This window comes from Phragmites australis, chromosome 3 (genome assembly GCF_958298935.1).
Source record: "Phragmites australis chromosome 3, lpPhrAust1.1, whole genome shotgun sequence".
Classification (NCBI taxonomy): domain Eukaryota; kingdom Viridiplantae; phylum Streptophyta; class Magnoliopsida; order Poales; family Poaceae; genus Phragmites; species Phragmites australis.
In genome coordinates this window covers 34,574,960-34,647,048 of record NC_084923.1, presented here as the reverse complement: position 1 = coordinate 34,647,048, position 72,089 = coordinate 34,574,960, and the positions used below count along the sequence as shown (strand labels likewise).

The window sequence follows — 72,089 nt, the reverse complement described above, 5'->3', positions numbered from 1 at the left end:
TGTTGGCAAAGTTTCTCGTCCCCGTGCCTATTTGTACCGCCAGTGAACTTCCCTGTTCTCCGGATATCGATTGGTTCATATATATACATGTATATTATTTTATTCGAGGAATATATACCTTTTCTTTTGGAAGGTAGGAATATATACCTTTCGTTTCTTGTACCATGGGTAAAGCAGAGAACTTCAGTTCTAAACTTCATCATTAACTTTCACAGCCTTTGTTTCTTACAAAATTTCTATATATGTGTATGATCCTAATGTAACATTGTACATAGTGCGCCCATCATGTGAGCATAAAGATGGTAGAGTGAATAACCGCATCTCAAACTACTCCCAATCCAGGGCCTAACAATTAATAGGATCATAGGAATGAAGGCCGCTTGGAACACGGTAATTTCATTAGACTAGTAACTGCACATATGTTCCATATATATGGAATCAATTCAGAATACAGTAATTCGAAGAAGTAAATAAAATGTAGTATAACAAAAGAGAGATTTGTATATACGAAATTCACAATATAATCATGTAATTTCAGTAGGGAGAAAAATGATGAGTACTTAGATAGGAGCATAGAGGAGACCATATCGTTCAGAGTTGGTTATCCGTAGCAACGTTATGAGAAGGGTCAAGACGGTAACCGATTTGTGAAGGGATGAAAATAATTCTTATATAATACCTTAGTGTAAAGGTAGTACACTTGAGGCAACATATGTTGTAGATAGCGGTGGAGGCAACGTGCACGTGGCGGCGCACACTCTCCAGAAAGCCAGCATCGTAGGCGAAGTGCGGGAGACGATGTACCCTCTGGAGAAATCCGGCTCTATAGGTGAAGTGCAGGAGGCAGCGTACTCTCTGGAGAAACCCAACGGTGAATATATGGAAGAAAAATATTGTACGTCTAAGTATAGAAAGCAAATAATAAGAGATTTACGTATTTTTGGAATATATGAAAGACAAATATTAGATGTCTAAATATGTAAGGTAAATAATGAGAGATTAAATATATTTTTGAAGGAGAAACATGGTCTAACTTTATACAACGACTGTTTGATAAACTCGGATGGACCGTGGAGATCGATCAGATCAGTCACAACTCGTGTATTTTATTTTAAGTATAGATATAGATTTTTACCGAAATTGAACCGTTTCTTATCATGTTCTTGAGAATTTGTTTTTCCAAACAGGCCCAAGATTAAATTTCACCGAGAAATCATTTCATGAAGACGTAAAACGACCTGCCCTTTCTCCGTCTGGTAAACTGAGTTTGGTCCTCAAATTTCATCATATTTGAATTTTCGCCCTACATGCCGGCTTTGCTAGACTACGGATGAAACAAATAGTTGTAACCGTCTGGTTACGGCCAGTAACAACTGATTTCATTCATATAATCTTGCTGCTATTGACTACAAAAGAACAAAAAAGGTATAATACATTGAGAAAAAGTGTGTAAAACGAGAACTGCAATAAAAGGAAAACAAAGCGGTAAATTTTAAAATCTAGCTTCTAAACCCTCAGGCTAGGGGCCGTTTGATTGACAACTCATTTTGTCACAGCTACATTATGCAAAATGTGATGAACAAAATTACAACCACACTTGTAGCAAAATTTAGCAAAGAAATAAGTCTATGACATATGAGCCATGGGCTAAGAAAATATAACAAAACAACAGTCTAATTAAAAAATTATGGCATAACTAAACCGTGGCTTGTGGCAGCAAATCAAATATATCCTAAACACTGATTAAAAAAACATGTCCTAAACACGGACGGTTCTGGCATCCCCTGGTCCAGACACATCCAATTATCGAGGTCCCACCACCCAGCACTAATATTTTTGTGGCGTAAGGAGTTGGTGAGACATAAAAACGCACGTACATACCTCTGCATCTGTACTACCGTGCTCGTTCTGGATCCAGATAAACTGTTCATAGGACACTGTAGTGATGAATCATGTTCACTTATTTATGATCCAATAGTTCAGTATAGCATTCAAGATGTCGATATGTAACTTTGAACACTACATTCATATGAAAATAATAATAAAACAATATAAATTATTGTACTATATATGAAAATATTCTTTACAAAAAATCAAGTGGTATTATTTCTATATGACCAGTGTGAAAGGTTCTTCTCAAATTGATGGTCAGAGTTACGATAGTTTGCCGAAGCTTCCCAGGACGTGCTATATTTACCAATAGAGGGGGTAAATATAAATCTCACATCAAGGTGCTGAAAGAAACATGCATCGCTTAACAGGAATGTTGTATCGGTCGGAAAGGAATCAACAACCCGCGCATCTACATATGCGTGACGGAGCCTGTGTGCGATTGGAACAGGTCCAAGAGTCTAGTCTTTATCAAATCTACTATCTTCAGAGAGGGGCTATCCAGACTATATATACTAGAGGAGACATTCTATTATAACATGAATTATATATTGGAATAAAGCAAATAAATTTCCATCATATATTGTGCATTTTTCTTGTCTACTACTTTGGATTGTTTGCGGTGTGTTGCAAAGTCGGAGAGGGAGATGTCCTAACCGCCGATAACATTATTCAACACATTATCAGCATGCTCTACCCGCCATCGCCATTGACTACATCATCTGCACACTCATCGTCGATCTCGCCGACATCTGAGTTGTTCACATGATCAGATCATCTTCCTGCTTCTAATCTACACGGCATTGAGCTTCTACCTTGCGATCAACCGGCAACACGCCATGATGTATGTGGAATTGTGTCTCGCAGATAGCTTGTCTGAGAACTGGCCATAGAGCCGGATTTTTTCCCTAGTTTTCATATATGAACAATACATATATATGAATACATATACGAGCACACGATGGGGACTGCAACCACCACTGGCGATGAGTTCATCGCCGCTGGCAAGGAAGCCTGCAACAATACCTCTCTGCACAAGAATAACACGGAGGCTCGAAGGCCACCGCCAAAAGAACTCTCACACACACCCGCCGCAAGAAGCCGCCTCCGCCACAATTCCCCTCGATGTTGGAAGCATGCAATCAATGTTGCCGAGTTCACTGCCCTACTCCACATCCAGGAGCCATCACCGCACGACGAGTTCCCTTCTTCCTGATCTCAATGGATCAGATCAGATCCACCATCCTTCGAGTCGCACAGTGGTTACCAACTCGCCGCAACCTTCCTCGTCATCCTAGGCCACTGAACAGTCAAGATCACCTCCACACATGACCTCCACCACACAGAGCTGTGCCGCACCTATTCCCGATGGTATCGCATTCACCGACTAGCCGCCTTCTCCACCCAAATGCGATTGCACCTCGATTCAAGGTAGATCCAGTGAGATCTGCCCTGATCTGCCTTGGACGCCTCAGCACTAAAGCCGAGCGCCATCTGCTTCCCCCGTGACAGTGAAGAACATTGTCACCTCGTCAATGTGCGGACTTGCACGCTCTGCCGCATCTATCCTTGACCCGATGCAAGGCCCCACAAGCCCCCGTGTCACCGCCTCCTAGTATTGACGACCGGTCATCGTCGTGACCATCACTGCATGATCGACCACCCGATGGCATCCTCCACTCGCACACACACAAGAGCAACAGGGGCGGTGGCTAGGGTTAGGATTTTGAAAACCCTAGCCGCCGGTTTAACCTAGGTCGAATAGGCCCTGGGCCGAGAGGAAATGGGCCAAGCCAACCCATAAGGCTAGTCTATTAAAGAAATTGGGCTGCCAATTAAAAAAATTAGGAAATGAAAGAAGAATCTGGCTAGGCAGAATCGAATTAGGCCAAAAGAATTCTGAAAATTCATGAAAAATTGAGAGAAAATCTAAAATTAAAAAAAAATGTGAAATTTTGCGAAAAGTCACTCTGGGATAGAAAATCATGAATAGGATTCATATTTTTGCAGAATACATCTTGTAGTCCTTAGCTATTTTCAAATTGGCCCCTCTTTTTCTAAAAAAACTACATACTCAATTTTTGCATATTGGACCTTATACCTTCTAAAATTTTTTGCGGAGCATGTATTTTAGCATATTAACCCTTGGATAATAAAAAAAGTTCCCGGATTAAAGGGATTTTACAGAATAAACCCTCAAGAATAAGAATTTTGTGGCTGAATTGTGTGTATATGGCATACTTGAATAAGAATACCATATTTCTTTGTCTTACGCCTTAATTGAATATTGTTGATATAATGCTCTTTTCAATGCATTTGATTATCACATAATATGAATCATGCTATGTAATCTCTAGAATAAAATATTGAATGATTACATTAGAAACATGGTTTAAGGTGTATGAACTCTCTTAATCCTATAGACATTAGACTTAGTTCCTCATAGAGCCTCATATTACGGTTTTTTTTGTGGCATTGTGTGAATTTTGGAATGAATGAATAATGGGTATTAATTCAGAAAATTATTAATGTACCTTAATTAAATCCTAAAAAAAATGCTAGGATGCTTCTGAGAATTTTTAGATAATCATCCACTACTTTTTGGACCCTATTACTTGTTTACATTTGGTAAACATATATGCACATTTATTTAAATTATGTAGATATGTCTAACTTTGTGAAGAAGGAATGTCCTGAACTCACCCTGAATGGCATGAATTACCCAGGATGGTCTGTTGATACTAAATTATTTATAAAAACAAAAAATCTCTTGAAGATGATTGAACCCAAGCAGGGTGAACCACTGGCTACTCCTGAAGAACAATTTGTGGCAGTACACTATATTTGGTATCATTTAAGCTCAATACTAATGACTAAGTATTTGAATGAAAATAATCCTAAAGTCTTATGTGACTCACTGAATGAGAGATTTAAGAACATAACCCAAATACTGACACTAGAAGTTCAGTATGCTTGGAACAATTTGAAGTTTCAAGATTACCATAATTTTAAAGACTATGATGCTCCTCTATATAAAATTGTAGCTAGCATGAAGCTATCTTGTCTTACTGTCACAAAAGATGACATGACAAATAAGACCCTCTCTATGATCAATCCTGTAGAAGATATCATGAATTAGAGGATCATGACAAATGAATACAAGAAGTATTCTAAACTATCAAGAGCATTTATTTTTTATCACGCAGAGACCGAAATAGAGTTTTTAAGCCATGTCACTACATACAACCCAGGCTATCTCCAATGTGTTAAGTGCGGAATACTTGGCCATTGGTCTCACATTTGTCGAACCCCTGGCAGACTTGTGAATGCATATCACAACTACACTCAAAAGCATGAAGCTATCAAGACAAGATTATTAGACATGGATCCTGAAGAAGAAAACATCTACTATGACAATATTGAAGGATATCATTGATGAAGATGATGAAATAATTAAGATATCTGATGATGAAGTTATTGAGATCTCAGATGATGAATGATAATGATCTTCTTGGACAAGAACTTGAAGACGTGCATGGGAACTCAATCTAGTGGTCTTATTGACATAAGAGATGTCATTTATAGTCTATCTCTTTCTATATATGGAAAGTCAAGAAATTCTCATCGAAACATCGAGAAATTGTGCATGATTTCTTTTTGAAGATTAAGAAAGAGCCAAAATAGCTTGAAATAAATAATAATTGTTCCGATGGAACCTTCTACACTAACCTCTTTTACTTATCAAAATAAAAGTTAAAATATTAAAATACAAATTCTAAAATAACACAGATTGCAAAATTATACATATAAGGAAGGTAAGACATATTGAATAAAGAAAAAGGAATATGTGATTCGAATGATAAACAAAGAGGGATTAGGGATCTTTCTTTCGAGCTAGTACTGGTGGATAAGGCAGGAAAGAGAAAAAAATATTACTTTTTTTGGCCAGCTGGAAGAGAGTGACGGAGTACGTTCGCAAGAATGAAACTCAAAGGAATTGATGGGGGTCCACACAAGCGGTGGAGCATGTGGTTTAATTCGATGCAAAGTAGTCTGTTCTATTCGTCCTGAACCGAATTTGCGTTGGGTTGTTTATAAGTAAATAGTACACCATGGAGCTCGAGAGGACAAAATTTCTTTTTTATCAAGGGAACGAATCTAGGGTTAGTGAAAACTAATAAATTAGCTACGCTGGTTCAAATCTAGCTCGGCCCAAAAATCTAGGGCTTCGTGAATATGAACTAAATCATTTTTTTTTCCATAAAAAAATATATGACTCATAGAAATAGAGGATAAATAGAAAAGAGATTTTTTTTTCTAATCCACATCTCTCTGATTCCTGCATTGAATTAAGTGGATTATGTAAGCTCTTTTAAGAGCAAACAGTTATATTAATATTATTAGCTTGAAGACTGAATTGAAGCATGTTATATTCTCAATTGCAATGAATCTTTTCATACATATAGTATATATGTTAATCTTGTGTGGAATAAATATGAACCATATGCTGAACATTATAAATAATTTCCTTGCGTAATAGAAATAACTGCCTTGCCTCAATCAACCAAGTAGGTTATTTAATAGTTCTTTGTGTACTACTACCAAGTAGGTAGAAGGGAAATTGAATTTTCTAGCAGCACATGAACAAATGGAATATACTGGCATTATAATTAATTTTAGAAGAACCAATTTAGCCATGAAAGAAAAAGTATAATCCTTAAAAACAAGTATTGTATACTTAAGCCCTGAAACTTGAAGTGTATATTATTCTTTTTTTATAGAAAAACAGTAGGGGAGTCCCCTACAGTTGTATATTAACCATAAACGGAGGAAGAACAAAAATGTACAAGGTAGAGGATAATATACAAAAGCTAAAGCTATTGTACAGAGTTAAGCCATGAATAAAGATCAGCTTGATTAGCTTTCGTCATCCTGAAGCCATGCAGGAGGACATCATTTTTTATAGAAGTTTTCCATAAATTGATATTAGGTTGTTGTCTTTCAAAGATTTTCGCATTCCTTTGTTTCCATATGTGCCAGATAGCTATGATTTATGATCTCTGTGAAGTATAAATTGTTGAAGTCTCTCTTTGCCTGATTGAGCATGTTGAAGAATTGTACTTAAAAGTACCAATGCATTCCAATAGTATTCCAACACTGTTGGTTGAACGTGCAATGAAAGAAGAGGTGGATTGTTGTGTCTTTAATGTCCTGTTGGCATAGAACACAACTATAGTTATTGTCTTAAGTCTTGTGATTTTTTCCTTTGTAGAATATTCCTTGTATTTAATTGGTCCAAAAGAAGTAGCCATGCGAAGACTTTCAGCTTAATTGTACATTTGCTTTTCCATATCCATTTTTCCTCCGTAGAATATTGGAAGTAGCCATGTTGGAATGCCATCATGTAGAATTTTTTTGAGGTATATGTTCTATTGCCCCATATATAGGATCAAATGTCCCATGAGTCCTGCTACACATTTATGAATTGTATAACTGCTTGCAGTTGGATATATTCATCACGAGCTTGTGCTGATAAGGGAAGGTTGAATAAGTCCCCAATTTCATCTGTCGCTAGGAAGTTTGCAATTGAGATTTGCTTGTTCTTTGCAAAGGAATGCAGTCTGGGAGATTCTCCAGCCACATAATTATTATCCCATACATCATACCAAAAAAAAAGGGCAGTATACCCATTACCAATTTTGCAGCATGCAATGGCATGATATTGATCTGGATATTTCATAATTTCATGCTACCAAAAAGACCCAACCTCTTTTGATCCATGCGGTATGTTACCATCAGAGTAATATGCTTCATGTATGAGGTGTACCCATGGTAAATCCAGATGATTATAAAACTTGTGTAAGTGTTTCATGAGAAGGGCAGCATTATGATTTCTCAGATTAATGATTCCTAGACATCCTTTCTCTTTGGGTTAGCAAACCAGCCTCCATGTAGCCAGCGATTTACCTTTTACACCTAGTGCATTACCCCTCCACAGAACATCTTATCTTGATCTATCAATATTTTCAATGACTCCTGCTGTGAGTTATAGAGAGCACATAAAGTATGTTGGCAAAGAGGAGAATACTGAATTTAATTGTTGTAATCTGCCACCATAATTTAGTAAAGAAGATGTTGCTGTTAGCCTTCTTTTTATCCTATCCATGAGAGGTGCATAGTATATGATTCTGAGCTTAGTTGTACCCAATGGTAATCCCAAATAGGTGAAGGGAAGAGTGCCCAGTTTGCAGCCAAAAATACCAATCAGGTTTTGTATTTTCTCATTTGGGACATTTATCGGTACCAACCAAGATTTGCTATAATTTACTGTCAAACCTGTTGATTGTGTACATATTTCTAGTAGACCCTTTAAGCAGAAAAGATCTTTTGGAGTTGCTTTCATGATAAGTAAGGTGTTATCTGCGTATTGAACAACGGGGGAGTCTTGAGAGTGACCTCCATTAAAAGGTAGTTGAATGAGACCCCTTGCATTAGCTTGATTGACAATGGCTTGTAGGAGATCTACTGCTAGGACAAATAATAGAGGAGAAAGGGGATCTCCTTGTTTAACGCCTCTCTTGCAATGAAATTTTTTTCTAGGTGTACCATTTAGCAATATAGAAGATTTTCCTGAATCCAGAATGCTTTGTATCCACATTCTCCATTTGTCATCAAAACCCATAGCTTCTAGCATGGCCAAGATTGTACTATGTTCCACAGTGCCAAATGCTTTCTCAAAGTCTAGCTTGAGGATTATGATTTTCTCTTTAGATTGATGGCATTGGTGAATATATTCGAAGGCCCAACCAATACAATCTTGAATGGTTCTAGTCTTTATGAACCCATATTGATTTATATGTAAGAGAGAGATGATGCGGGCTTGCAATCTCTTGGCCAACAGTTTTGTGAGGATTTTGAAAGCAGTATTGAGCAAGGAAATTGGACAATAGTCATTCACCCCTTCTGGACAATTCTTTTTGGGTGTCAATGTTATATGAAAATTGTTGATGCATGAAAGGTTAGCTGTACCATTATAGAACTCCTCACATAGCGCATATATGTTTCTCTAATAATATACCAGCATCACTTGAAGAATAGCCTATTGAAGCCGTCAGGTCCTGGTGCCTTTTCACACGGCATGTTTCTCACTACATTGTCGATTTCATCTCTAGTGAAAGGAATTGAGAGAAGATCCAAATGATCATGCTTGGTAATGAGCTCTTCAAGATTAAAATGCATGGTGGGATTCATTGTTGTGCCCATTCTATCCTTACATGTGTCCCAAAGGATAGCTAATTTCTCGTCATGTTCAATGGTGATCCTACCATCTGGTGTAGTTAATTGGGTGATAGTATTCTTCCTATATATATCGGTTATTGCTGCTTGAAAAAATTGAGTGTTCTCATCCCCAAATCAAACTTATCGAATTGTGCATCGTTTCCTCCAATACTCACTTGTACTGGGTGAGCTTGAGAATGTGTTGCTTTAGAATGTCCCTAAAATTTTGCTCTTGCCTTGCAAGTGATCTTCTCTCTTCTATAGTATCCAAAATTTGTAAGGTGTCACTGCGAACTTTGATAAGGCAGTTTATCTTGGAAATAGATTTGCTCCAGTGCTTCAGAACCCTTCTTAGTCATTTTGATTTGAATGAAATGGGAGCAACTGCATTAGTAATGTGACAAGGAGCCTGCAAAGATTGTTCCACTGGAATGTAAAAACCTAGGATATCAGCCCAGAAGTTTTCAAACCGAAACACATGAGCTTTGGGAATGCTAGTTCCAATTCTGACCACGAAAGGTAAATGGTTTGAAATTTCTTTTGCAAGTGGGTGCGCCATGGTGTTTGGAAAGATGGATGTCCAGTTGGTAGAAGGGAAACACCAGTCAAATTGCTCAAAGAGTGGATCATCCTGCATGTTGCTCCATGTATATTTTCTCCTCTTTATTGGAATCTCCAAAAGTGATAGGTTGCTAATGATTTAATTGAACATGAATATATCTTGCATATTTGCGCCATCTTTATTTCTATTCTCAGGTGATCTATAGAAATTAAAGTCTCCCATGAAAGGCCATAGTTCTTCATCATCAATTTCAAGATTGTTTAACCAATTGACAAAAATTTCTCATTGTAGACCTTGACATTCCAATTTCTAAGATTCGGATTCATGGATAACAAATTCTAAATAATAGGGTGCCCCATCCTGATCCCAGATCAGGATATTCCATAAAACAATGCCATGAGAACAGGAAGCCCAAGAAATTAGAGAAGTAATGAAGCAAACATATGACCAGATCCACCATGTATGTAGATTGTAGACTGCCAACAGATAGAAACTGATTTTGCTGACACATTGCAAAGAAAATGACACCACTTGTCTGCGGTACACACAGGTAGCAGGAGAGAAACCAGGAAGGGAAATAAGAGTAGGTTCTATTACACTGCTAAACAGGCTATAGGCCGCAAAAGACTTTTATTGTACTACCCATCAAAAGGTTGTAGAGGATTGGATGAGCTGCCTGCGCTATCCTTCACCCTCTCTTCCAAGAGCAACTCTTCAGTCATCTCCTCAGGAAGCAACTGACATTGTTGGGTTGCCACCTTCTGAATTTCAGGTATAGAAAGAACAGGTGGTACCAAGGATATGTGTTAGCAAGATCATGTAAGGAAGGGAAACCTAACCCAGGTGAGTTATAATCATGATCAATAGAAATATTCTCACCAACATACTGAGAAGAAGGATCCTTTTTGTAGTATCAGCCTCTAGGCTTCCCCGTAGTTGGTAGTTCTTCATGCTGATATCCATATGTAGTTTCATTCAATCTGCTGCTGCGTCTGAGCCCTTTGGTGGAGACTGGTGTTTTAGCTCTACGTGTCCTCTTCTTCTGTATAGTGGTAATTGGGCCCTCTGAGATGAGTAGTAAAGGATCAGATTGATCTTTGTTCAGATCAACTATGTTTGTGTCAACTAGCTTAACTATTTTGCTTGTGTCATTCAGTTGTGCCGGTTTTAGAGAAAGAGTTCTTGTTTCATTTGTAACATTGATGGATGAGGAGCCTGCAATCTAATCAGGGATAATCTTTCATGCAACACGACGCCCATAAACTTTGAGGGGCATTGGCTGCACTAGAATTGTGTCATTTTCCTTCAGTACTCTGTCAAGTTATTAGGCACATCAGAGAGAAGCATCATTTTCTTGCCTTTGTTGAGGATATTTTCTATAGGAGTAGCCTTGTTAACAACCAGATTGATACGGATGGAAATTGAGTTTTCTGCTACACTCACAGGGGCATGTTCCATTATCTGTCTGTGAATGCTTGCCAGGTCCATTGTAACTGACTGAGGAATTTGATCTGGGAGGTGAAACTGGAGTTTTAGCAGCTTTGATGAGGCATTAGGCTCATGAGATGGCTTATCTAAGTTGAAGATGCTGTCAGCTTGCTGTGTTTCAATCAGAGCTTCATGACCCTAACCTTGAAAAAGAAATTCATTAGCCATGGATGGCACACCAGAACCTTGTGAGCTAGCCACTGACATGGAAGATTGTTGGTCTTGTGGTTCATCGTTTAGGTTACCCTGCCCTTGTTCCATATTCAAATCATCAAAGTGTTCCACGAATTCAGGCTCTCCTGGTAAAACAGGTCCCTCAAACGGATGTGGATTGCCATTATGGGGTGGAGGGAGCTCTTCGCCAGGTGGCAAGTGATCCGGGAAATGACTATTTAACATGCACACTGGTACAGTCCAAAATCTCCCTAACCTATAAAATTGATTACCCGATTTGATCGCCAGGCTTTTAGGTACATTGAGGGGGTCATCAATCAACACTTTCACGAAAACACGAGCCTTATTTGGAGTGTTATTGTGCCAATGAACTAGCTTCCCAAAGGTAGAGCAAGATCGATCTATGAAAGCTAGTTGCATATATGGCATGTTTGGTTGGACTGAGGCTTTTGGCTTTTCTGGTCTCTAACTTCTAGCTGATGGTTTTTTGCTATTGACTTTTGCAATAATTTTTTAGTTTCTCAGCATACCAAAAGCTAAAAAAGCTCATCTCAACCAGCTTCTCAGATTTTAGTTCATTTCCTCATAAGCCAGCTTTTCAGCTTTCCAAAAGCTAGCTCATAGTTGGACTGTTTGGTTCGGTTTCTAGCTTCTGAGAAGCAGAAGCCCAAAAAAGCCAAACCAAATAGGCTCATAGTCTAGCAGATAGCCAAGAAGGCATATATTATTCTACTCTGACCACACTATTGTACACTGAATAGTATAGTAAATATGTAGGTTTCACACCACAATCAACTTATACCAGAAGTGCAATTGAAATCTATGAAGCATCCAAAATGATTCGTAGGTAATGCATGAAGCATACTATCACTTGAAGTGTAATGATTTCATCAAAAGGGGGAGAAATTTAGGCCATTACAGGCATAAGAAAATATGGAAAAAGAATATCTAATAGGCATAGGCTTCCTAAAACCTCTCCTTAGCATGCGTATGATGGCTTGAAGTCCCAACTGCGTCCCCATCCAGCCGAGTCTGCATCTCTACGTGTCACTATTATTGCATGCAAGCTCGTAGCTCCACATGTTACTTTTATCTGCCACGTTGGATTGAACACCAACATTCCACCTTACGCATGCACATGTATCACTATGTCACACTCTCGCTGTGCCCGCAACCTTCTCAGCTCCTGCATGGCTATTAGCTTAGAAACTATCTGTATGTACTTACTTCTGCTAATGCGCTGACCTACACGCCTATGCGCCGCCCCCATAATCATGTTTGTTGGCTAGCACTCATAGTTAGTACTTTTTTTTCTTATGCACCACATGCACAGGCAATTGATTGGTCTTGGGCCAAGTAGCCTAAGATTATGGGGAGTGGACTGATATGAAATCGGCCCAATAGAGAACCGATCCAAATGAAATGGGCTGGATTTTAGTGGCAATAGAAACAAAAAGCCATGTTAGGCATTTTGTGGATAAACACTTGTACTTTAGAGTATTTGTAAGGGTTCATGATTTTTGCAAAAAGGAACTTGGGGGACAAGGAATTAATGGCAATTAAATATTCTAGTAGAAATTCCATGCAGTTTTTGTAATTATGAACATAAAGTTTCATGATACAAATTAATTTGAAGTATATGGTATGAGTAATTGGATTAAATTGGGCAAAGAATAAATGAAGATTGACAGTATAGCAGTTCAGTAGACTTAACGACCCTTGATCTAGGGCACTTAGAATCTCTATATATCAAATAGAGCAATGCAATTTTCATGCCGCTGCATTAATAAAGTTTAGCTCATTGCATATAATGAATAACCCTGGAATTTGAATAAGTGCGTGAATATTTCCCATATAATTTTACCACCTTAGCATACATGAATGGGCCTCCACTTGAAGCTAGGGATATACAGATCTGAATTTCTATTAATTGAATGCCTATGATAGAGGATATCTTTCGAAGTATGCTATTGAAAAAGATCTAATATCGACATTAGGGGAAGAGAAAGCCCAGAATTAAATGCCTTATATTATTTCCAACAGGAAAATGATCTATTATTAAGAAAGAATATAATCATGCACTAAACCTTGTGAAGCATGAAGTTTGAAATGAAAGCTAGATATTTTTTAAATTAAAGTAAAGAGAAGTAACTTGAAGTTATAAACTAGAAGTTGAGTTTACTTTCAGTGAATTTAATGCCGAGTGTGGTCTATCCCAGGGACGTTTGTGGGTACATCACCAAGGTAGACATGTAGATGGTTGATCTAAACTTTGTGGGGACACTTGCAGGTTTTAGATCAAGACACACTTGTCAAAGAAATCATGAATAAACTCCTCAAAATCTTATGAAGAGAACACCGTGAAGGTGAAACACATCACGAAGAGGCTCATCATGAAGATGAAAAAACCAGCACATAGAGTGCACATCCTTTGTGTCGAGAATGGAGAATAACCTAGTATCTTTCGTTTAGGAAAATGACGAAGGTATGGTTGAGAATTGCATAATGTTGAATTATGAAGATATTGGAGAAAATAATAGTTATCGACAACACTACAAATATTATTGCTAATGTTTCTCTTATGACAACCCGAATCTAGTAACAAAGTCCATGGCAAAATCACTTGTAACGCTAATATTGGATCAATGAAGAAAGCAATTGAGGATGAACCGCAAAAGAAAGTCCTGAAAACTAGAAGTACATACTAAATGAGGTTATGAAATGGTGAAAAGCAATGGTTCATAGGTCTTTGAAAAGACTTGAATTCTCCTACTACGAGTGAATAAATGTTATGCTACACCTTTAGCAAATGACATGAATGAATGAATAAAAATATACAGTTAATCAGTGGATTCTAAAAATCCATATGAAGAGATCCTTGAAGGACTCACTAGTTCAAGGAATTAAAATCATCACATATAGAAATTAAATCTCATACCAAGTATTAAGAACTCTAAGATAGAATATATTCTTGGAGGAATATTAAAAGTCTCAAGAAAGGATATCATAGAAGCAAATATATCTCTAAGAAAAGAAGATTCATATCAATGAACAATGAGTATATCCTCGAACGAATAAAGTCAATAAATAAGTGTTGGTCAATTCTTGAATAACACCATTAATCCCATAAGTGAGCATAGACCCGAATAAAAGAATAAGTAATCATAAGACCATGAAAGCGCAATATAAGCACGTCGAAAGTGCATATTTACTAGCTAGCAATAGAATAGTGATATCCTCTATTACCATAGAAGGTATAATAATATTGGTAATAGTTGACAACTAAGTTATCCCCTAAGTGCCAAATCAAGACTGGTTTATGAATTAGTCTATAGTGGTCTAAATCAAATCCTAAAGATCTATAGACAAGATTAATTGGTTGTAACCTTGAAGATCCACTAAGAGAGAGTTACAAGCATTCAATCTCCAGTATTTACAATTGATATGTTGTATTCAGTAGATGCGCATCATTGCAACTTATTTACCCCCATTATCTATGTTTGAATTAATCCTATATAAGGATAAATTTTGTTTCTATTGCACAACTAATTATATAAATGATCATATGTGCATGAAGTACATTGCTCCAATTACTCTTATCACAATCCATAGAAGAATTGTAAATTAAGTCTACGAAAGACTAAGCATTATGGTAATTGCATACCGTTGCTTTTGCGCATTTATGAAAAATGTGATAAGACATTTTGAACAATTAAGTTCAAAGGATGTCGATACGAGGAGAGCATATATGCTGAACTTTGATCATCATATTTTGGATTTGAAATCCTTATATTGTTTTATCTAGAAGGTATCAACTTAATGATTCATAAGTGAATTTATCTTGATGATATATCACTTAAGTATCAAGATCAAGTAGATCATTATTGTACGATCACAAAGATTGATAACTATTCATGAAGAGTATAAATTCTAGAAGAATGTACGACCAAGAAGGTTTATTGTTGTACTCTTTTTCCCCTTGTGAGTTTTTACATAAAGGTTTCTCAAATGAGGTATTTAAGGAGGCAACCAGTGCAATGTAGCTTGCATAAACATTGTATTCTTTTTCCTTGTGAGGTTTTACCTAAAAGTTTCTCATGCAAAGTTTTTAATAAGGCAATGTGTGCAATATAATAATAGTAATAAACACTCATTTCTTCATTTTTTTTCCACTAGTTTTTTAATAAGGAGTTTTTAATGAGCCATATGTATCGTGGTAAAATGCCCAAAAGGGAGTGTTAAATTCCTATTGGAATAGGATTAGAAGTCCTAATGGGCTACTTTACCAAATCCTACTCCCTCTAGGAGACAGGGCTATTCGGACTATATATATACAAGAGGAGACACCCCATTATAACATGAATTACATATTAAAATAAAGCAAAAAAGTTTCTACCATACATTATTTTTTGAAGGAAACTGGCAGAATCTCTGCTTTTCCATTTTAGAAGGAAAAGAGTTCATAAAGAGTACAAATTGGTTTATGAAAGGCAGCTCAAAACTGCCCAGAGGAAGTTACATGAGAAACCTAAAGGGTAGCGAAAGACAACATGACGTTGTATTCGAAACAAACCATTAGTTCTCCTGTTCGTCACCCGTCGTTGCCATGCGCCAACTGGTAATGTCTTCCTTGGCTCTGAACGCCACCTTCTTGAAGTCTTTCTCGCATCCTTTGAACACACATCTATTTCATTCCTTCCAAGTGTTCCACCAAGCGTACATGATTTTTCCCAGTTTTTACGTTACACTCCCTGCTTGTTCCTTGCGTCAGCGCCCTATGCAACCACTCCGTGAGAGTGTGCTGCAACTCAGGTGGCTCAAAGTTTCCTGCAATGTGGCACCAAAGCTATACCTAGGAGGTCACAAGCCTGGCGTAGGAGCACTGGAGGAGCAAATGTATAGCTGTATCTGGTTCCTGGTGGCACAAAGCGCAAAAAATTCCATTCCCCATGCCTCTCGACTGTAAGACATCAGCCATGAGAAATCTCCCATGCATGGTCGTCCATGTGAAAGAACGCACCTTGGGCTCTGTATTCGCCTTCCGGATGAAGAGTGTATCCTTGAAAGGCAGACTTGCACCCCTTGAATTGTATCTCATAAGCAAATTTGACCGTGTAAGTTTTGGTGGAAGTCCACTTCCAGGATACCGCATCCTGCACCCTGGGTTTTAAGGCCACCCCTTGCAATAGTGTCCAGACCTCGATAAACTCCCTCAATTGTTGACTGTTGTGCAAATGCTTAATATTTGTGATCCATCTTTAGTTGGTTAGCTCTTGAGCTACTGTCCTGTTCTTTTGTAACTACCACAAACACAAAACACAGCCATTATCTCATCAGCTGCAAACTTGACCTTGCAGCAGCCATGTTCTCCGTGCTGATGCGTGTGCTGGTGAGGTATGTGGAAGATTGTGTCACGGACGGGGCACTTGCCATTAGTTTTCCTTGCTGGATAAGTGGTCTGGCTCATGGCCCAACCAAATAGAAACAAGAGGAATTGTTTCCTTGGAGCACATAGGTCTTCACAATCTTGGCCCTTGAAAGCAGAGAGAAAACTCCGTAAGAAATATCATATCACAGAGACCCTAAATATTAGTTACATAGTGAAGATGTTGATTAAAAACTGTGCAGTCCATTATTGTGATATATTATTGTTTCAAGAGCACATAGGAGTAAGACTCTCCGAATAACGGGTCGGGATGGAGGACGACTACGCCGCGGGCCTCCTCGATGCAGGGGGTTACCAGAGGAGAAGAATCGACCATTGCACATAAACACTAGAAAATTTGCAAAAATATCATTTCAAAGGTAATGGGAGAGAACTTTTTCCGTGTACTAGCAGAAGGCCAGACAGCCATGGCCAAACCATATGTCTGTCCAGAACAAGGCTTTGTTCCCATCTCCAATTTGAATAGAAGTTGATGCCATAAAAATCTCGTTATCGTTGGTGTCCAGCTGCACTGAGAAAGTGTTCCATGGTCTGTCAGGTTCAGACCAGGAAAACCATAGCCACCTCATTCTAAGCGTTCTACAAAAATGATTAAGGTCTAGAAGACCAGCTCCACCAAGTTTTTTCAGCCTACACATTACCTCCCAGTTAACAAGGTTGCAACTACTGCCCTCACCCACTTCTGCTCTGGACCAAATGAAATTCTTTCAAATTTTTTCAATCGTTTTTATTAGCCATTTAGGGAGCTTGAACATTGTGGCGTGATATACGACAGTGGATGTTAGCACCAATTTCGTCAATTCAATCCTTCCCGCCTTTGTTTGGTGCCTACCCTGCCAACCAGGTATCCTTCCTGCTAGCTTGTCAATCAGTGGTTGGTAATCGACCTTTCGAAGTTTATAAAGGTGCAAAGGTAGTCCCAAATATTTGCAAGGGAAGCGCTTTACTTTTACTGGGAAAGCCTGCAAAATATCATCAATGTCCAACCCATCACATCTAATCGGATATAGCTCTGTCTTATCTAGGTTTGTTTGTAGTCCCATTGCATTACCAAAAAGCTTTAGGAGTTGTTTGATTGCCAAAACCTCCTGCATGTCTGGATTAATCACAAGCGCCGCATCATTTGCATACAAAGCAGTTTGAAACCCCTTTGCTTTTGGGAGGATCGAACCAATGAGCTTCTTTTCTTTTGCTAAGCACAAAATTCTATGAAGGGGTTTGATAGCTATAACGAATAACATAGGATATAGTGGATCCCCTTGCCGAATGCCTCTTTTGTATTGAATCCGTTTACCTAGGGCGTCATTGAGAAGAACCTTTGAGGAGCTAGAGGCCAAGAGAAAGTAGATCCACTCCCTCCACCTTTGTCCAAAACCAACCTGCTGCATGATCTCAATGAGATAAGGCCAAAGAATGGAATCAAAAGCCTTACTTATATCCAGCATGAGGAACAGCGTCGGCTTTTTTTTCTTGTGTAATTCCTTTATGAAACACTGCATGTGAAGGAATCTATCATGTATGCTCCTCCCACAGACAAAAGCACTCTGACAGTTTGAGACAATCTTATGCAAATGTGGACCTAATCGGTTGGCCAAGATTTTTGAGAAAATCTTTGCAAAACTGTGAATCAGGCTAATAGGTCTAAAATCTGTGATAGACTCCGACTGTTCTTTTTCGGCAATAACACAATATTTGCTGAATTTAGCAAGTTCATCCGGTCTTCTCTGAGGTTAATTAGTTACTTGATTGACTTCACCAAGTCACTATTGATGATATTCTAGCAGCTAGCATAAAAGCACCCCATAAAGCTGTCTGGTCCCAACGCTTTCTCCTTTGGTAAGCCCATTACCGCGTTCTTGATCTCCTCCTCGTCAATGTCACTTTCTAAGTCAGAAAGGTTGTGCCGCTGCAAACCAATGGTACTCCAAAAGATAGTCTGGTCACGCCTTGGAGAGGAGCCCAGGATGGTGCTGAAATGAGTACGGATTTCCTCCTTTTCTTCATGCGTGACAGCAACCCCTTGGCTTGTTCGCAAAATATGAATGTGATTTTTCCTTTTCCTTCCGTTAGCATACAGGTAGAAAAGCTTGGTACTTGTGTCCATAGTTTTAATACGCTTCATTCTTGTACTTGCCTAACCTTGATCCTCTGGATGGCACCAACCCTAAGAAATTGCTTTTGATCCTTGTTCTGAACTCTGTCTCCATAGATGTAAGGCCTCTGGTTTCCTATGCAACATCCATGAAATTCAACACACACTTTGCGATCTCCATCTGCAGCTTAATATTACCGATGTTGGTCCTATTCCATTTCTGTAATTCCTTTGTAGTACACGATAGTTTGATGTGGAAGGCTCTCATGGCATCCGCAGATAAAACCGGATTGCTCCAAGCGTCCTGCGCAACCTCATGGAAGTCCGGCATGGCAAGCCAGAAAGACTCAAATCTAAAACCACGGTGCTTCTTGTACCCTGGGTTACCATGCAGAACAAGCGGGCAGTGATCCAACAAGGTGGAGGCAGTAGCAATTAGAGTGGCTGTGGGGAAGAGCAGATTCCAATCGGTAGAGCAGAACATTCTATCAATCTGAGTCATTGTAGAGTTAGCTTGCCCATTTGTCCAAGTATATTTGCACCCAAGCAGCTCTAGTTCTTTCCAGCTAAGCTCATCTATGGTGGTTTTGAACATGTTCATGAGCCCTCTGTTTAGCCTAGAATTATTCTTATCTGTTGCCTTGTAGTTTAAAATGAAATCTCTCGCAACAAGCCATCTTGTGCCTGCTGTCCTGCTAATCACCTTGAGCTCTTCCATAAACCTCACTTTATCTGCAACTCCTTGCAGACCGTACACGGTTGTTAGCCTCCACTCCGTGCCATCATCAAAATGTCTTACCGTCACAGACAATGTGTTGTCTGACCTGATGGATGATGATATTAACTGTAGACTTGCCTCATCCACCGCAATCAGCACCCTTCCTCTAGTCTCCTCCGCTGGAGCGTAAGAGTAGTTCGCAGCGAATCTCCTTCCCAAGGTTTGTACCACAATATCCTCCTCAATTTGTTCTAGCTTGGTCTCCTGCAAGCATACAACTGAAGCCCGAACTGCACTGACCATTTCATGGACGGCATCCCTTCTTATGCATGCGTTCAATCCTCGTACATTCCAACACAAAACTTTGATATCAAACGCTGTCATGAGCAGGGTTGGGCTTCATATAACACAAGACATACCATGCTGGCCACAGAGCAGGTAACATGTAGGTATGAACCAAACAATCACACATTTGAACAAACAGACAGGATAAGGGGGCGAGCATGCCTGGCACAATGGCGGCGAGCACACAAACTGCCGCAGACCACACTATGAAGGCGTTGTTGCCGTAGTATATCCAACACGGCGGCTAGAGCTAGACTCAAGGAACAACAGACCCGCTGACCTCCTCTCCCACCGTAGGAGCAGCGGATCCACGCCCAGCTTAGCGACATTTATTGACCTAAAGACGAAGCCCCCTAACAAAGAAACACAAGACGTAAGGCAACACATAACAGAACTACACATGACAGCCTTCAAACTCCAATGAAACATGTTAACTGACTGTTGCGGAAGCATCACTCCCGCATCCCAGTCTTCTTCTTGCGGTCCCCCTTCGGCAGTTTGACCATATCAATATCCATCGCCTTGATCAGGCGCTCAATCGCCTCGATAGCTGCCACTGGTAATGGGCCCTCGAACATCTTGATCAACCTTTCCCTTGCCTGAGTGTTGTTGTTGCCTTTTCCCGGTGATAGAGCACCGAGCTTCTTTGCAAGTACTTCAATTGCCATCTCCTCAGAGGACCTGACCCATCACCCTTTTCTTGTCTGCGAGCCTGCCGCTATGGCGTACAACATCCACCTTAGCAAGCTCTAAATCTTGGCTCGTTGTCTTCTCAGGGGTGGTGAGGAGCCCCCCGTCTGTTTTTGTTGCAATATCCGCAATGAAGCGCTCCATGCAACATGTCGCATAAGTCGTCAGCGTTACAGTGTAAACCGAACGACCTTGTGCAACACCATCTCTGCCATTGCAGCAGACAAAAGCGAAACTTTGTGCGCCATTGCGCCATCCGCAATGGACACCTCCAAAGACATCGGATCATCCAGCAGGGTGCCACCCTGCAAGCACACAGGATCTACCGGAGCTAGCAGCCCTCCCTCCTGCAGTAAGGGATCAGCCCCTGATGACGTTGGCAGGTTCTAAGAGTCGGCGGTGACCAAAGCGTCCTGTGTCTGGCTGTGTTTACCATACATTATACCTTGTTCTTGTCTACTATTATGAGTTGTTTGGGCTGTGATAGAGTCGGACAGAGATGTCCGGCGATAACATTATTGAACATGGTGCACGCATCGGTTAACCAACGCGTTGACCCACGGAACTAATTGACGACCAGGGACGCGTGTCTGCACCGACAAAATCACCGCGCATATGGGCGTGTGCGTCGTATGGCTCGTGGCTATGCATATGTACGGAGGAGGGGTTCGGCTTGTCATTCGGCACACAGCATCTGCACAGCTACCTGCTGCTGCTGCTGCCTCGTCGAGGAGCCTCGCCACCACCTGCCTCCTCGCCCTGCTCCTCGCCGGCTGCCTGGCCGCCACCCTTCCTGCGGCCGACGCGCGGCGTCTGCTCGTCGATCACGGCCATGCCTCCTACGCTGTCAGCGTCCTCGGCGATGTCACCGACCGGCGCCTGAGTCGGGCACCGACCATGCGGACCGGGTGCTTTTCGAGGGCCGTGGGCTGCTGGACGGCGGCCTTCGACTCGCGGGGAGGCTGTTTCTTGGCCTCGGACTCTGATCAGGTCCGATCGAGCGCGCCGTGCTCGACTGCGTGGACTTCACGATGGGTCTTTGGATTCGATGCTGTCACGATGGGTTGCATGTTTGTTCCTTTTTTAAATTTTCTTTCGACCTCACCGTTGAATTTTATTGTGTTATTGAAGTATAGTTGATCTTCATTTGCAAAGTCTAATTGGCTGCCGGCCTTGTATATTTGAAAATTACACCTTCCGTTTCTTGTACTGTGGGCAAAGCATAGACTGTACCTTGATCAGTTCTCAACAGTGACACTAGTTTTCCATTGAAATCTTTGTTCCTTATCAAATTGCTATGCGTAGGTATAGTATTATGATCTTATAATGTACCTTTGTATGACTCTACAAAACGTGCCCTCCAGCGTTAAAATAGGGTAAAGTATGCCCCAGTTCCCTACGCTTGTTACCTGCGTTGTGGAATTCTTGTGATATTACTTGTGCGTTAGTTCATGGGCTTGCGCTGCGCCGAGCCAAATTATTCCGATAGGATTTTGGCATCCAATATGCTTTGGGGGATAAATTTTAACAATCAATACCTAAATATTGAGCAAACCTCGGGCTGTCAAATTGACGACCCCATCTTTATTAGCATGCTGTAATTTTGGCCTAGTCGGGGGGGGGGGGGGGGGCTGCCCAGCGTCTCTGCTGAAATTTTTATTTATATATTTTGTTCTTTAATAATTTCAAGAATATACGTCTGTTTCAAAAAAAAAACTTATATCTAACCTACCGTCGCCCGTTCAACGGGCGAGAACAACGTCTCGCCCGTTCTCAACGTGTGAGATGTTGTGGGCCAGGCGTCTGCGGCTTTTATGCGAATTAATTAATCGGAGAGAGGTAGATCTCGCCCGTTCACTGGGTAAGATGAAGTTCTCGCTCGCTGAATGGGCGAGATCTTGATCTCACCCAGTAAACGGGCGACATTTTGTACTCGCCCACTAAATGAGTGATATGTGCATATATATATAGGAAATTTTATTTGTAATCTCTATATATGTGCATATAAATTTGTTTAGACAAAAATTTGAAAATTAGTGCATATTTAGCATAGAACCCGGCACGAAGGTAACATACGCTGATAAACATTTTATGGGACATGGAGTTTATTGCGACAACAAACATTGGCTTGTACGGTACGCCTGAAGACTAACCTAATAGCGTGCCGCTACTATACCTAACATGTCTTAGGGAATGAAAATAGGCCGGTTACAGTAGATGCTCTCTATTGAGTGCACCTAGGATATTTTCCCTTTCTCAAGGCATCAGGGCCCTGCTCCTTAGCCCGACAAGTTCTCTCCCGCCTCCTTTCCCTCTCTGCTTCGCGTACTTCAGCCTTGACATGCTTCACCGCTGCCTGTCTCATGCGCCCCTCCTCCTGACGTTTTAGCCGGAGTTCCTCCTGTTGTTGCTCGTACTCCCGGCGTTCATACGCTTCCCTCCTCCAGCGCATACTCATGTCGACCCACCGTTTCTGGTGCTCATCTTGCTCCATGTCTAGCCATTCCATGAAGTCACAGATAGGTGGAGGCGACATGACAAAGAAAAAAAGATGAGAGATTAGTAAGGCATTGCAAAATCATTAGTATTTATTCTACTTTCATCCAGGTTGAACTTGGAGTCATCCTTGACTTGTCAAGCCATGTTCTGATGCATGGTTAGTGGTTACTACACATTCCTTTCGACCTTTATGGATCCTGTCATGAGGTGCGGTTGCCATCTATCCCTAATATCAAACAAACACTTACTATACCATCTAAGCACTCTGCCTATCTGGCATACTGGCTATTTTCTTAACTTTTGCAAGGTCTTGGGTCGAATCCTTGACACCAAGGGGCAAATATAAATGAAAACAGTATCTTGAAGCTTTCTGTTCCGATAAATTATGTTACCATCACCTATTTTGTTTAAAGAATGTTGATTTCCATGTGTTCCTCCCTAAAAAGAATTGAGAAGGTTTACCATGTCATAGAGTCGATATCCCAAAATATCTTCCCATGAGACATGTGTCAGTCGATGTCCCAAAATTGGTTACTATTTAGAAAGCAAAAGTTTTTGACACGAATGTCATAGAGTCATTAAACTTTGATGAAATATTCAAAGCATTTTTCCATTGCGATGTCCACTTTGGCTAAGATCTCACAAATTGCTCTTTGTTATTGCCTTAATTATTTCTTTGTGCCCATTTAATACCTGACCATGAATAGGATCATGTAATATTTGCGAGTTAAGTTCCCCTTTTCTTTTGGCTATTTCACTTTTACCTAGCTGGCATTGATGTTTGCACATGTAATATTTCACTTGGTGGCCATTTAGTTTGTTTTAGACAAGGCAAGGGGGGAGACCCCTTCTGGTTCCTAATATTACAAAGTTTAGGCTTCCCCAGCCAGATGATCATGTCAAGTGTTCCACTGCCATAAAATAAAGCGTTTGTGATGTTGTACTTGGGGGCGATGAATATGTAACGAGGGGAAATGCTTATTCTTTGCTACTACCTTCATCAGTTTACTTGAATTTTTTTTTTTTTTACCTATGTTGGTTAAACTGAAATATCATATTTGACTGGACCTTGCAGATTGTGAATGAATTGAAGTTCACTGTCAACCATGTGGTGGAACCAATCAATGAAAAGCTACACATGATATCCCAAAACATAAAACATGAGAAGGAAAAGAAGAAAACAAATGATGATAGCTGCATTAAGTCGCCACCATCCTTGAACAAGGTAATCAGCGGGATTGATGACCCGCTCCTAAATGGGAGCTTGAGTGACAACAATGGTCCCAAGAAAGCATGGAGGCATCACAAGAAATCAGGGTATGCAAGCGTAGAGTGGTGGAGAGAGCAGTGATCACAACTTGGGTGAGTACAAGATCTGAGGACATAGATGGATTACCAGGGAGTAACAACAAATTCTCAATCTGGTACATGAAATTCTTGCAAAGTTGGTTGGCTCTTTCTTGCAAAGTGGGTTCAGATTTGACTCCTGAGCATATTTTTGGCATTAGAGCCTGTTCAACTCTGTTGTTTTGCTGGAAAAAAAGCCTAGAACTCTTTAATTTAACTGATATTCACACACAACATAATTCGATGGTGAAGCATGCAAAGCTAACGAACTTTCTCATCCTGTGTGTCATCAGGGCTCATGCACGGTTTGGAGGGAGAAGGGAGCTTGTCTTCAAAGTTTGAGCACGCTATACTGAAGATGTTGCAGGAAATTTGGAAGTGTTAAGGGAAGGCGAACAAGGAACTTGAGCATTGTTTGTTGTACAAGGATGATATATTTCTGTACTAGGTTAAACTTGCGTATACGATCTATCTGTGTTTGAATTACTATGTCATCAGGCACCGCACCTGGGTGGTTGCAACAAGGAGTTGGAGTTATGATAATTTTGATTAAGTTGGTTGGTTGTCTGCTTGGCCTGCTCTCTGAGAGGCAAGTATTTTGCCACAAGTTGAAATGCTACCGCTATGCTCTTGGTTTACTTAGACTAATGGGATCAAACTGTTGCTTTATATAGTAGAGATTTGTTGCACTGCTGAAGATGGTAGATCAATAAGTTTTGGCCATTCATTTTAGCCCTTGGAGATGTCCTCATGTTGGGTGTAAAAAATTTAGAAACCGTTGCAATGTATGGGCACCTTAATAGATCACTGTTCAGAATTGTAATGGGATCTTCGATGGCTGCGCGTCCAATTAGATCAATCTCGATCAGAGGCTTGACTTTGAGCGGGATTTGAGAGATCGCATCAACAATTTAACATTGACAACATCTATGAACATGAGCTATCAACTAACAAACAATGCAGCCTTGGTAGTACAATCAAATGGCTACAATAGTTGGTAAAAAGGATCCAGAGCAGGGCGAAGTAGTCAAGCTGAAAATTTCAGCTACAACTAAAAATGTGCGAAAGAACGCGGAAAATCCTAAGCCATCGAATTAAATATACTACCAGATTTCAACGTGCACCGCAGAGATATTATTTTTAGTGGAACATATATAAATTTGTACCAAACTCCAACCTCCGATATGTTTCTATAATATAATATTATCTAAAACTTGAACTTATGATAAGATAGGATTCACAAACAAAAAATTATCTCTCATACTTAAAACATTTGTAATTTTCCTTCCGTTGTGCATCTGGTGCGTGTTCTGCCTCCTCATGCGTCTCGTCTGCTCTCCTGCATCTCCTCTGCTCCTCTTGTTTGGCTTCTTCTCTCCTGTCAATTTTTTCCCATGAAAATCCCGTGAAGATCGGCTCCCAAATTCACACACGCAATCCAGCACAGATCGTCCGCAAGCACTGCACCGACCCTTGTTCGTAATGTTCTGACGAGACAAGACCAGCTCACACATTTTTTAAGCTCGTTGCAACACACGTGCAGATAACTAGTTAAGATAAAAGGTTCGATACAACACATATGAGCTGAATAAAAATAGTTTCCCAAGCAATACTACTCATGAACAAAGATAAGTTTGAATACTAAACAAATTCTAAACCCATGCAAGCATGCAATACAACACATAAAATTGAATACTAAACAAATTCATCTTCATTTTGCAATGGTTAAGATAAAAGGTTCGATACAACACATATGAGCTGAATAAAAATAGTTTCCCAAGCAATACTACTCATGAACAAAGATAAAATTCAATACTAAACAAATTCTAAACCCATGCAAGCATGCAATACAACACATAAATTTCAATACTAAACAAATTCATCTTCATTTTGCAATGGTGCAAACCTAATTTTTTTGGCTTCTGATATTCTTGAAAAGACATGGACAAGTTATTCTATGTAAAAAATATATAGTGAGCATGGCATAACAAAACCTAAAAGATTGCATACCTTAATCTTTTCTTCCCACCACTCATTAGATGTAGCAATTGTACTAATTTTAGGATCTCATCCTGACCTGGATGCATGAATGTTCAATGTTTTCCATATTACATACTCATCCTTTAAGGATTCCCACTTATTCTTCATTTGAGTACGTGTGCAATATCTGCCTGTGCCTTCTTTGAACTTGATCATTAGGTTAGCATAGCCTTTACTCCCTTCGTTCAGAAATAGTAGGCGTATTTTTTTTTTTGCTCAGTCTTTGAAGTTGGATCTTGACTAAGATTTTCTCACAAAATATATCATTTATAGTTACAAAACCTATATAGTGTGAAATTATTTTGAATTATGAACCTAACTGTATAATTTTTATACACTATAAATTCTTATAATTTGATTAAATATTAGTTAAAATATGCAAAGTTTGATTTTTTTAAAAATATAAAATATGCCTACTATTCCTGAAGGGAGGGAGTATTGTTCAAGCGACCATATGGTCCATTTTTTGTTAGCACTTCTTCTACACATATTTAAATGAAAACTCTAGTGGCAAAAGCATTCCATTTCGCAACTGTTATCTATACGAGAGTACAGAACAAATCATTTTCATGACAGAAAAATCAACTACTATAATTCATGGGTTATTGTGATCCATGGAAACAAACATGTCATTCTCAGAATTACTAACCAAATCCATGGAAACTACTGTTTGTGTTCAGAATTCAGACATATAGAAACAGTTTGCTGGAGGGATGTACTTGTCTATGTTTTTTAGACACATTCTCAAAATTTGGAGCATTGTTTGTTGACACATTCTCAGAATTCAGAATTAAGACACCATGTGCAGAAACAGAATCAAAAGAGTACAAAATTTAGACATACAAAAAGAGGACTGAACAAAAACTTGTGTAACACCCTGATTTTTAGATTTCTCAAATTTCTAAAAGTTTCCAAGATTATTGAATAGCTTCACCGGCAGTATAGGTTTAAAACCTATTTTCTTAATCAATCATTCAATATAGGTTATTATTTTGTGAGCATTGCATGCTGAGTTTTGCTAGGAGCCAGGTAAATGCATTAGAGTTCTTTTTTCTTTTATTTCTCTTTGGTGTTTTGGGTGAAAAAATTTTGAAAATATTTTTACAACACTCAGTAGTGAATAAGTTAAGGATCTTAATGGTTGGAATTCAAAATCCTTGAATTCATCATCTATTCAATCCTTGATCATACCTGATCCTTTTCTAGTTCAATTCAAATCTTCTCCAAATCCTTGTTTAAAACCAATCTCTCATCTTTCTCAAATTCTACCCAAATCCAAATTCAAATTCCTTATCTACTCCTATTCTTGTTCAACCTCATCTTTTTTTGTTTCTCTAAATTCACTCCAAGTTAAATTAGAATTCAAACCCTATTCAAAATTCTATGCAAAAATTTCTTTTCTAAACCCTAGATATACCTAAAGTGTCTTTGGGCTCAATCTTGCTCAAGTCCAAACCCTTAGCCAAGTCTTCTAGATGGCCCAATTTGGAGTCCGGACGATGGAGATATCATCCTCGAAATAGAGAGCTGCGAAAAAGGAAACCGTAACGTCTCGAACTTGAATCCGATTCGTGTTCGGTTTGGACTCCACCTCAACCAGCCGCCCCTAACCCTATAAATATGAGTTGCACCCCCTCTACTACCCCTATTCCATGCCCCTAAGCCCTAGAAGCCGCTATTGCCATGCCCGTGCGTCGCCGGAGCGCCGTCGTTCGCTGGAGCCGCTGCCGCCCGTGATGCGCTACGTCGTCTTCTCCGTGAACCCTCCTTCCTTGACCATCAAAGCAAGGTGAGGACCCCTTATTCTCCTCCCTTACTACTGTTTTATCATCATACTAAGTCCCTAGCCAAGCTCTAGCCCTGGCTAAAGCCCGATCTACGCCGCCACGGTCATCGTCGTTGTGGACAGCCGCAGGACAGACGCGCTGTAGCCAATTGGCATCGATATTCCCAACCGACTAGAGGTCAAATCACCAAGCCCTTTCACCGGTGCATGTCCCATGATGTTCCCCACGCCCTCACCAACCAGGTCGGCTAGTAGAGCAGCCAAACCACCACAATCAAGGTCGACATACCCACTGTCCAGTTTCTGGACGTGTTCTACGTGCGCACCGGATTTGCATTCGCGTTCCAATCCAAAAGCCGTATGGATGCACCAACCACGTCACGTCATGTCCTATGGAGTCTTCTACGTGACCCTAGGAGCCCATCCCCGTTTGTGCAGCGACACGACCAGGACGTCATTGCCAACCACAGCATGTCGCAGCCATCACCCGTCTCATCTCCGTTGATCGTTCTTCCTCTCAGTGGATGATCTACCCAAAACTATACCATAGCATTGTGTTCCCGGAATATATGAACATCTTTGTTCAAATTGTTTCATAAATTTCATAGCCAATCTCTGGGAATACGAGCGTCTTCGTTCCTGCATCTGTTCGCAGTCACCACTAAACCTAGCAACAGTCATCGTTGTTTTTCCGCTACCTTGGATAACTACTTCCAAAACCAACCATACCACTGAGTTAGTCTTTCCGCGATCTACGCCATGCTTCCCTCGTTTCACTTAAACACCACTGAAGCCGACATCGATGTTTGTGGCCACGTGCCCGATCGTCATCTCCGATGAAACCCAAACCACCACCGCTACATAGAGTGACCAGTAGTATCCTTAACCTAGAAGCGCAACCTTTGGCCTTTTTAATCCATCATGGGTTCTAGAGACTAGACCTTAGCATATCCTTTTTTTAATCCAAGATGGTACTTGCATAGCATGCCAAGTCAGCACCACATCATTCTCCTTAGCCTAGTCAGCAAAGTCTGGTCTGCCCTACACTTCTTAAATCTTGCGCAATGATGTTGTCAAGCCTGACACAGTGATTGTGATATAAACTCTTTTTTCATAGGAAGATAACTCCAGTAAACTAGTCTTTCTTTTCAGTCTAATCCATTTCTCGAAAGCTATTCTCTTTTCATCTTAACTCTAATTTAGGTTATTCTTGCGTCTAAATGTTCCTAAAATTATCTCTATCCAACCATAGTATTTTTAAAGTGTGTTGATGATGTTTGGTATGTTGTTCTTAGTGTTTGCTTTGTGTTGTTTGTCGGTAGTTCTCATGATTAGTCAATAACGTTCTGGAGCAGTTCGAGGGACTTCAAGACCAAAATTTTGACAACACTGAGCAGCATTGGGTAAAAGGTAAGTATCCTTGATCATCTTGAACCTATGTTTTTAAATGTTTTATTTTACAAAATTGCATGCAGTGTCAATATGATGGGTAGTCACCTATGTTAGGGTTTTTCTAGATTTTCCCTTATCATCCCTTGGAACCTAAATAGCTTATGGTTAGGTATCTTTTATGGGTAGATTACTTAGCCATGCTTTTGGGATATTGATAAGTGTCATAATCTTGACTAATGAACATATGCAACAACGGTTGTTAATGTGTTAATGGTTTAGCAACATGGAACCTTAGGCCTTGAGCAAAGTGGTTTTGATGGTTATCATGGTTATGATGCTGGTTTAGTGTTTGCTCAAGTAACCTAAGTAAGGACCGGTTCGTGGAGCGATAACCCAAGAAGCAACGTACCAACAACGAGGCTGATATGGGTAATGTGTGACATACTAATTAGAGTCTATACAGTGTGTGTTGTGTCAACGCAAAAGGGGGCTTCTGGGTAGGAGTTGAACTCGCGTAAAGCCTGGCGGTGAAACCTAGTGGGCAGACACATACTGGATTAGTCTCTGGTTAGTGGCAAATGTCATTGAGTGATTCTTGGCGGCACACCACTAGCATGTGTTAAGTGTTTCGTGAACACGGCAACATGAAATTTACTGACTTGTGGGGAAAGCTGGACAACCTCTGCAGAGTGTAAAACTGTTATAATAGTCGTGCTCATGGTTATGAGAGACTTGGATCCTCACATGATTAGTGGGTTGTAGTTATGTGGTTATGAGTTTGGTTGTGGTTATGGTTCTGGTACAGGGAGTACTAAATGGTTGTGGTTATGGTTCTGGTACAGGGAGTACTAGATGGTTGTGGTAATGGTTCTGGTACAGGGAGTACTAGATGGTTGTGGTTTTGGTTATAGTACAGGGAGTACTAGACGGTTATAGTATGCAAGGTGGGGAGCCTTGTATGCTGGGTGTTGGACTGTAAGGGTTACATTCACTTAATAATTGTTTAATGCTTTTTGAGTCCAAATATTTTTTTATTACTCACATTTATGCAAATATACCATGTGTTAGCCTATTCTTGATATAAGTCTGCATATCATTATTTTTTTCACACTTGCTGAACGCGTTATGTGCTCACACTTGCTATTTTCTCTACACCATGCGACATGTATACTGCTGCTCAGTGAGTGAAGATATTGAAGACTATCAAGACGAGATTGTGACGTTCTAGGCGCATGTCTCCCGGTCGGTTGTCTGCGGTGTTGTTAGGCACCAGTGCTTCTGTTCCACTGCTAATATCTTCATAGAAGACAATATATGTCAATTGCTGTAAGAGTTTAACGTTTATTCTATATAAGTATTGCTTTTGTTACTTCATCTATGATTTTCTTATGTGTGTTGAACATCCTAGGCACATATAAGCCGTATCTGGTTTTGTCCGTTAAAACCGGGTGTGACAACTTGACACATTCAAACATACAGAATTGACAGTCCACATCTTCTATAATCTGGAATAAGACCAGCAAGCTTTTCTCTAGCTAGTGAAAGGCTATATGTGCTATATGAAACTACGAACTTGGCATATGTTTTGTAATGCACGAAAGCTATACATGTGCATAGATTCAACTGAATAATCATACTTTGAATTTGCTAATAAGGACTGAACACCAAAACTTATTTCTACAGAAGTGCTATTACTTAACACCAAAAGTTCACCGATTAATTATTGTTGCCACCATGCATTGTTGTAGTATCTAGATCCATAGGTAAGTGATAAGTGTTTTGGTAATTAATGATAATCTTATCATTGTGACTAACAAGTTTGTTTTGAAGGGTATTAAAAATTTAGATCACAATGATGATTATGTATTCTTGGTCCCTAAGTTGATTCTATGGATGATCAAAGGATATGAGCATCAAGAGTAAAGATCTTCTAGTTCTAAGTGTCACAAGAAGATGAAAGGCATTTAGAGTAGTATAGATCTCTTTTCTTAGTCTTTTAACTGTATTATAAAGAAGTACTATAAAGAAGGGTTAAGAGTAGTAACTTGACCTAGTTAATTCTAGAATTAGTTAAATATACACATGTAAATTTCTAGCACTAGGTAGCTCAGAGAAGCTCATGATTGAGATGTCGAGAATTTAGAGCTCAAGAAAGTTTGAATTAGACAAGCTAAAAAAAATTGTTCTCACCGGATAGTCTAACGTTCAATGAGTTAAACTCACCGAAACATTCTTTACTCAAGCCAGATAAATGATAAGTAAACCAGATGGTCTGGTGATCAATAAGTTACTCTCACCGAAGCATTTTTAGCTAGAAAAAGAACAAGTCAACACCAGATGGTCTGGTGTCAGAGTGAAGAGAACGCTGGAGTATTTTACAGGACTTGTGAAAATTCTTAGAAGATAGAGTTGAATACACCGGATGGTCTAGTGTTCAACAAGATGCAACATCGGAGCATTTTCTAGGAGAATTGTGTTTAGCGCAGTGGAGATGCTACTGACCGGATGGTCTGGTGTGCAGACAGCAAGAGCGCCAGAGCATTTCTCAGCAGCAATGGCTAATGACAGTTGGCAGTGTGAGCTTTGAAAATTTTACACACCGGATGGTCTGATGTTTGTGACATGGTGTACGTTGGATCATCTGGTTTTCACAGGAAATGTGGGTGGTTAGGCAACGGCTAGATTTGGACCTATAGCATATAAATACCCTCTCATTTCGTCTCACTAAGTACCCTTGTAAATCCAGAGGAGCCTATACACTATGTGTCAACAAGAAACAAGAGAGTGCACTAGAGTGATTTGCAAAGTTCTTAATTGAAGATTAAGGATATCATAAGTGTATAGAGAGTAGCAAGTGTGTATCTAGCTGTAGTCTAGGATTGATGTTGGTCAAGTGAAACTATTGACTTGTTACTCTTGGTGGTTGACAACACCTAGCCGGTCTTTGGTGATTAAAGGTGTCTTGGTAAGCTCTTGGAGTTTTTGTCAGAGCTCCGATAAGAGCAATGTACTTAGTTTGATGCCCGACAATTCGGAGATGAAGATGTGGCAATCATGAGGGAGCACTTGAGTCTTAGTGGCTCAAGAGGGAGCAATATCCTTAATGAATGCTCCAACAAGTACTATGGGGAGTGCTAACTCCTCGATACATCAGGAAAAAAATTGGTGGCTTCCTATCCATCTCTTTACTTTCCCATATTTAATTTGAGCATTTAAATTCTTGCAAGTTTTTAATTCATCATTTACTTTGTGTTCTAGCTTGCTTGATTACTTGCTTGTTTGTGTAGTTAGATTTCTTTCTATCTAGACTAAAGTTGATACTTATTTTAGAATTAGGTAGAATTAGTTTTTAATTAGAGCCCAATTTACCCCCCCCCCCCATCATGGGCCATTTACTGCTTTCAATTGGTATCAGCTTCGTTCTCGTGATAGGCTTAACATCTTAGAGCAATGGCTCCCAGTAATGGCAGTAGTGTGCCAAAGTTCAAGAAAAAGAACTTCACCTTTTGGAAAGTTCGCATGGCAAGATATCTTGAGACTATTTCCCCTAAAGTTTGGCTAGCCACCTCCATTGGGTTTGATCAACCTTTTACCGAACAACTTAGATAGAATGCTAAGGCTAAATATGCTATTTTTGAGGGAATTAGTGAAGAGATTTTCTCTAGAGTAAGAAGCAAGGAGTTAGCTCATAATATTTGGATCGGTCTACGTGAAATTCATGAAGGTTCTAGGAAAATTTGGGAGGAAAGATATCATATACTAATAAACAATCTTAATCAATTTAAGATGCTTCTCAATGAGTTATGCAATGATATATATTCTCTCATGAACATGCTTGTTGAGAAAATCAATTCTCTTGAACTTACTCAATTGTCTCGTGGAGACGTTATTCGTAAGATCTTGATGGTGCTACCTAAGCCGCAATACAACATTGCCATCTCTCTTCTTTATGGAAGAGATATCAACAGCATGACCATCACCGATGCTGTTAGGGGGATTTGTGCTCATGAGATGTTCTTGTTTGGAGATCAAGGTAAAATTCCTTCATCCAAGAAGAATCTTGCTCTCAAGGCCAAGATGGTTGACAAGAAGAAGAAGATGATGAACCTTTCATCATCAAGTGAAAGTGATGAAGATGATAATGATGATGATGATGACCACTCCGACACCAAGCTTGCCCTCCTCATGAGAAGAACCACATGGATGATATCCAAGTTGTACAAGAAGGGCTACAACTATAATCTCAAGAAGAATAAATTTCGCTCAAAGAAATTTAACAAGCCCGATAGAGGAGACAAGAAGAAGTGCTACAATTGTGGTGACTATGGCCACATGTCATATGATTGTCCTCATCCTGACAAGAGAAGCAAGAACAAGAGCAAGCCAAATGATGCAAGTGATGATGAGGACAAGAACAAGAAGAAGGGTCAATACAAAAAGAAGGAGAAGAAGCTCTTCAACAAGAAGGGTGGAGGCCGCAAGGCTTACATTGTTGGTAAATGGGTCTCTAGTGAGAGCTCAAGTGATGATTCAAGCGATGATTAAGACAACAACTTTGCAGGCCTCGCCATCACTAATGATCCATCACTTCCTCCACCACCTATGTGCCTCCTCATGGCAAAAGGTAACAACAAGGTGAACAGCAAGGAGGATGATAGTAGTAGTGATGATGATGGTCTTTCTTCTAATGATCTATCTAAGCTTATGGATGACTATTCTACTATTATCAAGAAGCTAAAAGCTAAAATCAAGTCTCTTGAAAATGTTAATGCTAAGCTTAGCTCTAGTTATGATGAGTTACTTGCTAAATATAACAATATGTTTAAAAAAAATATGATGAAGTAGTTGCATCGAGCAAGTTCCTTGAAGAGGGCAACAAGAAGCTAAAACTTGAGCATGTAGACTTGTAATGCAAATATCAAGAACTTGAGCTAGCTTATGATGCCATTGATCCTAGCATTAATGAATTGCCTACTATTGATATTGTTAATGTCAATGCATCTACTTTTTGTGATGATATTCTTGATATACCTTGCTCATTTTCATGTGATACTATATCTTTTTCTAAGACTAACCATGCAAGGAAGCAAAAGCTCAAAGATGAGATTGCAGGTCTCAATTTGTGTGTGGCCTGGTTGAGTAAGGGGGAGTACAAGCACAAGAAAATTCTCATGAAAAATACAATGTACTACAGCAAGATATGTCTTGGGTACTTCCCCAACATAGTGGAGAAGATCACCAAGTGACCAGAAATCAAGAGTTGCTTCATCAAAGAAGTTGGTTCATATTGCCAACATTGTGAAGTCACCGACCACCACACAAAGGAGTGTCCAATTCCTACCAAACCCCTCCTACTTTGCCTTCTAAATATAAGTCCACTTTTAATGATCATCATTTCGTATTGCATAAGCTTAAAAATGGAAAAATTATGGCTAAATTTATTGGAACTCAACTAAGGGCAATCTTCGTAAGCAACTTTGTTTGGGTACCTAAACAACAAGCTTGATCTCTTATGTGTGGGTGAACTACAAAGTCGGTGGTAAGCATTGGGTGCTTGATAGTAGATGTACACAACATATAACTAGTTATTGGAACTCAAGCAGAGAAGAGAGAATAGAGGAGAGGAGATGGTGGGCTGGGCTAGATCAGTGAGAAAGAGAGGAGAAAAGAGATGGGCCTGGTGGTCGAGTTGGGCTGGGCCAAAACAGAGAGAAAGAGAAGAGAGGAGAGATGGGTTTCAGCCTATTTTAATCTAAAAGCTTTTCTATTTCTTCTCTATTTTCTCGCATGTATATACACATGTATATTTATATATACAACGTATATACCACATATATATTATATATTGGCTCATAAAATCAATCAAGCAAACGAATAAATACATACACACCCTTAGGATCATTTAGTTTTGCAAACTCTTTATTTTTTTTGGAAAAAGTTTTTAAAAATTTCTTGGTTTCGAGAATTTGAGCTATTACAATACCTTCCTAGGTCTTTCAGCTCTGTTCATAAACATGAACAGATATGTTGAGGAGTGGGTCAAAGTGTTCTATACCAATGTGTGGATTGAACCAGAAAGAGACTACATTCAGTTTATGTTCCAGGGTAAGCAGGTCAGACTATACAGGAACAACATTCTTGAGGCTTTGAGGATTCAAGAGAGTTCCAGGTATCTACACAAGATCGTTCATCCGAACGCCAACCCCCTCGCCGTCCTCTGGTTGGTAGTGTTTGCCCTATAGATGATGAGATCCGACCTCTGTTCAGACAGCCTTTTGCTCAAGGTTCACCGAGACTACCAGATATGTTGACACCTGACGCGAAGGCTATCCACATGGCCATGAGATGCAGCTTGTTGCCAAGAGTTGGATATGCAGAGGCCATCACTAGTTTACAGCAGTGGATGATTCTCTCCATCCTCACTCACTAGCAGTTGGATATCGTGGATTTGATTCTGTGTGAGATAGAGGATGTGATATCTAATGGGGTGATGATGGCCAGACAGTAGCCCTATGCACATCTGATTTCATATATGCTAGCACTCAGTCAGGTTCCTTGAGTATCTTCAGACCTACGAGCTATCAACGACATACTTTAGGTAGTACTCACCTACTGCACCTTCAGACAAATGTCTTGGTCAGCGTACTATGTTCTATGCTCAGGAGCAGATTCCAGTTGATGAGCGACAAAGGGTAGCTATTGAGGACCAAACACTAGTTGAGGCCGAGGTAGAGCTACCACATGCCATCTTTGACATTGACAATGACAGTGACTCGGACTCTGACGATGTTGAGTACTTTCCTCTGGTCGCCAGGTCACACAACGCTGAGGCAGGAGGTTCCACTCAAGATGCACCACAGACTTCAGTGCCCTCCTCTTCAGCACCTGAGATAGCACCCCCATGACTCCTGCTGCCCAACCGTCCGAGCTCACTCTCATCCTTCAACAGATGTAGCAGCAGCAGGCAGTCCAGGAAGATATGTAGGCGAAGCTTCAGGCATATATTATTTGCCAGTAGGAGCAGCAGTTAGTGCTTATGCAGTCACTCCAGCAGCAACAGCAGGCTATGTTTGCAGCACTTCAAGCCAACAGAAAGAATAATGACAGGATGTTCAACTTCATCTCATGTTGTTTGGGCTCTCTATTTCAAGCTTCAGGTCTTCAGTTACCAACTACACCTCGAGCACCTACTCCAGCCCCAAATCCTCTTTCAGGCAGTGTCAATGGTCTTTGGGGTACTCCGATGTTAGGGTTTCTGCTCTCACCACTCTTCTCTGCCGGAGTCTTCTCGCAACCTGTTGAGACTACGTAGAGTCCAGTATTTACTCCATTGATGACACCTTTGACTACTGGACCTCTCAGTTTTGAGGACTCTCCACAGCCGTCATCCCTATTCAGCAGCCGTCAGTTCAGCCTACTCCAGTTGTGCAGTCAGCATTTGATGAGCTCGATGTCACACTTCAGGAGTTGGCCACCCAAGGTCACGATTCTTCTAGTTTCGTCCCTTGTCCAGACGCAATTTCGTCAGAGGTTCCTGCTCTATCCATTTCTATCGAGCCTTCAGTAGGATCTCTCTCACCTGTCATCAATGCCGCTGCCGCCGAGATAGCTTCTTCCACGTCCGGCCCAGACTCCAATTTTAGCTCTCAGTTCGTAGTGCGCTCTTCTTCGGCAATGTTGGATCCTTCGTCTCCTCTAGCCTTGGGTGTTTAGATGTGTTCTCTTTTTGGTGCTTAGATGCCAAAAGGAGAGAGAGTCTAGTGTTAAGGGGAGTCGAGAGAGAGAGAGCTAGCTTGAGCGTATAGATAGTTTCTTAGTTTCAGTGGGAGCTTAGCTTAGGAGCTTGGGTGGTTAGGTTCGTCCTGTTGGATCTTATTGGATTTTAATGTAATGACAGGCTATTTGGCTCTCTCGCTATTTATTTGTTTCGCTTGTCATCACATTGTATTTCTTTTAATGCTCAGTTTATTTCTTATTCTACTAGAATGATAAGTTGTTCTAGTGCTAGGCTTTCTCTTACTTAATTGCTTTATGCTGTCAATTGTCTAGTTTGATAGGGTGTACTTCAATTCATATGTTAATCTTCTAATTTGTGTTGTCATCAATTACCAAAAAGGGGGAGATTGTAGCATCTAGGTCCCTAGGTAAGTCGTAAGTGTTTTAGTGATTAATGACAATTGTATCATTGTGACTACAAGTTAGTTTTGAAGGGTATCAAAAACTTAGTTTACAATGATGATTGGGTATTCTTGGTCCCCAAGTTGATTCTATGGACGATCAAAGGAAATGAGCATCAAGATTAAGTATCTTCTAGTTATAAGTGTCACAAGAACATGAATAACACTTAGAGTAGTATAGATCTCTTTTCTAAGTCTTTTGATCGTACTACAAAGATGTGCTAAGAGTAGTAGCTTGACCTAGTTGAGTCTAGACTTAGTTAGATACGCACTTGTGAATTTCTAGCACTAGATAACTTAGAGAAGCCTATGGTTGAGATGTCAAAAAGTTAGAGCTCAAGAAAGTTTGAATTGGACGCGCTAAGAAAAATTTGTTCTCACCGGATGGTCCAGCGTTCAATGAGTTAGACTCACTAGAGCATTCTTGACTCAGGTCAGCTAAATGATAAGTACACTGGATGACCCGATGATCAACAAATTACTCTCACCGGAGCATTTTTGGCTAGAAAAAGAACAAGTCAACACCAGATGGTCTTGTGTTAGAGTGAAGAGAAGGCCAGAGTATTTTACAGAACTTGTGAAAATTATCAGAAGATGGATTTGAATACACCGGATGTCCAGTGTTCAATATGATGCAACACCGGAGCATTTTCTAGGAGAATTGCATTCGGCACAGTGGAGATACTACTCACCGAATGGTCTAGTGTGTAGATAGCAGGAGAGCCAGATCATTTCTCAGCAGTAACAGCTAATGATAGCTGATACTATAAGCTTTGAAAATTGTACACACCGGATGGTCCGGTGTTTGTGAGATGGTGTACACCGGATCATCTGGTGTTCACAGGAAATGTGGATGGTTGGGAAACAGCTAGATTTAGACCTCCAACATATAAATACCCCCTCATTTTGTCTCACTAAGTACCCTTGCAAACCCAGAGGAGCCTATACATTGTGTGTCATTAAGAAGTAAGAGAGTGCACTAGAGTGATTTGTAAAGTTCTTAATTGAAGATTGAGTATATCATTAGTGCATAGAGAGTAGCAAGTGTGTATCTAGCTGTAGTTTAGAATTGATCTTGGTCAAGTGAAGCTATTGGTTTGTTACTCTTGGTGGTTGGCAACATCTAGCCGCTCTTTGGTGATTTGAGGTGTCTTGGTAAGCTCTTGAAGTTCTTATAGGAGCCCCGAGAAGAGTGATATACTTGGTTTGATGCCTGCCAATCTGGAGATGGAGAGGTGGCAATCGTGATGAAGTACTTGAGTCTTGATAGCTTAATAGGGAACGATATCCTTAGTGGATGCTCCAATGAGGACTAGGGGGAATGACAACTCCTCGATATATCGGGAAAAATTGGTGGTTTCTTTTCTATCTCATTACTTTCCCATATTTACTTTAAACATTTACATTCTTGCAAACTTTTTATTCCGCATTTACTTTGTGTTCTAGCTTGCTTGATTATTTGCTTGTTCGTATAGTTACATTTCTTTTCATCTAGGCTAAGATTGCTACTTGTTTTAGAATTATGTAGAATTAGTTTTTAATTAGAACCCAATTCACTCCCTTCCCCTCTTAGATTATTCGATCATTTCAATTCCCAGTAGAGATTAGGGTGATAACAACATATGAACCTACCCAATTACTTGTGAACATCGCCAATAGTCCATAATGCTGAAATAATAGAGGGGAATGCCGCAATGAACTAATTTTGGGCTACTAGTGGAGATGTCACCATCAGGGAAAGAGAATGAACTAGCTAATGGGTGTTGATGCATGGTGGGGGTGCGTGGAACACACATGCAGCACTTTTGGAATTATTGGAGTAATACCGATAGATTTGATAGCACAGTAGCAATGATCTGATAGATTTGAATGAATAACGATTCTAATTACTTCTAGAGGGGTGGACTCTTCGGTTATAAACTGTTGTGTGAATCTGAAGTATGAAAACTAAATGTAGTTATTTAGCAAAAACCAGATCAAGTTATTATCCTACTCATTATGTAAACCTAAAGAGAAAATCTGATCAAATCATTATAACTAACTTGATGCGAATTCTACATGTTAACTAGTTGAAAAGCAATTACTAGGGTTTTCTATGTGTATGTGTGTGCAGGATTGTCGGTATACTTCTAAGTGCCAGAGCGCGTACATGTACAAGCTCCTGTATGTACAAGCATGTATGGTGGGTACTATGTTGTGGACCTGATTCACTGTTTGGTGGACTGGGTCAGTGGTTCCGTGTATGGTCAACCATAGACTGGCTTCAGTGGACTAGTCTGAGGTGGCAGTGCTGACTAGGCACTGGCAAGGCTAGCATGCTGTGTGGCACTAACATGACAATGGCCTTAGCTGACTCAGTGATGGCGGGGCCCATTCGTCAACTAGAAATAGAGAGATAGAAAGAGAGAGGAAGGGAGACAGAGAGAGACGGAGGGTGCCGGCACAGCATTACCGACAGTGGTGTGCTAACCAGAGGCACACCAGAATGGCGAAAACATAGTGCGCCTTGTTGGGACTTAGGACCATGAGTTCATTGTTCGAACTTGGGACCCATGTTATCGAAAACTGGCTAGAGAAGCGCGTGCGATGAGCATACAGCGGTGGTGGAGTGAAGCAGAGAAACGCATGCGCGTGCGATGAGCATACAGCGGTGGTGGAGTGAAGCAGAGAAACGCGCATGCGCCAGCGATGAGCATACAGCGAGGGAGTATCTATGCAGGGTGAAGAACTCCGTAGTGGGCTTAGCCAGCTGGGAGAGAGAGGAAAGACAGCATGGGCGGTGGCGGGTATTTGAGTGGGGTTTGCGGGTCGCCGGTTAAAAAGGCGACGTGGGCGACGGGACGGGACAAGCGAGCCTCCCGGGCTTTGTGGCAACGCAGTGATGTGGTCTTTGCAATGACAGGACACATCAATGGGAGATCGGAAGATGGATAGAGAAGGGGAGACAGGGAGATCCGTTTGACAAAGTTATTCTTGCAGTCTAAGCATAAAACGCATATAAGACCTATAGGTTTTAGATATTTATATGATTAGTTTTAATATAAGTGGAAGATTATTGGTGATATGTCCTAAGATAATTATAGAGATAATTGTATTATATCTATGTTTACATACTTTTTAAATAATATGTTATTTGATTTCTTAGATACCTACATTTACATTGGTTAGAAAGTATGTGATTTATTCGTGAACCTCTTTGTCTAATTGTGATGCTATTCTAAATGATTCCTAATATTATATTATTATGTGGGACAATAATGATTCATAGACTAGAACATGTATTGATTAATAATCATGTTTCATAAATCATAGATATAAAGTTATCAAATCAATAATATGAACACATGTTAGAGAACATGGTGTTGAATAGACCTACCTTGAGATACTGCTGTGATTGTTATATGATGTGCTATTAGTTGTAATCTCAAATGGTATACTTGCAGGATCTTTAGACCTGAGATCGTTATTGATTCCTAGAATTTGTAATGGCATACTTAGGAGCTATCAAATTCTATTCAACAAACCGGTTAATCATAAAGGTATGTTTCGAGTTTACTATGAAATATATCGTAGGGTGTAAGTGTTCAAAATGGAATTTTCTCTTCATATATAACGGGAGAGATATCTCTGGGCCCCTCAATATGGTCGGATTAGAGAGTGCATTGTCATGTCAATGTGATTAAGTGTTAATCACAAGTTGAGTAATCCGCTACAAGATTGAGTGAATAGTTAAGCTATCACAAAGATGCCACATGTCTCGTGTTGAGCTTGGCTGGTATCATGAAGCAAAGGGATTGGTGCATGTGTATATCAAGGTTTACTCGATATGATCTTTATGTATATTCAGAAGTCAATAAGCTCTGCTAGGGACCGTTGTTGATTTCGGTTCAGAAAGGGATTTCCGAGTTATAGCCAAATGTTCATGAACCTAATGTGTTACACACTTAATAGGTTGGAATATGACACATGGATTAGATCCGTAAGAGGGTTTAAATGGATTGTGATATGTGAGGGACTAGAGTCCTAATGGGATTCTAACATGGGAGTCTATAGTGAGATCTATATAAAGGGAGACATGAAGAAGGGTACATACGGTTGAGCCACTTCGAAACCCTAGCCACTCCCTCTCCACTAGACCTCTCAAAACTCTAGTTGTATGCGCGGTGCTAGCACACCGGCATTCGATATTTCACCCCAGAGACATGTGGATACCATAGAGACGCTACTACTATTGCGGCGCTAATCGGATCGGCGACGGCAAGGTGTGATGGCTAAGCTTGAAACTTGTCGGAGACTTTATCAAATTTTGTTGGGGAGCTTGTTGAAGCTTATCAGAGAGCTTATCGGAGTTGCTTCCTCTACATCGATACGTACTACGTTAAATCGGTCTGCTCCAATTCTTCTTCTATTGCATTACGCGTTTAGTGGTAACAATCTATGATCCTCTACTCGTAAGGTTTTCTGGTTAAACATGGTAGAAAAATTTTAGTTTGCGCTAGCGTAGCCTACCTACTACTCAATAAAGAAAAATGAGATCGAGAAGCAATTGCAAGAAATTCTACATAAAGGAATCATTAGACCCAGTGCAAGCCTGTTTGCATACTCAGTCCTATTAGTGCCCAAAAAAGATGGGATGTGGTGCTTTTGTGTGGATTACCGCAAGCTCAATGCTGTCACCATCAAGAATAGGCACCCTATGCGTGTGGTCAAAAAGCTGACTGATGAACTATTAGGAGCACATTGGTTTTCCAAGCTGGATCTACATTCTGGTTACCTTCAAATCTGAGTATCACCTGCTGACAACAGTAAAATGGCATTCAAAACACATCAGGGTTTATATGAGTTCTTGGTTATGCCATTTGGCCTAACAAATGCTCCGGCCACCTTTCAAAGACTGATGAATGAGATTTTTCTCCTTTATTGCCCAAGAGCGTGTTAGTTTTAATGGATGATATCTAGATATAAAGTGACACCCTTGAACATCATCTTCAACAACTCACTGAAGTTCTTCAGATTCTACAAACTCATAACCTTTTTGTGAAAAAGTCCAAATGTTCATTTGCTCAGCAAACTGTGGAGTACTTAGACCACATTATCTCAGGTCAAGGAGTTTCCATTGATCCAGCGAAGATACAGGTTGTCAAGGATTGGGCAGTTCCTACAAATTTGAAGGAATTAAGAGGATTTCTTGGCCTCACAGAAAATTATCGTCACTTTACTCAGCATTATGGTCTAATCAGGACACCCTTAACTGCATTACTAAAGAAAGGAGTTCAATTCTTGTGGACACCACAGGCTCAAACAGCATTTGACACATTGAAACAAGCCTTAGTGTCAGCTCCAGTATTAGCTCTACCCACCTTTTGGAAGCAATTTATTTTGGAGACTAATGCTAGTTACTATGGAGTGGATGATGTGCCTATGCAAGACAATCATCGTAACTCCTTTCTAAGTAAAGCATTGAGTGTGAGAAATTTGGCTTTATTTGCAAATGAAAAAGAATGCTTACCATCTTAATGGCAGCCAACAAATGACGTTCTTATCTGCAGACATGTACATTTATTATTCGTATAGATCACAAGGGCCTTCTTCATCTGACTGAGCAATGCATACACACAAGAATTCAGCAAAAAGCTCTTTTGAAATTAATGGACCTTCAGTTTACCATTGTGTACAAGAAGGGATCCTCTAATAGAGATGCTGATGCTTTATCAAGACAATCATTTGCAACCCTCTGATGGCTATCTCAGTTAGCACTCCTCCTTGGATTGAAAATCTGAAAGCTGGTTACATAGATGATGCTGATACTAGAGAGTTACTGATAGAACTGAGTATTCGCTCACCAAATAGTAAAGTTTTTGCCCTGATTGATGGAGTCATTAAATACAAAGGGAGAGTATGGGTGGGAAATAATACTTTAGCTCAGAACCATAGTCTTCAGGCTTTGGATGATATAGTGGAATGGAGGACATTCAGGTTTTCATGCAACCTATCATTGTGTGAAGCAAATGTTTGCATGTGTTAGATATATATATTGTTTTGTGTAATATCTCTAGAGTATAAGGGGTCCTTTGCATATTCTTATATGTACATGTGTGTATATACTAGCCTAGGGCTTTCAGGAAATACAAGTTGCTATTTATAACATAGTATTAAAGCTAGGTTTCTTTTTTTGATCTAGCAACTCGCCTGATCTAGATCTCATCCACCCACTATTCTTCCCGGCGGCCGGCTATCTCTCTGTTCGATTGGCTCCATCTCTAGCTTTCCCTCCAGCCGGATCCAGATCTATTCGACGTCTAACGTTCATCCTCACACATCACCATCCATGCTGCTTGGTGTGGGATTCTACTCCTCACCCCACTGTCAATCTCCGTCCACAAGTCCGCCACCTAGCCTGCTGCCGCTAGATTCAACCTCTAAATCGGGCTCGACCTGCCACATGCTGTCTCACCCTCTACCCGATTCTGAGATTCTAATTCCTCTCACCCTCCTATGCCATCTGCCCGGCGCACCGCCCCAGGCCCCTTGCATCTTCTGCGCCAGGTCGTGCCCCCCCCCCCCCGGCACTAGATCACCCCAGTCCGTGCCTCCTCGATTCGATGCCAGTCTATTGCGGATGTTTGTTTGGCCATCCGCTCTCATGCTCCATGTTCTTATTTAAATACATAGCTGGTTAAAAAAGGAAAAAAGAAAAAGATTGCAGCAGCACGCCGCTTCTTTTGCGCTCTCGCTATTGACCATCGCTTCTCTTTTGCGCTCTCGCCATCGCTTGTCGCTATTTGTTTGCGTGCTCGCCGCTTCCTTTGCGCTCTTGCCGTCGACAATTGCCAGGATTTCCCTTAGCATATGCACATTCACATCCATAGCCTTCATCTTCAGGGTGTTCTCTATGGCGATGTTCCTTGCCCACCTTCCCCTGAGCTTCTGATAGAGCCCGTTCAACCATTTGTCAACAAAGGAGACAAAGCAGCTACTGAAGCCGTCACCGCTGACTTCGATAGAGATGTCTCTGCCTACCAGGAAGCTTTGGTGTAAGGCCCTATTACCGAGATCTCCTATGCCTCTTGTATCAGTTCCTAGATTAAGAAGCTGATACGCATACAACAATTGTGGCATCACAATCAAACATCGTACATAAAAGTATTATGGTTACAGAGTACAAAAAGGTCTTCAAACCATGTTGTATATTACAAACCTAGCCTAACGGCCATCAAAATCACAACGGAAAACTACCCAAAGCCACATGAAGCTAGGGTGCGAACGTGACTACTAAACTACTCCTCATCCATACCCCCGTCTCCAGAGAAGTCGGCATCTGCTTCCTCATCTGAATGATAACAAGAATGAGTACAGTAGGTACTCAACAAGTCCTATACTACTTTAAGATGTTGATAGATGCATAAAGAATATCTCAAGGACAAGGCTTTATAGTTTAGTTTTAAGCATAAAACAGTTTTATGCAGTTATTCAGTTGTATTCTCTACTGTTAACTTTGAAATAAATCAAACAAGATAACAAGGCATATATAGGGTTTTTTGGTCCTGGGAGGTGCTACACCTCGCTCCACATTCCCTATCATTAGGTATGGTGTACCTCTAGTATTACACAACTCCTGGCAGATTGAGCCAGCAACCTCATCACACGGACATCATGTCCACACACTCACTCGTAAAAGACACAGACTCCCCGAGTCTAATCAATGAGGTCATTCTTCACATGTCTATGATCATGGACTTGACTATTCGAATAGATTTACACTCTGCAAAGATTATATATGTACCCATGCAATATGCCCAGCCTTCAACCATTGCAAGTGGAGGAGAGAATCATACCGAGATGCTTCAATCACCTTTCCCTTGCTAGACCATACTATGAGATATCCCAAGTGCTCCATGTCCTGTATAGAGTGCAGTCCCCCTCTGACCATCGACGTGGCTGGGGCATAAACTCCTTTGCAGAGTACCTGAAGATGCCTGGGGTTCTTGTTGCTTATCCGGCCCTCATAGTAGGATGTCCAGCCTGTCAGCAGAAAGAAAAGACAAGCCCTACTCATACAGGATGCATGGTTGCACTAGGTCGGCTTAGCATAATGGTGTAATGATTCAGTACTTATACGGCCAGGCAGGCATCTTTCGTTGGCAATGAATATCACAAAGGTAGCTTATGCCCCCAAGAGAATCCTCGATCGGAGGACTACTCCACTTGCCCCAGCCAAAACAATTTTTACCCATTTTACACACCACCCGCCATATCCCACACTATATCAAGGATTCCACATTCACCAAAGATTCATGGAATATGAGTTGAAAGGATTAATAGTGAAGTGACATCTGCGAAGAGATGTATTCCACTAGCGACATCTCCGAAGAGATGCATTCCGTCCTAAGCATGCTAGATCTCACGGCTTCGTCCAATGTTAATAAAGATAACAATTGGTAAATTCTAGGGTGAAATGTATTTAGGATAAGACAATAAGGCATGGCAATTGTTTGATAGGATTTAACTACTGCAAGCAGTTGAAATAGCGCAATAAATAGCACATGTGATAATAAGTCATGTTTTAAGTTGATCAATTGGTTTATTGCAAAACATAGGCTCAAAATGATCAAGGAGATAGGACTTCCTTTCTCTGAAGTCTTCTTATAAACCTTGGTCGAAATCAGGATCCTCAGGGTTCTCTACGAAATCTTCTAGTTCTGCAAACGCGATTATGATCAACAATAGCTTATACCAGAGAAGAATTAATTAACACCAAATGGAAAAACAAATGATCCCTAATGGATATCACCATGTGATAAAGAGGTAGATCTCAAATTTAGATGAATTTAGGTGAAATAATTGCAGGAATCGGAGTCAGAACGGAGGAGTTATGACTCTCGAAAGATTTAATCTAAACTTAAATCAAGAAATTATGAAATGATACTATTCATGAGTGGGACCCATAGGTGGGCCCACTGTAGACTACACGGGTGGGGTCCACTATACAGTGCAATGTGAGGCCCACTACATAGTGCAGGTGAGTCCCACTGGCTCGGGCTGGGCTGGACTTAGGCTCCGGCTTAGGCCCGGGCCTACCCAGAGGCCGGCCCATCACATAATGGCCTCAGGCTGGTTGGGATAGCGGGATGAGCGTTGTAGGCCAGCCCTAAAGGGAAGTAGGCTTGGCCGGCCGACCATTTAATGGGCCGAGCCATGGCCTGTCTTGGCCGGGCCGTGCAAGCGAGCCAGGGCAGACCACACGTGTGTGGGGCGCTCAAGTTCGTGTGCTCACCGGTGGGGAAGAGCACAGAGCTAGCAGGCAAAGTCCATGGTGGCTCCTTATCGAAATCCTCACTGGAATGGGTTTAGGGGCGACAGGATGCTAAGAAAACAGCAACCGGTTGACGAAGAGGCATGACCACCCCATTTTGTTCGTTCCCGCGGATGGGCGGCAGCTACAGCGCACTGATGACCAAGTCGCCACAACCGCCTAGCCAACTTCTGTGGAGGAGAGGAAAGAGAGGGGGACTCTATTGACTAAGGGCCACTACGGGTGCAGCGTGACACGTAGAGTCTAGCCAGGGGGTTCAAGAGCCAAGGGCCTAGCTATGGCCCGGCCGATGGCATGCGGTTGAGGCACGGTAGCACTCGGTCACCATGAAGAGGTGCTCCAGCGTCGAACCGGAGGGAAAACAAAGTGCGCTAAAGAAAGAGACGGGCAAGGGGAAGCTCATTGTGCATCTGTTTGGTCGGAAGGAGCACTGCAATAGCGGAATCGATGGTGAGGTTAGTGGCAAGGAAGGCTTGGCATCGAGGTCCTCCACTCCGAGCTCCACGGAAAGTCAACGCAAAGGTGATGGAAGCTTCGAGTGGTGGCCCTTCTTCACTCTCATCACGGCCGGCTACCATGACGGCAATGGCATAGAGAGGTAGCGGCAGTGAGGAAGAATTGGGCAGCGACGGATTTAGGGGAAAAGAAAAGGAAAGGGGGGCAGGCTGCATATTTATAGAGGGAGAGGGAGGAACAGATATGCAGTAGCTTGATGCCTTGGTGAACAGGACGCGGCAAGGCGGGGTGATGACGCCCACCTTATTTCGTGAGGTATGGTGGCTCTGCGCCAGCTGTGTACGTACGGCGGGGGCTGAAGTTGCATGGTGCCAGGGCAACTCAGGTTGCATGTGAGAGAGCTGAGAGTGGGGAGAGAGAAGAGAAGCAGCAAGGAGGTCGCCGGCACATTTAATGCGCCAGTCGCGGTGGCAGGACAGCACGGTAGCGTGCGTGGAGGAGGGAGACAAATCCTCTGGGCAGTGGGACCCATGTGGCAGCAAAAGAGGGCGAGCAGGAGTGCTAGCGCGTAGCGCGTTGGGCTGGCGCATCGACTGGGCCATGCGGGCGCACGTCGCAGCTCGGGCGCGGAAGGAAAGAGACCAAGCCAGTTGTTGGGCCGGCATAGAGGGGTAGGGGAAGCTGGGCCGCTTAGTGGTGGGCTGGCGTAGTGCAGAAGAAAAAGGACGCGGGCCGTGAAGGAATAAAGAATAGGAATTTATTTGGTTTAAATTCAAATGGAATCATTCAAATCTAGTTTTGAAATTGGTGGGTTTGGCATAAATTCAAATATAAGTATTGAATTATGGAATTCAATCTAAATTTTCTGACGTTGAGAGAGGATTTGAATTCAAAAAGAATTGATGTCAAATTGGATTTGAGCAGAAGGGAATCTAGGAAAATAATTGAATTTGAGAGATATTCAAATCCAAATCTCCACTCAAGGAACTATAAAAACAAATAAACCAAAATGAAATGATTCAATTCATTGCAAGGATTAATTTAGAAATTAATTTTGTGCTCTTTGGAATACTTATCCAAAATAATGTATTTGAATATATATATATATACATGTATATATTTATTCAAATATATAATTCCTTGATTTTATATTGGTTAGAAAAAATTTAAATTTGAGTAAATTTTCTATATTCTAAATGCCAAAACTCAGGAGGTTACATTTTGAGTAGTACCGTGATCGGTTGTCTAACTATTCTCAATGGATGGATGATGACGCTCGTGTAGCGTCTATTCTGGTTGCTATTGTGTTGCCCAGGATTTCTTTTGAGATTGTTGGTTTCTCTTCCACCTTTCAGATGTGGACTCATCTTCGTCAAACCTATGAGACTTCTAGGGATGATCTCTATCTTTCTATTATTTGCCAAGAGCAGTCTCTTCAGTTGGGTGATGCCACAGTTGATGTGTTCTATGCTCGGATGTCGGTTGTGTGACATCAGTTGGATTCTCCTTGTGTTGCTAGTTGCCACTGTTGTAAGTGCTGCTTGGATCTACATGTTGAACATGATTTTTGACACCTCTACGAGTTCCTAATTCGCCTTCATCTGGAGTCTAAGCAGCGTCAGGCTCAACTGCTTGTACGACATCCCTGTGTCATCCTTGTGGAGACTCTTATGGAGGTACGCCCGGAGGAGACTCATCTGCTTTGTTCTGGATTGTTGTCACTTCCTTCAGTATTGGTTGCTCATCCACCTACTACACCTACATTTTCTTCTACATTGCCACCTACTCCTCATGCAACTACTTCGCCTTCTGCATCCTCTTCAGATAATGGTGGTCACCCTCATTGCACCTATTGTAGCAAGGAGGGCCATGTTGAGGTGAACTGCTATCGGAAGAAGAAGCATCTTCAACGTTCCTCTGGTGCTTCTACCTTGGCTACCTCCTCAACTACCTCTTCGACTAGCACTTAGCCAGAGATTGTGATGCTGCTTCATCGCCTGGTTGCTACCTCTAGCTCTGCGCCGACAAGTTCTGTTGGTTTTGCTACTCCCTCTTATGTCACTGAGAGACCACCTTCTATGTAGTCAGGTACTTCACTTTGGATTCTTGACTCAGGAACATCTTTTCATATGATTCTCCTATTCATGGCATTATCGTTGATGGTACTTCTCTTTATGTAGCAGTCAGGGCACCCTTAGCACTTGCTCTTTTAGCATTCCTTCTGTTTCTCATGTTCTCCAACTCACCATGCAGCTCATGTCAGCTGGTCAGCTTACTGACCATAGTTGTCATGTTATTATAGATTCTAACTCTTGTTGTGTTCAGGATCGACGCACGGATGCTCCTATTGGTACTAGCCCCCAGCCCCATGATTATCATGTGTCTATGGGAGCTTGACTGGCTTCATCGTCCTTTCGTTGTCACCACCGATCTTTTTGCTTCCTCGACTACTGGCTCCTTCCACTAGTAGCATCATCATCTTGGTCATGTTTGTGGGGTAGCGTCTATCCTCATTAGTTCATCGTGGTCTTTTAGGGTCTATTTCAGGAGATGCGTCCTTAGCTTGTCAAGGTTGTAAGTTTGGTAAACAGATTCAGCTTCTCTATCCTCATAGTGAGTCAATGTCTCACCGTCCTTTTGATATTATTCAATCAAATATATGGGTCATACTCACTTCGTTTCGAAAGGGGCCATAGCTACTATTATATCTTTATAGATGATTTATCTCGCCACAGATAGATTAATTCCATGTCGTCTAGTAGCGAGGTGTTATCTATATCTAAGCACTTTGCCACTACGATTTGTGCTCAGTTTGACACTCATATTCGCATTTTTTGTTCTGACTCTGCCGGCGAATTTCTTTCTGGGTATCTTTGTTCCTTTTTTGCTGAACAGGATATGTTGTCTCAGTTCTCCTGTCTTGGAGCTCATGCTCAGAATGGTGTTGCTGAGGGCAAGCATCGTCATCTCCTTGAAACAGCTCGTGCGCTTATGATTGCCTCTTCTATTCCACCTCATTTTTGGACTGAGGCGGTCTCCACTACCATATACTTGGTTAATATCCAACCCTCATCTGCTCTCAAGGGTGGGATTCCTTTTGAGCATCTACGTGGATGCCTTCCTGACTACTCCTCTCTTTGTCTTTTTGGCTATGTTTGTTATGTTCTTCTCGCCCCTCGTGAATGTACCAAACTGACCGCTTAATTTGTTGAGTGCGTTTTTCTTGGTTACAATACTGAGTATAAGGGTTATAGGTGTTGGGATCCTATTGCTCGCTAGATGCGCATATCTCAAGATGTTACTTTTGATGAGTCTAATCCCATCTATCCCCGTACCTCTTCTTCCACTTCTTCAACTTCCTTGGTTGAGTCTCTATCTTTTCTCACTTTACTTTTCATGCTCGTCATTGTTTCTTTTTCTCTTCCCTGGGCACCATTGGTGCCCTCTTCTGATGTGCCTTCTTTGGTTCCTTCCACTCATGTGGCCTCCACCTCACATGCTCCTTCTTCTTCTAGCCTTGTTGACGATTCATAAAACATCAATCTTACGAACTTGTAGATAAAGTAGGGGGTACTTCCTGTAGATGAATCACACTGCACACTTGTTGCCTCCTTCTTCTCCTCAATTACCATCTCCTCTTCCCGTATCTCTTCCACCAAGATATCCTAGTCTACGTCCTCTTGGCTTGGGGATGATTCTTCGAGAGTCGGGGTCGTCATTAACAGAGATGATGTCGGTCACTGCTTCCCCTTCTATCTCCTCATCGGAGGAGATGTTGAAAACCTTCATAATGGAGTCGGACTCGGCTAGGGAGGGCGGTGGTGCTAAAGGGGGAGACTTTGGTGGCAAAGGCAAAGGACCTAAGGGTGATGAAACTCTAACTTCTCGCAAGTTAGATGAGAATGAAGACTCCATGACTAAGCTAGGAAGATGATGCAGCAAGAGCTCGCCACCCGAGGCTTATAAAGGCCTTCGGGTCATGGGGAGATGGTGGCTCTTTGTCTTTGAGCATTGAATGGTGGGTGGCGCCGCATAATGGTTCATGGTAAACCAAGCGTCAATCAGCTATCAAGTCATGTCTCTTCCGCAGACTCACACAGACAAAGAAGCAGTATCTTACAGGGTGTTCCATTAGCGCAAGAGGGGACTTCCATTGATGAGGTGTATTAATGCGACGATGAAACATTGGTGGATATGCACATGTTGAGAGAGGCATTATAAAGGCTTTGTTATGATTTTCTGGTCGCACGCCTCGGAAGTGTGTAAGTGTTTCACGAACATGGGCACGATGGATAATCATAACTTTTGGGTAAATTGTATGACCTCTGCAAAGCGTAAAACTGGTTAATCAGTCCTACTCATGATTATGAGTGACAAGAAAAGCCTCACATGATTAGAACTTGACGGTTTGGCTGGTTTGATCAATCATAGTGGTGGGAACTATGATTGTGCTGTTGGTTAACCATGGTTGATGTGTTGAGAGGTCGGTTAAGTTAAGATGGTTGGAATCTTAAGGTGGTGTTTATTTACAGTTGTTCACTTAATTATTATTGCTTTTCAAATGCTTTATTTAAATGTTGTTTCATGCAAAAGAACCATACTGTCATATTGTTGTCAAGCCTTCATATGCATTTTATTTCCTCACAACTTGCTGAGTAAAGTTGTCCAAATGGGCCATGCCTACTGGGCCAGCCCGAGGCACGGCCCAGGCACTGCCCGGCCCGAGCTGAGATGGGCCGGGTCGGCACGGTACGAGGCCACGGGCCGTGCCTGGGCCGAGCGTGCGGCACGGCGGGCCGGCACGGGACGGCCCGGCTCGGGCACGAGCGGCCCAAGAAGGCACGGCCAGGCCGGGTCGGCACGGCACGACACGGCACGGCACGGCATGGCACGGCACGGCACGGGCACGGTCGGCCCATCACGGCACGGCCCACCGTGCCGGCTCGGCACGGGGCGGCCCACGGCACGGTCGGGCCGGCACGGCACGGCACGGCCCACCGCGGGGGGCACGGCCCGGCCGGCACGTGGGGGCACGATGGGCCAGCGGGGGCGCGCGGGGGCACACGGGTTAACGGGTTAAACGGGCCGGAAACGGCCCATTTGACCCGTTAACCCGATATTTTTGAATTTTATAGCCGTTTTGTGGCCGTTTGAGCTCCAAAAAATTCGAAAAAAAATTGCAAAAATCACCATTTTTCACCTATAAATAGAGGAGCACCTTGCTCTTCCATTCCACACCAGCAACACCATTTTCTCTCTTGTTTTCTCCTCTCATTCTTGTCTCAAAGTTCGTGAGAATTAGCAATAATTTGGCAAAATTAGTTTGAATTGTTAAAAAAAATCCAAGCAATTCCAAAATCGTCATCCTGCTGACTTGCTATATTGAAGTTGAAGAAATCTTGGTGATTTTTTTGCATCGTTGTTGAGTCTTATTTTATTATTAGTTTTATTACTTGATTATTTCTAACTCTGAATATTTGCAATTTTTGTAGTGTCATTCGACATTGATCATGGATGCCGGTGATCATGATACATCCATAGATCATAATTTTTTTCTCCAAGGACTCACAGGGGACTACGGCCCTTTTGATACCAGTGCTACAGGTGATGATGGACCCGACGGTGAACCTTCGGTTGGTTCACAGCCAGGTGATGCAGCAGCAGTTCCATCGTCAGGCTCTACAAGTGCGCACACATTAGCAATCACCGGGTCTAAAAGATCAAGAGCCGGTACTTTCGAAGTTTGGCAAGACTTTGAAAGGATCTACAAAGAGGAAGATGGGGTAAGTGTCAGGTATGCTAGGTGTTATATTTGTAAAAATGAATTATCTGCAAAGCCCTCGGGTGGAACGGGGCACTTGAAGAGGCACGCCACAAGTTGCAAGCAAAAGAGTGGAGCAGCCATGAAGCAGATGGTGTTGCAGTACAACCCCGACGGCTCTGTTCATCATTGGGAGTATGACTCTGTCAATGCTCGAAAAGAGCTATGTCGCTTCATTGCAAGAGCGGATCTACCACTCAATATCGGTGAGTCTGCTGCATTTGAAGATTACATTAAGCAAGCTCATAATCCTAGGTTCACGCATGTTTCTAGACAGACAACTAGTAGGGATATGGTAAAATACTACAATGCGTGTCGTAGCAAGCTTAAAGAAATGTTGCAAACATGTACATTTTCAGTTGCTTTGACCTTGGACATATGGGCAGGTAGGGCTAGAGAGGATTATCTTAGTGTGGTTGCTCATTTTGTTAATAATGATTGGGAATTAGAAAAGAGAATAATAGGTTTTCGTTTGATTGACAACGCGCATACCGGTGAAAATATTGCTGAAAAAATATCTCAAGTAGTTGCAGACTTTGGTCTCACGAATAAAATATTTTCTATCACTTTAGATTATCCAGTGCTTTCACTGTTAGCGCGAGATTTGTTAATGGTTCCTGTATCTACAGTTTCTTCTGAGGCTGCCTTCAGTCTTACAGGAAGGATAATCGAAGAGAGAAGAACAAATCTGTCAAGTGAGATGGTTGAAATACTCACCATAGTAAAGGATTGGGAACAAGCTGAAGCACGAATGCAACACACTGCAGAAAATACTGAGCTTGAAGAATCATTCCAAAATTTGTATCTAGATGCTGATGAGAACGTGTAATTTCAAATTTTCTGAGCTAGGTTGTACTCTTTTTTCCTTTGCTAGAAAGGTTTTTAATGAGGCAACCTATCAATAAAGCTCATTTTTAGAATTAATCATGCGCCCCTATTATTTCTAAGTTTTTTTATTTTATTCATGTTTTTTGTTTATTTTTTTAAAATACCCCCCGCGGCCCCACCCCCACCTACCTCTCCTCTCATCGTGGCCTATAAATACCATCTACTCCATCTCAAACTCCATGTACTCTCATCACCCACCCTGCCCCACCCATCTCTCTTTTCCTAGTTGCTAGCCAAGTAGCCAGTAGTCACTTCACATCAAAAAACCAATTCCATATTTCAATTCATGGATCAAGACGCCGAGAACTCGCATGCATGGTCATGGGTGTGGCAATATTTTGAAAAGGTCTTCAGAGAAATTAACGGAGAACAGGTAAGATTTGCTAAGTGTAATATATGCAGCAAAGAAATAGGTGCCAGATCTCCAAATGGAACGGGACACTTGAGGAAGCATATTAAATATTGCAAGCAAAATTCTGGGGTTTCTAATGAAACCATGTAATTTTCGGAGCATAATCATAGGTTGTACTCTTTTTTCCTTCTAGTAGAACGGTTTTTAACGAGGCAACCAGTCAATAAAGATGTTATGTATTTATTTTCTATATTTTTTATTTTTTTTGATTTTTTAGCTATTATTTTTGATTTTTTCCTATTTTTTTAGTGCTGACGGGCCCACTGTGCCGGCCAGGCCCGTCGTGCCTTCCCGTGCCGACCTGGCCCTTCGTGCCTCCACCGTGCCGATCGGGCCCGTCGTGCCGATCGGGCCCGTCGTGCCAAACAGACCCGTCGTGCCAAACGGGCCTGTCGTGCCTCCACCGTGCCGAACGGGCCCATCGTGCCGAACAGGCCCATCGTGCCGGCCGGGCCCATCGTGCCGACCGTGCCGTGGGCCGGCCCGGCACGGCACGGTGACAGTTGGGCCGTGCCGTGAGCCGACGACTCGGCACGCGAGCCGGCACGGCACGACCCGTAACAGTAAATGGGCCAATCGGGTCGTGCCGATTTCGGGCCGTGCCAAGTTGGGCCAGTGCCGAGCCGGCCTGATTGGCCCATTTGGCCATCTTTATTGCTGAGTACAACATGTACTCGCTCTTGCTATCACAAAACACTCAGTTGGATAAAGAATTGAAGAGTTTACTGAAGATGGATTATTCTAAGATACTTTCTACGTCCATCGTGCCTATGGAGTCGTTGTGAAGGATTAGAGTATGAGTAGCTACACTGCAGTTTTATGTGGATCTTGGCCCTCGAATATCACTTTCACTTTTGTAAGACGTTTAATGATGATTAAGTGTAATGTTGTAATGATAATTATCTATGAAGTCACTATATATTGTGATTAATTTATGGGCTCAATACATAAATGAGATTGGTTTTTTCCTTGAACCGGTCTTGACACGGGCCAAGTAAACTATAAACACCAGATAATCTGGTGAGCACATTTTTCCTCAACATCGGAACATCCTATGAGTGCAACAGAAACTAGCCGTATCTAGGCCACCTCATCGGATCATCTGGTGGGCTTCAAACTTCTTCACTGGAACATCCTACAACTTCAAGTTGAACACCCTCTCCGTATAAATGCTCTAGTGTAACCCTCTGTTGATTACCAGAACATACGATGAATCCTCCGATGACATACTCTTATGCAAATCAGATCATCCAGTGTGCCTATATTTTGAGATTCTTCACTTCCATCCTGTTCTGGAAACTTACTCCATTGAGATCACCCAGTGATCATCCGGTGAATACTTCGGTGTACACATCGGATTACATGATGAGTACATTTCGACAGAGACTTACCTAATTAAGCTCATACTTTATCCCGGCTATGATGGCTTCTCTTCCATGATGTCTTGAGTCTTCCTCTGATCTATTAAGACTAGCTAAGCATGTTGTGCATCGCTATTAGATAATTATCCTAAAAACACTAGATCAAACTATTAAACCCAAACCTCTCTTTGTAGTACGGTCAAAGAAAACAAATCTATCTACACAAGTGATGCTCTAAATAATATGATCACTAGTCTAAATAATAGGTCTTATATCTTCGGGAAGCTTTTCTTTGATCTTGTCACATAATATCCATGAGACTAAACCTTACATACTCGCAAACCAAATTAATCACATTGACCATATTGATATTAACTACTAAAACATATTAACCCTAACTATGGTGATTGATTTTTCAACATGCATGAACCATATTCATATGATATCACAGTGACTATCGAAGACATCTGATAGAAAGGAAAGATAACGTGTTTGCTAAAGGAAAACAAAATAAAAGGTTATAAAGATGCCCAGCAGTTTCAGCAAACTCTCCGGGGGTAATCAGTTTATCCGAAATATTCGACAAATTTCCTACACTATGCACAACTCCAATCCACAAAAACAGACACATGATTACACATTGTGCTTTCAGTCAGGCTCAAGCCTTGTCACTTGTCAGATACTTTAACGAAGTTACGAGGTAACTACCACTGCTACTACTAAAAGCTCTTGCCCAATGTTCAGGCATATCTTCACCTTGTCGACAGATGCGGCTTCGGGATCCCGTCCATGTCGCAACGCGATTGGCGAACACGAGAGGACAAATAAGAGAGACGTGCCAAATTGAGACACAGAAGATTGATTTTCTGTAAAGTGTCATCAAGTTCCCAATATTCTTGCACTCCATATGAGTCCATCTGAAACCCCCTATAATCCTTGCTTATGACGAACTGAATGACACTTTGTCCCCATCTCTTTTGACTTCTAGACAGCAAGAGCTTCCAATACAAACCCCATAGTCGCCATTGTGGCCAAACATAGTCCAAGGAATCAACATGTCCACATGCACTTGGTATATAAAAAAAATTAAAAAAATAAAATGGAGGCTTGACAACCCTATCCCTGAGTGAACATAACATTTTCTGCAGCTGCCAGGGATATTCTTGCAAAGTGTTTTGCCCTCTCATTGTTCCATGGGTCGTTGATCTAGTACTAGAAGCAAGCAAAGTGGCAGACAACGGTAGCCATCACCAGGAACTCCCAATAGAAGAGTGGTTGCCTTTTGGACAAATGGAACTGATCTCACCCAACTCACATGTGGTAGTTCCAATTAGGGAGAGTGCTGCTCATTTGTCACATGACCAGCATCGAGTTTTCTAAGCAGCAGATTAGAAATTTTTCCTGGAAGTTATCGTCACTCTGATCGAAGTCTCAAGAAAGGAATTACAGTGCGAATAGGATTTCTTGCCGTCGCATTCAGCTTGAAGCTGAGGGATAAGGTCAAAACAATAACTGTACTTGAACTCACTCAGGTTGCTGCAAGTACAGGACTGAAGGCAACTTCATAGTGAAGTGACATGAGTTCGTGACTTGTAAGTTGTAGTAACAGGCCAAATTGTGTGTTCCTTACTGACCATTTCTAGCATTGCTTGGCTTATAGCTGTCTAATCATTTTGAAACTTTGCCGATATATTGCTGTCTTCATTACGGAAAGAATAGCTGTGTACAAGTAGCTAGGATTTCCGATTATCATGTTCAGATTATTGGACCCCCGGAGACAGAGCACAGGTCAAACACGACAGCTGAGCTGGACCACAGATTGAAAGAGAGCTCATGATTTGAGAACTACTCCATACCTAAAAAACATGATTACAGCACTAGTAACAGCCGGCGAAACCGAACTGTGTTCCTATTTAAGCCGGAAAAGTAGTTTTTCTTTAGCAGCAGAAGACAACTAAAATAAATAAATAAAAGGGTGATTGTAGAATAGAGGAACTAGATGCCACTGGGGCCCAGACCAACTGTGCTTGAGAAATGCATGTAGATCTGCATATCTCCCGAAAGCAACGCATGTTGGAGCTACCCCTGCAGATATGGCTAAGTATGTGGAAGGAAGCCAGGTGCCTCTCCTTTTCTATCCTGAAGCCTGATCAAGTTGACTCAGGACCAAATGTAAGAGGCCCTATCCCAATGCTAACATCAGCACACACTTACACAGATTAAAGAGTGGACAGGAAGGATGCAAGAACTCAGCTCCCAATTGGAAACAGAAGACCACCTAAAAAGTACAGCAGGTCCTCCACTATCAGTGCACTTGTGACTGGTGACAACAACAGTCTCCCACTACTAAAAGAAAACATGATGCCTTACAAACTGTGGGGACATGGATCATTGTACAATATATATGAATCCCAATGCTGCCAGTTGCCACTTTAGGGGGCTAATAACAAAATGCATACATGAGGCAAGGTTCTTGATTAAGCCATATTGATTTTGTCTAAACTCTGAACTGTTAGTGTTCATACCAGTCAGCTCTAGTGCTTGTAGAAAATGATAGGACTTGATATGCAAAATCTTTCCAGCACCATCTAGTATCTACTACTGAACATATATATAAAAAGAAAATCATCGATAGTAATGGAACTTATCAGACAAAATAGGACGGTTAACATCACACGGTGCATCCTAGTAATCGTGTTCAATTCAGCGTAAGTGTAAATATTCAGACAAGGTTTGCAAGGTGTGTATGTAACTTCAACAGGGTGCTATCAATGGCGTGATTGCTGCGCTAATGTGCAGGACAAGATCGCTGCATGGCTAGCTTCTGATTATGACCCTAAACCCAATCATTACCCTGGAGTTTGGACAGCTAAATTCCAGAATTACCAGCACTACATGTTCCTTTGTCAAAGAGGATCACTTTCACCGTACTCTTCACCAGTAGTCAAACGACACCTATCCACCGAAGGGTCACTGCCAAGTACTATGATCTTCCTGAAAATAGTAAGACTATACACAGTTTTTCGAAAAGAGGATAGGAGCGCTGCCATTCAATTAAGAAGAAAAAAAAAGGAAGTACAAGCATATGCCGTTGGGAACGAGAGACGGCTTAAGGTTCACCTCAACAAGCTTGAAAGGTTATACAGATGCAAACAAAAGCACCCGAAAGCAACTAAGAAACAGAAACACAAAAAGGCGGGTGGCCTTCCGAAGCAAGCTATTTAAACGCCATTGCAGCACCGATTTTTGCCATGAACTCCTCCTTTGCCATATGAGAAATTTGATGTGGTTGAAGTCCGACGTGTTGGAATGTTCTACGGTTTCTTTCCTTCCAAATACAAGGCTATACACAATCACAACTCGATAACAAGAGTTGAGGTTGAGCTAGCTCTAGCTGGTTAGCTGCTATAGCTATGGTATGAACCTAGAGACCCAGATGAGCATGGCATGGCACAGGAGGGGGTGACGTGAGCAAGCATTGCTCCAGGGACATGGGCCATGCATGTCCAGATGGGAAAGGAAAGGAAGAAGAGATAAGCAGGTAAAGGAAAACAGAGGGATTCGGAGAAGATATCCACTAATAAGTGGAGTGGAGAGACAAACCAAGGTTCTCTCTCCCCCTCTCTCTGTCTACCTCCTGATTCCTCGCAGAGACCCTCCACAAGCCTCCATTACCCAAAAGAATTATTCTCTCTTTCTCGTACGTTAGCCGGTTAGCGTGTCCTGACCCCGGGTCCTCTCTATAAAGCAAACTGCAAGCCTGAAGCAAGCGCAGACGATATCTAGTTAGTATTCTAGTACTGCTAGCTGATCGCCTTCAAACAGCGAGGACAAAGAAACACTAGCTAGTTTGCAAGCTAGATTCATTGTGGCATGGAGCAAAGGGACGAGGCGTCTGTGATCGAGGAGAGCCCGGAGCAGCAGCTCACGGGCGGTGACAAGCAGATAAAGAGAGAGAACGGCACCTTGGCGTGGCTGGAGCTCACGCTCGGCGTGAAAGCCACGGCAGCGGAGCCAGCGCCGGCGGCGACTAACTCCTCGTTCTCAGACGACGAGCCGGCGAAGCCAGATTCTTCTCCTCCAGCTGCTGATGCTGCTGGTTCTGCGCCGCACAAGGTGTTCTCGTGCAACTTCTGCATGCGGAAGTTCTTCAGCTCGCAGGCGCTGGGCGGGCACCAGAACGCGCACAAGCGGGAGCGCAGCGCGGCCAAGCGCTCGTCGGCGTCGGCGTCCTACCACCACCACCTCCACGCGCAGAGGATGGTCATGGCCGGCTTTCCTCTCGAGGCGCACGCCGCTTTCGTGCGCGCCGCCCTGCAGGTCAGCCCGGCGAGCTCGGTGATCCACAAGACCAGCCAAGAAGCCACCCCGGCGCGGTCTGCCACGAGCACGGCGCCCAGGTTCCACGACGGCGACAGTACTGCCGCGGCTGCTACCCCGTGGCTACCGCTCGTGTACGATGAGGCGGTCAGCTCGATGTGGCCGGGGAGCTTCAGGATGAGAACGCAGCTGGAGCCTCCGAGCTCGGATCAGCAGCCGTCGGAGCAGAGTAAGAAGATAGACTTGAGCCTCAGGCTCTAAAAGATCTTAGACGTAGAGCTAGCTAGAGACCTGTACTTTGATTTTAATTAATTCAACAGGATATAATTAATTATGAAGTGTTTAATTCCTCGAGCTTGTGCTACCTTCTAAATAACGAATATTTCACGAAATGATCGGAAGATCAGTCAATCAGTAAGTCTGAAGTCTGCTTCTTCAGATATCATCGCCAATGCCGGCAATAGTTTTCTGAAGAGTATGTTCCTTTCTTCAGATGTGAAACCCATTTTTTAGAGTTAATGTGAAACCTATTTCGAGTATGCTGAAAGAAATACTGTTTCTTAGCTATGAATCTTGGATGATCATGTGCTAGATTCTGCCATCATAGAGGATCACAGGAGAAAGAGTTCATTATGCATTATCATGTCTTGTTAATGTACAAGAGCTTTCGGCCAAAAGCAAGGAGCACAATATTACTATACTACTAGGAAGGAAAGAAATTTGGAGAATATTTTTTAAAACCACAGTACACTTAGCCAAAGAAATATATGAAAAGGACAACCGAATTAGATAGGAAAAGAAACTTCGCAGGTCGATGTATCAAGGACTTGTTGGTAGGAATAAAGTTTACTTCACAAAATATTAACTGCATTTGAAATATGAATTTGTCCCGGCAACCCTGACCTGGAAAATGCAGTAGTCAGCTATTCCCGTTCAGCAAGTTGCAGTTGCAGGTGCCAATCTGCATTCCACTCAGCACAAAGATGATAAGATAGAGAAACATCAGCAGAAAAACAACCTAGTTCACTGTTATTAGCTATTATACCAAAAGAATTTAGCACCTCCGAACACTGCAAAAGATTATGCAATGTTCAGACATTTTTATGAAAGAAAAAGAACCTGATGCATCTTTTTCAACCGCAGAAAATATCAAGTATCCATTTCGAGAAGGTTGCCTTCTGCTTTCTGTACCGGAAAAGAACTTGTCCTCTAGTTTTTCCTTTTTAGAAAAGCATATACTAATTAGGGAAATGCCATCGCAAAAGAGCTCAAGTTGGAGAATACCATCGAAAAAGTAGAGGGTTGGGAAATGTCATTGCAAACGGGACAGGTAAACAATAATGCCGTTTAGTTTGCCGTCCAGTTTGCCATCCAAGAGGTCCGTTGGTGGCATGAAAAGACGAGCTCTTGGCAGCATTCGGTCAGTTGGCTGGGCGGCAAACTAAGGGAAAATTTATCCCTTTCTCTCCTATATATGTGGAGTTGGTTCACCTCCTTTCTCACCTCATCGGTGTACTATTCCTGGTGGGTCCCACTCTCATTCTCTCCTCTCTCTCTCTTGTGTACTTCCTCCTTCCGACCGCGCGCAGAACCGTCGTGCCACGTGGCCATGGCTTCCTGTCTAGCCACTGACGTGTCTAGTGTCATCCATCTTTGTCTCCCGCTCCTTTCTGTGCCCTGCCTCTCCTCGTCTATGCCGCAACTGCGCATCAAGAACGGTCGGGCAAAACCCCTCCATCTACCTCTCTCTCTCTCTCTCTCTCTCTCTCTCTCTCTCTCTCTCTCTCTCTCTCTCTCTCTCTCTCACCCCCTCCCTCTCTCTCCGAGCAATACCGAGAGTAGCAGTCGCAGCTCCTAGCCTCTGCCGCCTTGGATCCACTGTGGAAGGTCAACGTGAGCTTCTCCATTGGTCGCCACCTTCCTCCTTCCTACTTCCCCTGCTCTGAGTTTGTGTGTGCACCATCGTCCTCTTCATCACCGAACCCTACCGCCAAGGTGACTGAAGCCGCTGGTGTGCGGTCAAGGCTATCTCAGGTTTTGGAGTGAAGGGCATGGGCGGAATGGCCAATTCATTTGTTTCCTCACACATTTTCAAGCCCTAACGAACCTCTTGGATGGCAAACTGAATGACGTTATTGTTTTCCAGTACCTGTCCCATTTCCAATGTCATTTCCCAACCCATGACTTTTGTGATGGTATTCTCCAACTCAAGCTCTTTTGCGATGACATTTCCCTAATCTCCCCTTTGAACTATGAATGCAAACCCAAATAGTGATTAAGGGTATGTTTGTTTTTTTATTATGAAGGCCGAGAATCGAATCTTTAAGCAAAGGGGCAAGGGGATCACATCTTTATAAGAGGGAAAAGAAGGAAAGGACTTCCCTATTAGAGACCCTACCAGAACTAGCGATATAGAGCTAAACGTATGACTTGTTTCACGCGCTATACCACTCTTAAAATCAAGATTTTGACTTTAAATCAGAATCGAAAACAAACAGGTCGATTCTATAATCCAGATTCCATAATCTGAAGGCAGATTATGTCATAATCTATAATCCAAGGAAAGGCTACCTCTGGATTGTTAATTGTGGATTATGGCACATATTTACCCACTATTGCCATTATAAACATAATGTTTCTCTTTTTTTCTCCCTTCGCTCTCTCCATGCTCTCTCTCTCTCTTCGCTCTTGTTGCCACTCGGTCGAGCCGCCATAATAGAGGTCGAACCCGCTGTTATCTACAGCCACTCTCCGTCGTCAGGCTGACGTAGGATGGGTCACTGGGAGTTTCTCGTTCCATCCCCGGCCTTAGCTCCCTCTCCCTTGTCATGGGGACCGAGATCGAGGCCCTTCTTCCTCAACTCCGCAGCTGAGCTCACTCCATCTACATCGCTAAATCCTCCCTATATGGTGAGCTTTGAGCTAAATTCCATCGTGCACGTCTTCTTATCCTCCTTGCACACCTCCTTGACCACTTCATGTCATGGATCCGTAGCTAGCCATGACGCAGTCGCTGTTTTCCCCGTTGTTGTGCTGCGCCAACCACCATGGAGATGCTCACCATAGACCGACTGCTCTAGACCATCGCGCACGTCTTCCTCACTCCATTCGCTCTCTCTCCCTGCTCTCTCGCATGCCATCTTTCCTTCTTCTGCTCTCTGGTGCCGTTGTTGTCGAAGCTAGGCGCCACTGGCCGCCATTGCCATTGCCGACGCTGCTCCACTGGCCGCCATCCGCCAAGATCCACTTGGAGAGTTCTCCTTGTTGCCCTCTCCTCCCTACCAGGTTGCATCTGATGCAAGATCCATGCTTGCTACGTCAGATGCGGGATCCCGTCACACCCATTGGTGTTGGGGGGAGAAGATGGGCGTTCCAGTCGTGTAGAGATGAGCGGTGGTGCGGAAATCTGGTGAGTGAAATCGGTATGGGAGTTGTAGAGGAGTACAATGAGGATGTCGGCATTAAAAGATATGGCCTGAGTCATGGCAATCGATGGTGACAGTGATGCTGCATGGAGAGGGAGTCTGTAGGGGAGGGGGGGAGAGAAGAGAGATTATAATAATCTGATGTTGTTTGTTTTAGATTGTAAAATACAGATTCTAACAATCTAGATTCTAGATTGTGAGAATCATAATCTGGATTGTTAGAATCATAATAAAAAACAATCATGCCCTAAATGATGATACTAGAAGTCAACTCATGGTTGGACCTTCTGACCCACGGGGACTTGGTAATTTGGTAGATTTCTTTTTTTGAAGCATAATTTGGTAGATTTCTTAATCGAAAACTTTAAATATGCAATTGAAATTGTAACATAAGTAGCGATAAACGGTAAAGATACATCCATCTTTCACTAGCAAAACAATTCTCATCCAATTATCACTCCTCCCCTAGGTTTAAAATGGCAGGAGTTGCCCTCTCAAATTCCCTTTATTATCCCATTGAAATTCTCATGCCCACCTTTCAATCAAGAGTTTTAAGGGCCACACCTATAAACTCTCATTCTCTTCTGTCAACTCCTTATCTCATTAAAATTCACATGTCCACCTTCCAATCAAGAGATTTTATGGGTCCCACCTCTAAACTCTTATTCTCTTCCGTGAATTCCCTCCAACCAAACACCCCATTAAGGCATTAATCTAAGGGATAATCCCTTATATACCACTATCATAAACATTTATCCTTGATCCGATCTTAAATTATAATCCCTTATATGTCACTCCCATTAGATTTGTTACCTTTGACCATCAATCAAACATTGAAATACCGATGCGTGCCCTTAGTTTGTAACATCATGTACATGTGTAATCTTTATGGTGCTATTCGTTCTTTCCCCTAATATTTTTTTTTGTGGATATCATAGGAAGAGACAAGACTAACAAAATTGGTTTTGCCAATTTTGCACTTCTCTAACTCTATTTATGCCCAAAACGAGCACAATTTAACCATCTTAACATTAACAGTGAGGAATTCATGCATGCATGCATATACACTGCAAAGTACATATGATAAGGAGTACAACAAATTAAGTTTCACATTTTTCTAAGCTCTCTATAATTACTTATGAGTTTTTAAAGGTTAAACCTATTTTTAAATATAAGGGTAAAAGTGTCCTTTTCCATCCCTGTAACTACCAAAGTTAACGGAAATGGCATGCAGGGGATTATAAATTAAGATCGGTGGCATTCAAAGAATATGAGTTTTATCTGGTAGATTAGATATAAAGGTTTATGACAATACCATATAAGGAATTATCCCTTAATTTAACGTGGTCTAGCTACAATCAAGCAGCTCTGCATGGGTGGGAGTTTAATTAACCTCCACTAGATAAATAGGGCTGAAAGCATTCGCGCTTTTTGAGAGCAGAGCTGCCTACATATGAAAATTCAGACGCATGCAACTACACTGTTGCACACTCGATCAAGTCGATAGGCTCCAAGTCAAGGGAGACATGAGTACAGGATGGCCACTCGATCCGGCCTCGTGATTTGTGTCATGCATATACGTAGGTCCTTGTGGTTCGTTGGGCCGTGCTTGAAGCCATGGGCAGCTTAATGGGCATGTTTCAAAGCCCAACATGACAATGTGGCCTAATTTTGCTTACAGCCTGCAGAATGCCATTAAAATTAGTTTCAGATCGAGCATTAGTACCACCGTGGGGACTGGGGATCATGGGGCCAGCAGGGACGGAGCTGGCGAGGGGCATACAAAAGGAGCATCGCGCCTGGCGTACCTTTCTCGGCCTCTTGGCTAAGATTAAATGTAGTATTTGTATCTAAAATGTGAGACACGTGTTTATAATGATATTAAATTTATTTTTTTATGAGGATGACCTATTATAGCAGCTTGCTATTAGGATCATTTGGCATGGCGCACCACAACCACACTGATCCGGATGGCTTCCGGTTGATACCCAGCACAAAGTCCCGATCCTGCCATGGAACTGGTGGCATACGAAACGAAGTGAAAGAATAAGCCGAAGCATGAATCAAGGAAGCCACTACGATAAGGATCTCTGAAGATCAACTTGGATGAAACAAAGTGACAAGTTAGCTCACGTTGTAACCAGGGTTCACGAATTTGTTTAGCTACCGAAATGCGGTGGCCAGCAAATTCTCCGAAATTCATGAATATTGATATGAATTCGGTGAAATTCAGTATAAACTAGATGAATTTTGTCAAATTTTCGAATTTTTTTTGTATTTTGAATTTGAATCAGACCAAAATACAGTCGCATTTTGAATGCGGTGCGAACCGAATTTGTCAAAAACTGCAAATTTCAAGCGGTTTTAGACAAATTTGTGAACCTTGGTTGTATCCTGTGCCACGGAAGTCACGATAAAAGAACTTGCTAATGGTACTCCATCCAGTGTGAAATAGATGGCATTTAGAAAGTTTTGTTTTATTTGCAAATCGATGTCACATTGGGTTTTTGAAGCAACATATTCACACCAATTGCCCTTAGCAACACAGCGTATTGGTAGCATTCAGAGAGATGAGTATACAATCAGGGCAAACTATGCGAACTAAACTATTGACTTCGTTGTTCAGTGAAGTGGATATGTTGTACTTTTCTCCGATACACAATGCTTTTCTTTGATACACAATGCCTACACAAATGGTTGAAAGAAATGGAATTAATTGACAAAGAGCCACTGGAATATGGCAATTGTCAGTTTTATCAAGCAATTTCATCATCAAAACTTCCAATCATGTAATATGTTAATAGCCGCTTGATAAGGCAACGTAGTGACAAAAGCTGCAACAATCAGGCCAGAGCATACAAGCAAACATTATTGTTACAGTGTAGCTCTGCTCTATCACCCAGATCACATATGCACAGCAATTCAAAATTCACATTCAGTATACCAAAGTAAACTAACAAATTGAAGAATTGCAAATGCTCTCATGAACAAGGCGCCATGCCTGTTTGTTTCAAGTAAGACAATCATAATTCAGACCTTCAGATGTGGCCAATTTTTCCAGTAACAACAGTAAAGGTGTGCACTGTGATAGAAATGATCATTCACAAATATTCCAAGTTTACCAAGACTGGACATACTACCTGCATGTGGGATGCGTGTTACCAAGATCTAAATACATTCCTCAGTCTACCCACCGATCTAAAACTGCCCAACAAAACTTTTTTGTTCTGGACTAGTGTGCAAACTGTATGGGGAAAATAAGCAATAAAAAGGGTGCAAAGACCAGTACATGAAATTTTAGGATTGTGCCCCAACAAATGAAGGCATCAGATTGTAATGTATGATTATGATACACAGGTACAAGATTGGACATGACTAGCCTCCTACCGAGCTTCAACTTCGAATAAATCAACTCTGAATGCTCCCACTCGAGCCTAGATGCGGCATCCAAGAACCTCTCAGTACCCTAACTGGACTGACAAGTCACTTATCGACCTTAGCCACTGTGCATCTTGCTTGAGGAAAGCTCAAAGAGTGTTGGCAATAGTAAATTATCCAGGAACACCTACTCCTTCAGGTTCTTGAAGTATGATGCAGGAATCTCAACAGGAGGTAGCAATGCTGATACACCCTTGAACTGTTCAAGAGATTATTGCACAGTTAAGACACTAGAATCATGCAAACGATCTGACAGGAAAACCATGTGTGGCTGTCAAGACACATGCTTACCCTGTGTTGCTTGTATTTGTCCCGGATCACCATTGTTGATGAACCTTTCCGGTTGAGCTGCAACTCATGTATGGCAGTAACACAGTCCTTCAGCTCAGATGGCTTGTAACCAGTCAGTGTTTGCAACTTCTTGCTCTGCAACCACACAGAACAAAATGAGTTGCCATTTCATAGCACATGACTCAAAGCAATATTTGGATTGAGTGGATCGATATCATACCCACGGATAGGTGTGTGGATCAAGGGTCAGCCTTGCAACAAACACCACCGAAGCTGCAACAAGTGATGGCAAGAACCGAAGCAAGCCGTAGTCCAACAAGCTCAGCTCAGAAAGGTAGCTCCCCAGGAACTCTAACGATAGGCTAAGATACTGCAATATGCATCACAACATAATGGATCAGACAAAGTAATAAGAAGGCTTTCGAATGCCAGCAGAATTCAAGTTTCAGATGTAACAAATATGAAAGGTGTGCTAATGTGTTATTACCTTCTTATTATCTTCTTGGGCAGATCTGATGAACATCCTAAGGACAGACAAGGAAATAGAGAGGCCACAAAACATTTAGCAACAGAATAATGCTGAAAAACAAGGATGGGGACAACATTTTTTTCAGATTAATTTGGTTTGTGATCTACCTTAGAAACGTCTTGGTGGTAGGATTGCCCATCTCAAACTTGAGAAGATTCAGTATGTCACTCTCCATCTTAACAACCTATGGATCCACAAGCACCAAGAAGTAACAAGTCAATTGCCAACTCAGAATCAACCACTGGCAGGATCCAAACACAAATCGCATTCAAAGTATACAGGGATGTGAAGTTGGGAACACACCTCCTGCTTGGTGTAGGTGTTGTCGGTGATGTAGCAGAAGTCCTCCACATTCGGTGGGCTGATCTCCTCGTACTTCCTGCATCGATTCCACCCAACCATCAGAATTGAAACTCGATTCTTGAACTAATCGAACATCAGTCGACACAGCAATGTGCGTGGTAACGGATGCTTACGAGGCGATGAGCATGGCGGAGACGCCGAGGAGCTGCAGCTTCTGGCGGTTGAGTGCGTTGGCGGAGAGGAAGCGGTCGATGTAGGAGACTGTGAGATAGAGCGTGTCGGAGACGAGCTTGTACTCCTCGGCGACCTCGACGAGCCAGTCGACGAGGATGGCGCGCATGTTGGCCGTGACGTCGACCTGCACCGCTGCGATGTAGTCCTCCGCCGGCCGCCTCTTCGCCTGCTTCTGCAAGCGCGCACCTCCGCGTTAGGATGGATCTTGCGATGGCATTGCGGCGAACAGAGAGAGGGGGAGAGAAGGAAGCTGAGATGCGCGTGGCGTGCGTACCTCCATGGAGCGCAGGTAGGAGTAGATGTCGGATGCGTAGGGCGCGCAGAGCTGCGGGTCCCCCTCATCCTCCTCCCCAACACCGGCGGCGGCGGGAGGCGCCGGCTTGGGCGCGGGCGCGGTCTTCTTGGGCTCGGCGGCGGTGAGGGGCTTCTTCTTGGGCTTGTCGTCGTCGTCGTCATGCGCGCAGAGCACGGCGTTAGAGAGCGTGGGGAGTTCGGTGAGCGCGATGCGCTTGCGCTTGGCAGCGACGGCAACGGCAGTGACGACGGCGGCCCGCTTGGCGGCTGCGCGGGTGAGGCGCGGCGGGGCGGCGCAGGCGGCGGCGTTCTCCTTGTCGGCCATGGATGGCGGCGGCTGCTCCTACTCCGACTCTCCTAGCGCGGCGGCGGGGGCAGGGGCGGTAGCCTGGCGCCGGAGCGGTGGAGGCGGAGAGCCGGAGGCAGAGGAGGATTGGGGCAGGAGTGCGGGGATGCGGTTATGTAGCGGGGCGGGATGGGGGAATGGGAGGGAGCGGAGGCCGCCATTATTTTTGGATTCGAAGGATTTGGGAGGACTCGGGTTGGAGGGAAGATCTGACTCGGGTTCTTTCGATCGCAGCTGGGATTTGGAAATTCGTTCGAGTTTTGGGTGAGTGAGACGCCGTGGTGGAGGTCGTGTCGGGTGGGAGGGAAAGATTGGGGAAGCGTTTTAGGGGCCCCGCGAGCGCGGGATTTTGGGGGACGCGGGGGCGCTATTTTCCATTTTGGTTTTGGGGGATTCGGCCGCCAGCGCCTAGCCTCGTGATTGACCTGGCAACCGGTTTTCTTTTTCTGTTTCCCTTTTATTTCTCTACTGCTGTTCATGGATTGGTTCAAAAAGAGACAGCAGGAGTGTTCCTTGCTGACAGGTTTTGGATTGATGGACGATGGGTTGTAAAAGACCATTTCGAATCCGAAGTGTAGGGCTGTTTGATTTTAGTTCAAGGTGTGTTTGGTTCAGAGGTTGGGAGGGGTGATTCTGGTTTTTTTTTCAGAGCAGTAGGATAGGATCATTCCTCTTAAGTAATATTTTTTTAATATGCAAGATGAAATTATCTCTTTAAATCGGTGGAACGAAGTCATCCATATTTACTAATCATATTTATTAGTAAATTGATTAGTGATATTAGTATATTTATATTACTTATTAGTATATATTACTATAAGATTAGAATTTGTAAGGGTTAATGTACTAATTAGTGACAATTAATGAGCTAATTAGAGTATGATTAGGGTTAATTAGCATATTTATTGTTAATTAGTAATGATTATGGTAAGAGTAATATTAATACGCGTTAGTGCATGTTGATTAGTGTATTATTAATAATTATTATTTAAAATTAAAAGATATAATTAGTTGATGATTCTCATCCTCATCCGTTCTCATCCCTCCAAACAAAAAAAGAGACTCATCCCATCAATCCAACCAAACAAAAAAGATGATCATCACATCCTAAAAACAGGAACGGCCCTATCCCATCCCACTTTGCCTCCCAACCAAACACACCCCAAGCCAAGCATGAAAGCTATGCTAAAATTTGGCATCATTAGCACACTTCTAAATTTCGTTCCGGTACCGCCTGGAATGGCCGGAACCGCCGTGCAAACCAGCACAGCGGTGGCTACATCCCGTACCGGCCACGGTTCTAGCCATCACGGCTGATTCTGGTCGTTGCGGGCAGAATCGAGAGTTCCGTTGATTCCGGTACCGGTCATAGGCACCACAATTGTCGGTGTATCAGGAATCGGGGGTCCCTGAGTCCCGAGGCCAGGCCAGCCGTCCGCCACGTGTCACCATCCTGCGAGGTCCCTCCTGCGGGATGAGGAAAATCTAAGTTCCGGGAGAAGGTGCTCGGGGCCACAGCCTCTGGTCCCCGAGCACCCCAATTCCCCGATGACCCGCAGAGTCCAAGTACTGTGAAGAAAGTGCTCGAGGAGGTGCCCGCTCGCCCCCGAGTACCCTAGTCCCCCGATGGTCAGAAGAGCTAAGTACCGGGAGAGAGCGCTTGGGGGGCTGCGTGCGGCAGCCCCCGAGCGCCTGGTTCCCCGAGGGTCAGTACAGAAGTGCTCGGGAGAGAGTGCTCGGGGCTGCACGTGGCAGTCCCCGAGTGCTCGGTTCCCCGAAGGTTCTACAAAAGTGCTCGGGAGAGAGTGCTCGGGGCTGTACGTGGCAGCCCCCGAGCACTCGGTTCCCCGAAGGTTCGTGCAAAGGCGCTCGGGAGAGGGTGCTCGGGGTTGCACGTGGCAGCCCCCGAGCACTCGGTTCCCCAAAGGTTCGCGCAAGAGCACCCGATGCCCCGACGACCCAAAAGGGCCCCCGAGGGGCCCGCCGACGAGGTGTCAACCAGTCAGAGGTCCAAGGCCGCATTTAATGGGCACGCGCGGCCTGACATCCTGACATCCCCATCTGCTCCCGCCGCAGTGTCAGTCCCTGCCATGCTTTGGCAGAGGGGCGTGGGGCCATTAATTGCACGGGTCCCATCCCGTATCATCTGGTGTATCTCGGGATAACGTTGCCAGGATCAAAGCGTTCCGCCTGCCACCCTGCCCTGGCAGAGGAACAAGACAGGGTGGGCGCGCCGGGTGCCTCTGTGGCTGCCCGGTGGGCCCTCTCAACGGCGCCCGGCGCCAGGGCGTCCACAGTGACGGGTGGTCGGACGCGCGCCGCGTTTTTCCACCACCCCTGTCACTTCGCCCAGAGGAAATGATGACGCCTTTCTCAGTCGTGGCGTCTTGGAACATGTGCCCCTTCTTTCCCGTTTGGGGTATGTCGTGGCCGGCGAGTGCATAAAAGGATGGGCATACAGAAAGAAGATAGAGACGATCGAACACACCGAACACATCGACAAGGTAGATCGAGACGATCGAAGACATCATCCGAAGAACACTGCAAACAAGCTTGAGAAGAGCTAGAATAAGGGAGCCTCAAGCTCTCAGTTAGACAATATATTCTTGTAACCAGACATATCCCTGAGGGATCCCCCTTCGGAGAAGGATATTGCATCCACACAGGAATAGGGTATTACGCCCCCGTGCGGCCCAAACCTGTCTAAACTCCGGTGCATTTACTTCCCCTGCAC

At 42.4% G+C, this 72,089-nt stretch overlaps 2 protein-coding genes and 1 pseudogene across 3 annotated transcripts; 2 read left to right on the top strand and 1 right to left on the bottom strand.

The window, feature by feature from the left end:
* Positions 1–59,430: 59,430 nt before the first annotated feature.
* LOC133912866 (zinc finger protein 7-like) lies at positions 59,431–60,887 on the top strand. Its single transcript, XM_062355805.1, has one exon. It carries the CDS (start codon positions 60,049–60,051, stop codon positions 60,754–60,756), a length of 708 nt encoding a protein of 235 aa, XP_062211789.1. The 5' UTR covers positions 59,431–60,048; the 3' UTR covers positions 60,757–60,887.
* A 4,837-nt stretch (positions 60,888–65,724) lies between these two features.
* Positions 65,725–65,876, top strand: LOC133913864 (U2 spliceosomal RNA; annotated as a pseudogene).
* Positions 65,877–66,904: 1,028 nt separating this feature from the next.
* Positions 66,905–69,915, bottom strand: LOC133912865 (cyclin-A3-1-like). Of its 2 annotated transcripts, none has more exons than XM_062355804.1 (8): positions 68,990–69,915; positions 68,655–68,881; positions 68,482–68,557; positions 68,286–68,362; positions 68,137–68,173; positions 67,870–68,019; positions 67,650–67,784; positions 66,905–67,557 (listed from the first exon to the last, which is right to left on the bottom strand). In XM_062355804.1, the coding sequence occupies exons 1-8, from the start codon at positions 69,332–69,334 to the stop codon at positions 67,486–67,488; spliced, it is 1,119 nt and encodes a 372-aa protein (XP_062211788.1). In that variant the 5' UTR covers positions 69,335–69,915; the 3' UTR covers positions 66,905–67,485. The 2 variants fall into 2 exon arrangements, with proteins under 2 accessions (XP_062211788.1, XP_062211787.1); XM_062355803.1 differs by having other exon boundaries at positions 68,655–68,887; positions 68,990–69,903.
* Between the last annotated feature and the right edge of the window lie 2,174 nt (positions 69,916–72,089).

Bases quoted from the DNA above. Each gene is read 5' to 3' on its own strand.
- LOC133912866 (XM_062355805.1), top strand. From the start codon at position 60,049: ATGGAGCAAAGGGACGAGGCGTCTGTGATCGAGGAGAGCCCGGAGCAG.
- LOC133912865 (XM_062355803.1), bottom strand. From the start codon at position 69,334: ATGGCCGACAAGGAGAACGCCGCCGCCTGCGCCGCCCCGCCGCGCCTC. The intron at 68,558-68,654 runs GTAAGCATCCGT...GAATCGATGCAG, and splicing joins TCCGCCATGCTCATCGCCTC to GAAGTACGAGGAGATCAGCC. The intron at 68,174-68,285 runs GTAGATCACAAA...GTCTGTCCTTAG, and splicing joins ACCACCAAGACGTTTCTAAG to GATGTTCATCAGATCTGCCC.